The sequence below is a fragment of the Elephas maximus genome, chromosome 9 (assembly GCF_024166365.1).
Source record: "Elephas maximus indicus isolate mEleMax1 chromosome 9, mEleMax1 primary haplotype, whole genome shotgun sequence".
Taxonomy (NCBI): Eukaryota; Metazoa; Chordata; class Mammalia; order Proboscidea; family Elephantidae; genus Elephas; species Elephas maximus.
In genome coordinates, this window is record NC_064827.1 from 9,044,764 (window position 1) to 9,116,852 (window position 72,089).

Sequence of the window (72,089 nt, forward strand, 5' to 3'; positions counted from 1 at the left end):
ATCAGAGCAAGTCCACGAAAGCCCAAATATGACCTTGAGTATATCCCACCTGAATTTAGAGACCATCTCAAGAATAGATTTGAAGCATTGAACACTAGTGACCGAAGACCAGACAAGTAGTGGAATGATATCAAGGTCATCATACATGAAGAAAGCAAGAGATCACTGAAAACACAGGAAAGAAAGAGAAGGCCAAGATGGATGTCAGAGGAGACTCTGAAACTTGCTTACAATTGTTGAGCAGCTAAAGCAAAAGGAAGAAATGAAGAAGTAAAAGAACTGAACAGAAAATTTCAAAGGGCAGCTTGAGAAGACAAAGTAAAGTATTGTAATGACATGTGCAGAGAGCTGGAGACAGAAAACCAAAAGGGAAGAACACACTTGGTGTTTCTCAAGGTGAAAGAACTGAGGAAAAAATTCAAGCCTCAAGTTGCAATGGTGAAGGATTCTATGGGGAAAATATTAAATGACACAGGAAGCATCAAAAGAAGATGGAAGAAATACACAGAGTCATTATACCAAAAAGAATTAGTCGATATTCAACCATTTCAAGAGGTAGCATATAATGAGGAACCGATGGTACTGAAGGAAGAAGTCCAAGCTGCTCTGAAGGCATTGGCGAAAAACAAGGCTCCAGGAATTGACAGAATATCAGTGGAGATGTTTCAACAAACAGATGCAGCGCTGGAGGTGCTCACTCATCTATGCCAAGAAATGTGGAAGACAGCTTCCTGGCCAACTGACTGGAAGAGATCCATATTTATGCCTATTCCCAAGAAAGGTGATCCAACCGAATGTGGAAATTATAGAACAATATCATTAATATCACACGCAAGTAAAATTTTGCTGAAGATCATTCAAAAATGGCTGCAGCAGTATATCGACAGGGAACTGCCAGAAATTCAGGCCAGTTTCAGAAGAGGACGTGGAACCAGGGATATCATTGCTGATGTCAGATGGATCCTGGCTGAAAGCAGAGAATACCAGAAGGATGTTTACCTGTGTTTTTAGCGACTATGCAAAGGCATTCAACTGTGTGGATCATAACAAATTATAGATAACATTGCGAAGAATGGGAATTCCAGAACACTGAATTGCGCTCATGAGGAACCTTTACATAGATCAAGAAGCAGTTGTTCAGACAGAACAAGGGGATACTGATTGGTTTAAAGTCAGGAAAGGTGTGCGTCAGGGTTGTATCCTTTCACCATACCTATTCTATCTGTATGCTCAAAAGCTGGACTAAATGAAGAAGAACAGGGCATTAGGATTGGGGGAAGATTCTTTAACAACCTGCGTTATGCAGATGACACAACCTTGCTTGCTGAAAGGGAAGAGGGCTTGAAGCACTTACTAATGAAGGTCAGAGATCACAGCCTTCGGTATGGACTGCACCTCAAGGTACAGAAAACAAAAACCCTGACACCTGGACCAATAAGCAACATCATGATAAACAGAGAAAAGATTGAAGTTGTCAAGGATTTCATTTTACTTGGATCCGCAATCAATACCCATTGAAGCAACAGTCAAGAAATCAAACGATGCATTGCATTGGGTAAATCTGCTGCAAAGGACCTCTTTAAAGTGTTAAAAAGCGAAGATGTCACCTTGAAGACTAAGGTGCGCCTGACTCAAGGTATGGTATTTTGAATCGCATCATATGCATGTGAAAGCTGGACAATGAATAAGGAAGACGGAAGAATAACTGACGCCTTTGAATTGTGGTGTTGGCGAAAAATGCTGAATACACCATGGACTGCCAAAAGAACGAAAAAATCTGTCTTGAAAGAAGTGCAACCAGAATGCTCCTTAGACACAAGGATGGTGAGACTGCATCTTACATACTTTGGACATGTTGTCAGGAGGGATCAGTCCTTGGAGAAGGATGCCATGCTTGGCAAAGTACAGGGTCAGCAGAAAAGAGGAAGACCCTCGACAATGTGGATTGACGCAGTGGCTGCAACAATGAAGTCAAGCATAACAACAATTGTAAGGATGGTGCAGGACTGGGCAGTGTTTCATTCTGTTGTGCATGGGGTTGCTACGAGTCAGAACCAACTCCATGGCACCTAACAACAACAACAATAGTTTTTGCAAGTAGATTGCCAGGTCTTTCTTCCTAGTCGGTCTTAGTCTGGAAGCTCAGCTAAAACCTGTCCACCATGGATGACCGTGATTGTTAAGATTGTGTGACAACGTAGCTGGGCCATGAGTCTCAGTGTTTTGGCAGTTGTATAATGTTGTGATCACCTCCCTGTTGAAATCTGATATGTGATCACCCCCATGGTGGAATCTGCTGAGTGGTACCAATGAGGGGTGGGGCCTGTGGTGGCTCACTGCCCCCTCAGCCTTCATCTCTCTGCCTTCCACCACCTACTTCCTTCCTGTTCACCTTGCCAAGGGTTTTTGGCTTGCTCTGGATCCAGCAGCTGTCTTTTGTCTGATCTCCAATTCTTGGGACTTGAGCTAGCATCTTACCTGTCCATCTTGGGATTCATTGATCTTCACAGGTTGCAAGCAAGAGTCCTGCTCTCTGACCTGGGTTCGCGAGTTCCTGCAGCTACACGAATCAGGAGAAACCTTGCGGTCTTGCCTGTTGACGTTGGGATTCCTCAACCTTCACAGCCTGGGAGCGGAAGCCCTGCTCTCTGACCTGCCAGTCTTGGGTTTACCAGCTTCTGCAGCTCTGTGAAAGGCTTCTATCTTGATCCATGAACTTGGGACATTCCAACCTCTACAATTGTGTGAGCTGTTTACTTGATATGAATCTCTCTCTCTCTCTATATATATCTGTATTTTTATAGGCTTTACAAGTTTTGCTTCTCTGCAGAAGCCAGCCTAAAACAGTGACCCTGCTGGTATTTGAAATGCCAGTGACGTAGATTCCAGAATCATAGCAACACTCATGTCACCGTACAACAAACTGACAGGCAGGTGGTGGTAGATTAAAATAGTAACATCTATATTGATATTTGCAGCCCTGGTGGCATAGTGATTAAGAGCTATGGCTGCTAACTAAGAGGTCAGTAGTTTGAATCCACCAGTCGCTCCTTGGAAACCCTATGGGGCAGTTCTACTCTGTCCTGTGGGGTCACTATGAGTTGGAAGCAACTCAATGGCAACGGAGTTTGTGTCTTGGTATTTTTGGTAAGTTATTGACTCGACGGCACTGGGGTTTTTATTATTATTATTATTGATATTTTCAGTTATTATTTTTTTGGTTAATTATTTTCCATGTAATACAGTAGCTCCATAAAAAAATTGTCAAATTCTTTAGCATTTTTCAAACATCTTAGCCATCTCTTGGCAATAATGAAAAAATCCTTAAACAGCATCTTTCTTTGCCGATCCCAAATCGCCATTTTGCTCCACAGCCAACAGAATCCAGGTCAATTAATGTGAGTGACACAATGATACATTTATTACAGCGTCAAAATTGTGCCTGGAACAGCATTAGCCAGGAAAAAGATCTAATTAAGTGGTCATGCACACTTAATCCTCACGCGTGACTTTACATTTTTATGGAGCTACTGTATTACATGGAAAATAATTAACCAAAAAAATAATAACTGAAAATATCAATAATAATAATAATAAAAACCCCATCAGTCGGGGGTCCTCAGTGATTTTCTTGAGGTGCCTATGTCTTAATTTTCCAGATAAACCGCAACATAGACCACAGAAACCTCAATTTTCACACAACGAGCTTCTTCAGCCCTCCACGCCTCACCCCCTCCCTTCCTTGTTACAGACTGCCTTTTACACGTGTATTTTATTTCATGCTTTTGTTAATCCAAGTCTTCCCGGCTGCCATTTCAGCAGTAACGAAAGAAGCTGTATCAAATCAATGATGTCAGAGTTGAGAAGCTGGGGCCAGCCCTGCCTACCCTTTCAGCCCACCAGGCAAAGGGCTTTCGAAGGGTAACCGGAAGTCTGAAAACATTTTCTAGACCAGCCTGGAAGTACAAAGGAGAACTGGTTTGTCTCCCAAGTCAACGACTAAAATGAAAATGCTGATGCTGTTTACACTGGGGAAGAAAGGGCAGCAGACAGTAAGCCTTAATGGAGGATTATTGGAAGAAAGCAAGCAGAGTAGAAGTTCTCTTTTCACTTTTCAATGACAGAATGAAGTCAGGGAATAGAGGACGGAGGGCGGGGTGGTTGGTGGGTGTCTAGGAGGGAGCTGACTTGCATAGTTTCTTGTGTTTGTCCTCTGGGCTCAGTTACACACGCCACACCATGGCTAAACTGAAAGGCTTTTGTTCAGCTGACAGATCGGCAGCTGAGTTTGTGAGGAGCTGCAGCAACTCGGGGACCATGAAGGTCAGCCCTGCTCTGAAAGGTGGCTGTCAACATGCATGGCACATTAAGCTTTTCTTCCAGAGACATTCTGAGCTGCTTGCAGGTTAGACCATGCCAGCCTGGGGTTGAAGGGTGTTTCTGTTGTCTCTCATCAGATGGCAATTGCAATAATAAATCAAGAAGGGGAAAGGCAAGGAAGCACCCAGAACCCTCAAGTCAGCCTCAGAGAGAATGCATATTCTTCAATAATTGTATGTTCTGTTCCACAAACATCTATTAAATCAAGGTGATTGGTAGTGTTTGTTACATAGTCATATGTCCTATGTCTGAGCCCCGATGGCGCAGTGGTAAAGCGTTAGGCCACTAAACGAAAGATTGGTGGTTTGAATCTACCAGCTGCTCCTTGCAAACCCTATGGGGCAGCTCTACTCTGTCCTGTTGGGTCGCTATGAGTCAGAATCTACTTGATGGCAACGGGTTTGGTTTGGTCTATGCAGATCTTTTGTCTTGTTTCTCTATGATGGAATGTGTGTGTGCTGGTCGTGAGCGCTCACTCCCAAGATTTTTGGTCCCATTGAGACTGCAAGAGGTGTCCATGAGGCTATGAGCCTGGCTACTCAGCATCCCTCCCAGTGTGAGTTTTCCAATTCTGGAGGACAAAATTGTTAGGGCTTTCTAGCCTTTATTGTGGATGATCCTGGTCATTTGAGTTGAAAGCAATCAAGCTATGGAGCTGTCTTCCCAACACAGGGTAGAGACACAGCTGACATATCCTAGCCCAAAGGGATACTGTGGATGGTACAATGGATATTTCCATGGAGACCTTTGAAGACAGGTCAATGTCAGGTCAGTATTACAATCCCCGATTGTAATGGTCAGTTTTATATGTCAACTTGACTAGGCCAGTTATTCAGTCAAACACTAATCTAAGTATTGCTGTGAAGAAGTTTTGTACATGTGATTAACATCTATGATCAGTTGACTTTAAGTAAAGGAAATTAGCCTTGATAACCTGGTGAGCCTGGCCAATCAGCTGAAAGGCCTTAAGGACAAAACAGAGGTTTCCCCTGAAAAAGAAAGTATTCCTCCTGTGGCCTGCAGCTCAGGTTCTGCTCAGGAGTTTCCAACCTGCCCTTCCTGACCACCTGCTATACAGATTTGAGACTTGCCTAGCCAGCCGCCACAGCCACATAGGCCAATTCCCCGAATAACTCAATCTTGAGATGATGGATGGATGTATGGCTGGCTGGATGGATGGATAGACAGATGGATAGATAGACTAGATAAGTAGATGGGTAGATAGATAGACAGATTAGATAGGTAGATAGGTAGGTAGACAGACAGAAAGACAGACAGATAGATACCCTATTCCTATTCTGTCGAGTCCCTGGGAAGCACAAATGATTAAGTGCTGGACTTCTAACTGAAAGGTCCGCAGTTCAAACCCAGCCAGAGGCACCAAAGAAGACAGGGATGGCAACCTTCTTCCAAAAGGTTACAAATTTGAAAACTAGAGTACAGTTCTACTCTGGACAGTTGGGGTCGCCATGAGTCAGAATCAACTCAGCTACAACTACCAACAACAACATTCCTATTCTACCAGTTCTCTTTCTCTGGTAGAACACTGACTGATACACGAGATACCCAAACATGACTTAGGGTGGGAAAACTGTAGAAAAAAATAACCAATGTTTTGCATAGTACAGTAGTGAAGGGGCTCACAATAAAAATTAAACTGATTTCCAGCAAATATAGAGATGTACTATTGCTTGTACATGGGAGTTTGTGGACTGGGATTCACAAACACTCTCATGTATTGTCTCTCTCTCTCTCTCACACACACACACACACACACACACTGGTTAGTTTTTACCTGTGTCTAGTTTTTTATACGTTGTCTCTAGCATTTATCATTCTTTGATTATTACACAAGAGCTTCAATCTTACGGTGACTGTGTGCTTTTTCCATTCTATGATGTCTATAGGTATTTTAGGAGTGATCTTACCTATTTTCTGTTTCCCCATGAGTCATACATGTTTCAAATATAGGACACATAAGGGGTATGAGATTAAATAATAGAGCCTGTTGGTGGAAGCTCGATTTCTGGGTGGACCTGTGGTTTTCACACAACCATCCGAGTGTCTGGGTGATTCTTTTGATTGACTGGAAGTGGTAGCCCCTCTTCGTGCAAGCACAGCCAGGAACCCGTCTTCTTCAATCACCTGTGACTGTGTGTGGTTTTTTGAAACACTTATTGCTACTCTAATCTTCAAATACAATTTTTCCCTACCCAGTTTTAATCAGTCAACAAACATTTACCAGGTTCACAGTCCAAGAAGAGCCCTGAATTCAAATCCCAGCCCTGCTTGCTGCCTGTCCTGTCATTGTGAGGAAGACAACTTCTCCTCCTGAACATCAGCTTCTTTTTGTTTTATAGTGAGGATTATAATACTGCCTTCAGAGATAATTTCTAAGGGATAGAAATAAAACTTATAAGGCACTGACATGTTGTCGTGAGCCGCCGTAGAGTTGACCCCAAACTCATGACAACCCCACACACAACGGGATGGGGCCGGTGTGAGCCATAACATTGTCGTTGGCTGATTTTCAGAAAGCGGATCACCAGACCTTTCTTTCTACACCGTCTTAGTCTGGAAGCTTCACTGAAACCTGTTCAACATCATAGCAACACACAGGCCTCCACTGACAGACAGGCGCTGGGTGCACATGAGGCGCATTGGCCACACGTAGTGCCTGTGACTTAATAGCCCCGGAAGCCGCCTTTAACCGTTGGCCAACAGCAGTCGATGGATAAATACCTCAGCTCCGTCCTCCCCTAGGAAGAGCTCATTCTGCTGTGCATATTCCACGCAGGCTAACAACGTTCTCTAGCTGGATCCTGCTCCAGCTCCCACCACTTGCTTTTTCAGTCACCTTTCATTGGCCTCTGTCCCTGTATCCTTCTGCCATTGCCCTACAGATGTTGCCTGGGATCCCCTCTCCAGCATACAGCTTACGCTCAAATCCATTTTACTTGGATCCACAATCAGCGCAGATGGAAGCAGCAGCCAAGAAATCAAACGACATATTGTACTGGACAAATCTTCTGCAAAAGATTTCTTTAAAGTGTTAAAAAGCAAATGTCACCTGGAGGACTAAGGTGTGCCTGACTCAAGCCGTGGTGTTTCCAACCTACTCACATGCATGTGAAAGGTAGACAATGAATAAGGAAGACCAAAGAAGAATTGACGCGGTTGGTGAAGAATACTGAATATACCATGGCCTGCCAGAAAAATGAACGAATCTGTCTTGGAAGAAGCACAGCTAGAATGCTCATTAGGAGCAAAGATGGTGAGACTTCGTCTCACTTACTTTAGACATATAATCAGGAGGAATCAGTCCCTGGAGAAGGACATCATGGTTGGTAAGGTAGAGGGTCAGCAAAAAAGAGGAAGACCGTCAACAAGATGGATCGACACAGTGTCTGGAACAATGGACTCATTCACCGCCACGGTTGTGAGGACGGCACAGGACTGGGGAGTTCTGCATTCTGCTGTATAAACAGGATCGCTGTGAGTCAGAACCAACTCAACAGCACCTAACAGCAACAACAGATATTGCCTGGGGTCCCCTCTCCAATGAATTGTTTGCACTCAAATCCTTGCCTCAGAATCTGCTTCTGGGGAAAGCCAAACTAAAATACCCAATCTCTCTCGGTGCTTCAACTTCAAGACCCTCGGGAAGCAGGATGATTGACCCAACTTGGGTTATGTGACCATTCCTCATCCATTTCCTGTGATTAGGGGACAGGTCATGGAATAGCACGGCTGCCCAGGCCTCCCCACCATCAGAGGTTGTAGGTGGATGTTGTTCCCAGAGAAAGGGCCTGTGGGGCAGACAGACACTTCAAAGTATGGCTACCAAACTCACAGTCTGAGCAGGAATCATCTCAAGTCTGAGCCATTGACATGTCTGGTGATGGAAGCTGGCTGCCAGCTAAGACCTAACTGGGAGCTCTCAGCTGTGGTGCATCTTCGCATGGCTCATGCATTCAGTGCTTCCTTCGTATCCAGCTACTCCTTACCCAAATCCTTATAAAAATCAGACTCCAGGTTAACAACAAAACGCCCACACCTGAAATCCTGCCTTTACAGGTGTATTAACAAAAGTCCTTTGTGGCTTAGAGAAATGGTGGACTACCAAGAGGCAGTGGTTACGTGCTACAGCTGCTAACCAAACAGTCAGCAGTTCTTCCGTAGGAGTGATCTGTGGGTCCTTCTGGGTGCGTGTGTAGCCCTCTGGCCAGAGCTGTCATGGCCCTTCCTCCAGTCTCCTGAAGCCAATCAGATTTGTCACATCTACCAGTTAATATACTGCTTGATGTGGCAAAGGGACCCCTCAGAAAATCCCCAAGGTTCAGATGCATGTCTTTGAAAAGAAGGACATCCACAATTTGTTAGAAAAACTCCTTACTTCCAGCTTCTTTGAAAACAATTTTTTTTTAGCTAGTATTAATTGAGGACCTTGTGTGTGCCAGAGCTATGTTTAATATGTTAAATGCTTTACCTGGATGATCTCACTAAATCCGTGTTGTTGTTCTTGGTAGTTGCCCTTGAGTCGGCTCGGCTCATGGCGACCTCACGCACAACTGAATGAAACATCGCCCAGTTCTGTGCCATCTTCATGATTCCATTGTTGCGGTTACTCTGTCTACCCATCTCACGGAGGGTCCCCCTCATTTTCCTTCTCCCTCCACTTTATCAGTCATGATGTCTTTTTCTAGCAATTGATCTCTCCTAATCACGTGTCCAAACTAAGCAAATAGAAATACAGAGCTTTCAAGAAGCTAAATGATGTGTCCAAGTTCATTTGACTGTTTACTGCCATGCTGGTGCTAGGACTCAAGTCTAACTTCCAAGACCAGGTGGCCTGCCATGAACAAACAAGTCATCGCAGTTTCTTGATTTTGGTTTGAGTGAGGTCAAGAGCATCTCAGGGTGTGTCTTAGGCTGACTTCTCTAGAGAAGCAAAACCAATAAAGCTAATAAATATATATATAGAGAGAGAGATTTATGTCAAGGAAATGGCTTACATGGTTGTAGAAGCTGGAACGTCCCAAGTCCATGGATCAGAATAGAGGCTTCTCCTGATGCACTTAGCCACAGGGGCTGGCGAACCCAAGATTGGCACTTTGGGCAGCAGGGCTGTTGCTCACAGCCTGTGAAGATCGACGAATCCCAAGATCGGCAGGCAAATTGGGAGGTAAGCTGCTAGCTCAAGTCCCAAGAACTGGAGGTCAGGTGAGCAGGAGCCAGCTGCATGATCCAGAATGAACAAAAGCCCTTGAGCCTTGCCAGAACATCTGCTTATTTTCGGATGCAGGACACACACCCAAGGAATCTCCCTTTCAACTGATTGGTTACTCACAGCAGATTCCATCACGGGGATGATCACATGTCAGATCTCAACAGGGAAGTGACCACAGCATCACATGACAGCCAAAACACTGAGAGTCATGGCCCAGCCAAGTTGATACACAATCTTAACCATTACAGGGTGCATCAGGGTGTGTTATAAATGGGATATATGTAAAAAGTCCATCTGATTTAAGAAATGCACTGAACATGAGCAGGGAGAGAGACAACTGCAGAGATGGGAAAATTCATACTTCTGCATCACTCAATTCCAAAAGTTGTTTTCTTGGCTGAAAAAATGGACGGGGAGGAGATTTACTCCTAGAATTTTCTAGAATCTAAACACATGGAAACATAAACCATATGGGAAAAATCATCATTTGTGTAGCTCAAGCATGTGTAGTGTATGGGATTAGCAAACTTCATTTCTCTTCTCCATCATCACCAGCCTGAGCCCCCAAATTAAGTTTACGAACTTCTTACAGAAGCAATGCTGTTGCTTAGGCAAACAGTGGTTTCGCACCGATCTGGGTGTAAAGTTTGAATGAGATACTGTATGTTAAAAATTGATTTTGTATACTCCTTGGGCCAACTTCCTGGGATTAGAAGTTTCTTGAACACTCCACATTCTCTTTAGGCTTCTCAGGTATCAGTAAAAATGATAGAAATGGAGACCACGCTGAATGACACCATAATTCAGGAGGCGGGTAGTAGGTGAAAGATGGTAATCCCAGCTGAGCGGAGTTCAGAAAGACAAAGCCCAGCCCCCTTGGGGTAGCAGGAGTACTGACTGCATCCTGAATATTTATGGTGGAGCATGGGAAGGGTGGGGAAACGGACCCAGCAGGGGCCGATCTACCAAACAGCTGGGGATCATTTGGGTGTTAAAATGAAGTTTTAAGGGACATATTTAGATAAAAATCATATTTGAAAAGAATTATGCCCGCACTCCAAACAATGTCAACTTGTAGAGCAATTTTGAGTTTTATATGCTTTGCAAACATCTGCTTGCTTTTAAACTTTACTCATCTTGTACCATAAAGTTGGGTTTGGTTTCAAAAATCTCCCATATTTTTATGTTGGGGTGACCCAGTGGAAGAGGTTTATGGAAATGTTTAAAAGAAAAATATTGTGCATATGTATCATGAACAGACTTTTCAAAAAACATTAGTTTTAGAGAGGTGATGTATGCAGGGGTTAAGCACAAAGACTCTAGAGCCAAACTCCACCAGCCCAAATTTCACCTCCAGCACAGCACTCCCCACATGCTGTGTGGCCTTGTGCAAATTACTCAACCTCTCTGTGCTTCAGTTTCCTCATCTGTAAAAATCGGACCAGCAGAGTGCCTTCTCCTGCGGCTACCATGACTATTAAAGAAGTCTTTGGCACATAATGAGCATTATGTTCATATTAGCTTCCACCAACAGTATTAAAATTTTTCTCATCCAACTGGAATGTTCAGGTAAATACTATAAAATAGGAATTATATGCTTACCCCAGACAGGTTTTGAAAGAACAAAAAGAGATCACAAATACAGTGTTTAGCTCAAATGCTGTGTGCAGAGGTATTAAACAGGAATTCCTGGAGAGCCAAGCCCCCTTTTTGTCATTGCTCTCATCACTGAGTGTTTGCAGAGTAAATCTGACCATTCACCAACAAAAGTAAGTAGTTCCACCAATTAGATCAAAACTGTCTTTAATGGTTTAACCCCTTAGCGCCATTTTTTTCCTTCTTTTTTTCATATTAAGACTCAACGTCTTATGCATTACCAGGGAGATTTATTCACATGGTGTAGACTGAGCCCTGGTGGCGCAATGGGTAAGTGCTCGGCTGCTAACCAAAAGTATGGTGATTCGAACCCGCGCAGAAGCTTCCTGGGAGAAAGACCTGGGGATTGCGCCTACAAAGTCTGCCGCCTAGAACGCCCTACGGAGCAGTTCTACTCTGTGACATGTGGAGTCGCTGTGAGTCTGAATGGACTCAAGGGCACCTAACAACAACAAAAACATTGCCTTAGGTAATAAGTAATTTTAAACCCACCCAGTGGCTTCCAGGGAAAAAGACCTGGGGATCTGCTCCCAAAAAGACTATAGCCAAGAAAACTCTATGGGGCAGTTCTCCTCTGCCTTACGGGGTCACTCCGAGTCGAAACCAACTCGACGGCACCCAACAGCAACACAACTGAAACGAATCTTTCCTCTCACCTTACAAGCCATACACGAATTTTTGTTTTGGTCTCAAATCCTGATTTTGTTCATCTATTATTTGCTCTATTTATCAAAAGCAAAAATAAGAAATACAAAAACAAATCCATTAAAGGCTACATTTCACTGACTTCTGATGGCTTGTAGATTTATTACTATAGTTGGAGTTTAATTGCTAACATTGTTATTGTCGTTGTTAGCTGCCCTCGAGTCGGTTTCGACTCAGAATGACCTTATGGACGACAGAACGAAACACTGCCCAGTCCTGCGCCGTCCTCACAATCGCTGTTATGCTTGAGCCCATTGTTGCAGCCACTGTGTCAATCCATCTCGTTGAGGGTCTTCCTCTTTTTTGCTGACCCCCTACTTTACCAAGCATGATGTCTTTCCACAGGGACTGGTCTCTCCTGATAACATGTCCAAAGTGTGTGACGTTAACATTAGCTCTGTAAAATCTCCAAGCGTTGCCCGAACGATGAATCATCTCCACAGGCCCCTTTTCAGGAAAAGCCTGGAAGGAAGTTCACCGATGTTTGAAGTCCAGATGCTGCATCAACAAGAACTCCACCTTGCCCAGAGAGAAAATAACTTGCTCCCCACAGCTTATTTGCCTCACCGGAGCCACAGGAAAAATGGAAATACGATCGTGTCAATGTATAGGTGAAAGCCCTTCATAATTCAGAAATTCCCTCAGGGTGGAGGTCAAAATCCTTAACAGAGAGTTTATATGGCATGACTGTGGGCTGATACCAACCTGTCCTCCCTCCACTCTCCCCTGACCCTGCATAGGTTCCAGCTGTGCTGGTTCCTTCAACTTGCCAAACTCCTTGCTGGTCAGCACTGACCAGAGCCATGCCCACACCCTGGAAGACCAGTCATCTGGAGTCCCTTGTGCACCAGTGTTCACGGCAGCACTGTTCACCTTAGCCAAAAGGTAGAAACGGCCTAAATGCCCATCAACAGGCGAATGAATAAACACAATATGGTACATACATACTATGCAATATTACTCATTCATAAAGAAAAATGAAATCCTGGTACATGCTACAACATGAGTTAACCTTGAAAATGTTATGCTGAGTGAACTATGTCTGGCACAAAAGGACACTTATCGTATGGTCCCATCACATGAGATATCTAGAATACGGACGTATATAGAGACCAAAGTTTGATTATCAGGCAGGAAGGAGAGGAAAGGAGGACTTAATGCTCAGAGGACACTAAGCTTCTACTAAGGGGAATGGACAAACTTGGGAACCGATAGTGGCGATGGTTGACCAGCATGCTGAATGTAATTAATGTTACTCAACTATACACATGAAGATTGGTGAAATGGCAAACTTTTTATTACATGCATACATGTATACATATTTTATTGTTTTTTTTTATGTATATAACAACAGAGAGTCTTTAAATATTTGCTCCAGTGTGTGCTGCTTGATGGAATACAGTCTTTTTTTAAAAAGAAAAACTGAATGAAATTGAATATCCCTAGGTGGGGCATACGGTGTCCAGTTCTCTGTTTCTATCACGCTTATCCTTTTACATAGTCTGCATTAGCCACTTGGCCCTGAAGACCTTCCAGTTCAAGATGCCTTCTCTGCCCTTTCATATTAACCTACGATAACTCACATCCTAAATACAGTCTAAAGGATGGTTATGGATTTGTAGAAAACAGCCCTACACAGCCAAGCATGAGCCCATGAAACACGTGCGGTGGGAAAAATTTTGGAGTGTCAGGCTCGTCAGGTTGCCCAGTTTTTGCACCAACAACCCATCACTGCTAATTCTCTACTTGGCCTGCGGTATGTCTACAGGTGGCCGTGACCTGGCACTATCGCCAAAGCCCAGCACGCGAACGTCTCCTCCAGGCTGCCAGGGAAGTGGGCCGACTGCGTCACACCGCTTCTAGTCTGTTGGTGCTGAAAGGCAGAATTTAGACTTGGAGGAGCCCTGTGTATCATGTAATGCATTTACATCCCTGAAAGGCAAAGGAGAGTTTGCAACTGAAAAGATATTTTTACCGAATACCTTGTCTAGCCTTTTCCCCACAAAGTAAGAGAGCAGAAATATGCTTTTAACAAAGAAAAGTGATTTTGCTATTGATTTTATTCCTTTATTAATCCAACCCTTGTTATAGTATAATCCTAACATATTAGTATATCTTAAACTTGATTTGGAAAGAAACTCTGGTGGCGCAGTGGTTAAGTGCTTGGCTGCTAACAGAAAGTTTGGTGGTTCAAATCCACCAGCCGCTCCTCAGGAGGAAGGCCCGGCATTCTGCTCCCATAAAGATTATAGCCTTGAAAACCCTATGGATGGCAACAGGTTTAAACTTGATTTGCTAGTATATTAAATCACACAAAAAAATTTAGACATTTTTAAGAAAAAAATTATGTGCTGTCTTCTTGAGTGTTTTACATTTTTAAGACTATTCTGAGTAGAACACAATAGAAAGATCAGTTTCAAGGGGTTGAAATTAAGCAATATTTTAGTTCTAACCAATTTCTCCAGGTGACTCTGCATTCGATCGTTGCAAGCTCTAAAACCAGGGATGCGGTACTTTATAGTTCCTCTGTTTAAATGGTGGCTGGGTGCATTCTACTTGCATCGCAGTGACAGAGGTCCTCTGGCTTTCTGGAGGACAGCTCTACGAGTGTGAATATCCCGTAATGACACACTACGAAGTTGTAAATGCTTTTCTGTTCGAGATCATGATGGTACAGCAAAGAAGAAGTCGCAGTAGACAATTTCAGTGGACCAGCTTCCCCAGAGCAAAGTCAGCCCCCTGCATATATGGCCTTTGGCCGTGGTATTTGTTGATGATGGTTTAAAAACATAGTGTGCCTGACAAGAGAAAAATAAAAATGGTTATCAAAGCAATACTTTTCTGGGCAGGATCAGTGACCTGAGCCTGACAAATTCTCAAGAAAGGTATAGCCTTTAAAAATATATATATATAATTATAAATAAATGGAACCTGTTTTAAACAGGTCCCTAGAATCTCTAAATCTCCTGCAATACTGTCCTCCCACTTTTAAACCGGGACCAGCCGGTTAAAGACAAATGGTCCCATTTCGACTTAAAATAAAGAGAAAGTATAAGTTGATAAGTTGATAGATGATAAGTATTACCAATCTTTTTTTTTTTTTTCACTACTGTGAGAGATGTATTTCCCCTTCTATATATTCAAAAGTAAAACAGCCAGCGTGGGGCTGTTCCTGCCCTGGTGAGTTAGCCGCTCTGGTGCAGCTGTGCACATCTGTGTCTGAGTTCCCACGTAAACACAGCTCTACAGCATCATCCCGCAAGAGGGGGGCTCTGGGGGTATAAGGATCTATCTTTAATGTCCCCCATGGCATTGTTTCTTCATTTGGGCCCCACAATTAGCCGTTTCTGGCCAAGGCCAACAGAGTGCCCATCGGCTGATCATGCGCACACTCTCAAATATTCGTTTGCCCCAACTGTGGCAACAAGAAGCTATAGGACAGGAGGAATAATACATCAGACAGGTTTTCTAACACTGGAAACCACCCCCACTGGCACTGTGAGATTTGAGCCTCCGAACCTGGGGCAGCACCTCTAAGCCCACGCTGTGTGGAGGGGCTGGCAAGTACTCCTTTCCCTCAGCTTCCTGGGGATGGATCTTTGACCCATTTCACCGTAGTTTTCTGGGGTCTCTCAGCTGAGCCAACCAAAGCTGCTGATCCTAAAGACAACTTTTAGGGCAAAACCAGTGTGTTAATTTGAAAGCAATATCCAAGTCTGCAACAGGGAGGGAAATCAGCATTTATTAAATTCCTGCCAGGAGCTAGGTACTTTAGGTGCATTGTCTCAATGAATTCTTAGAACTAAGATGAGCTGTACTAGTCTTACTTCACAGATGATGGAACTGCAGTTCAGAGAGCTTAGCTAATTCGCTTGCCAAGTCACCCAGCTTGTTACCTACAGCGTGTTAACCTAGGTGTCTATTTAAGTGTGGGAGGGCTTTAATGATTCAATAGTAGTAGTCTCGCCTTCCACACAGGAGATACAGGTTTGAGTCCCAGGCAATACACCTCATGTACAGCCAGAACATGTCTGTCAGTGGAGACCCACGTGTTGTTACAATGCTGAACAGGTTTCAATGGCGCTTCCAGACTAAGACCAGAAAGGAAGTCCTGGCGTACACTTCAGAAAATTAGCCAGTGAAAACCCTATGGATCACAGCAACGTGGGGATGGCACAGAACCAGGTGGCATTTCTTTCCACTCCGCACAGGGTTGTCATGAGTCAGGGGTCACTATGAGTTCGGTGCCAACTCAACAACAACAACAATCGTGCCTTGAGGATTTTCAGAATATGCAGAATCATGGCATTACCTGAGATTTCTTTTCACTTCCACGTTCCAACTGATCAATGTAGAATTACAAAGAGATATGAAGAAATGATGTGGAATTACAAGGAGCATAGCTTTTCTGCTGAGCGGTCTGGAAGGCCGAACCCCCGTGGCTCATACCTGCTGAGTAGGAAGCAAGCCACCTGTCTTTCAAACAGAATCTCAGATTGACAGCTTTTAGGGGGATTGGCATATATGTTAGTCTCTTAGATATAGCAATTAAACCAGAAATTTTCAGATTTCTAGAACATTCTGTGTTTGGCTTGGGGTTGGGTATCAAAAACACAGTCTTCCTTATTCTGTTTCAGCAAGGCTTCCAACTGCCGAAGACTTCTCCAGTCTAGTTTCAGCCCCTTCTTCTCTTTATTCAAGGAAGACTGACACTTGGGAAACACCCAAATTCTAATTGAACCATTCATGGGCTGCCTTGTGCACACTGCAAAGTAAGTTAACCACAGTGACACCTGTCTTCTGGGGCCTAGAGATTTCTATCCACCAAGAATCGATTTTTAATAATTTAAACAACAACAACAAAAAAAAAAGGGTGAATTTGAAAACGCTGTGAAAAGTTCTCAGATGGATGACCAAATTTCATTTTAGAATGTGGAATTCTTATCTCTCAGAAAGCCATACAGTACGCTTATCAGCCACCAAATCACTCCATATTCCTACTTGGAATATTCACGGGTGTGTGGCCTGCATCTCTGCGTCTCTTTTTCCTCTACCAGCCTTGACTGGGGAAATTTGTGAAAGGGAAATCATTTATTTTCACCAACAACAGTTTTCTGGAGGCTGCTTAGATGTTTTGCAGATATATTTGTTGTTGCAAAGGCCGTCAGTGGAAACTAAGTTAGTTACTCTCTGAAAAGACACTGGGAAACTTAGGTCCGGATATTGACTTCCATTTGTTTATAGTGTAGACAAACTAATTTAATTCAATATTTTTCAAAAACTCGGCTGCACCGAGATTATGACCTTAGAGCTTCTATGACCACAAGCGTGTCACATTTCCTGGTCCACAAAAAAAAAAAAGCCCTGGGCTCTAAGAAGGAGACCTTAGTTAGTACCCCACTTTTAGAATTATATTCATCTTGGTTGCTATCCAGGAAGTCACAGAGCCCCTAGCCCTCAGTTTCTCCACTTAAAAAGAAGCCGAAAGACTGGCTCATGCTGAGGGCCTCCGCAAACTTTAACGTGTTTGTTCTAACCTACTGAGCACCTTTTAAGAAGAGCAAATCTTAACCCACTTTTTTTTTATTCAGAACTAATATCCATTGACACATAACCCACTGCTGTCGATTCTGACTCATAGTGACCCTATAGAATAGAACTGCCCCATAGAGTTTCCAAGGAGCGTCTGGCAGATTTGAACTGCTGACCTCTTGGTTAGCAGCTGTAGCACTTAACCACTACACCACCAGGGTTTCCCCTTGACAAATACATACCTAAATTATAAGTGAAGTCCCTAGGTGGTGCAAATGGTTAACGCGCTCAGCTGCTAACTGAAAGGTTGGAGGTGCAGAATCACCCAAGGGTGCCTCGGAAAAAAGGCCTGGAGATCTTCCAAAAAATCAGCACAATTGTACTCTGACACACATGGGTTCATCATGAGTCAGAATCAACTCCACAGCAAGTACAGAAGGAGAAAACCCTAACTGAATAAATCCCACCCATTGCCGTCGAGTCAATTCCGACTCATAGCGACCCTATAGGACAGAGTAGAACTGCCCCATAGAGTTTCCAAGGAGCACCTGGCAGATTTGAACTGCCAACCTCTTGGTTAGCAGCCATAGCACTTAACTACTACTAGGATGCAAATGAGGGAAATGGAGGCAGAATTATTTCTCACATTCTGAGAATGCCCCTAGATATCCACTGATATTCCCTTGCTGCCTTGAGCAAATGTCACAAGTGAGCCACAATGTGGCCGCCTCAGCCTTCTGTCCTCAGCAATGCTAAATTGAGAGAATAGCTGTCCAGAGGGCCCACTGGGGGCAAAGAGGGCCATGACCTCAGCTGTGCTTCCAGCATCCTTTTCCAGACCCGGTGGTGGGCACCCACCCAGCACAGCAGCCGGATAGCACGGCTTCGCACCCATCCCACGAGGATGACCATGAACATGGGATTTTAGGGGACACACCATTCCTCTCCCAAATCCAGGGTCTAGTTACCCGTTACCCTCTTTGGGCATAGACCAGTGGAAACTCTCGTGCTAACAAGTACATTTTTGTTTTGAATGTAACTCAACCAAGCCAACTGTCAACGATGGCAGGGGAACAAGGGAGGGGGAAGTGGAAATAGTTGTAGGAGTGGCCCTTTGACTCCAAAGTCTCCAACAACTTCAGAGAAAGGGAGAAAAAAAACCTCTTCTGATCATTACTAGATGTTTCCTGCTAACAAACTTGAATGTCTCAATATCTGATAAACGTTTAGGAAGTGTGACCTAATGAAGGCTGTTTGAACAAACGAGGTGAACTGGCTACCCTCTCAGGATAGCTGGACTTCAGGGAAGTCAAATCCAATTCCAGCCACATTTGACTGACAACCTGAATCCAATCCCTTTCTTGCGCTCACTTTACCAACCATGCCAGGTTGTGCCTAGATAGAGAGATGGAAGCTGCCTGTGACCTAGCAAAAGTAATCACCAGCCATTCATTCAATGGGAATCTTAACGTCCACAAGGGCAGGCCCTGTGCTATTCACTGAGGATGCGAAGATGAGGCCTCCTAGTGCCCATTCTTATGGAACGTGCAGGAGCCCTGGTGGCGCAGTGGTGAAGAGTTCAGCTGCTAACCAAAAGGTCGGCAGTTCAAATCCATCAGCTGCTCCTTGGAAGCCCTATGGGGCAGTTCTACTCTGTCCTACAGGGTCTCTACGAGTTGGAATTGACTCGATGGCAACGGGTTTTATGGAGTGTGCAGACAGACCGGCAAAGACGTACTGCAGGTGTCAATTGCAAAGGCAGAGGTGAGTAGCAGGTGTGTCTCCTGGCTGGTGGGTTGTCATAAGCATCCAGAGAGTAACAAGGTTAGGGAATGTGTGGGCAAGGAAGAGATGGTTCTTGTTTATTCAGGGTTTGAAAAGCACCTCAGGCTTATCCCAGGTGGATGTATGTGACATTCCGAGTGAACGAAGCCAATCTGTTCACGAACCATAAAGACGTTTTCAGGTAAACACACAGATACTGATCATGCTATCAAAGAAGTATTCATTTTATTTACTAAACACCCCCCTCTGCTGGGCTGAGTTGTAGCCAGTCAGAACTACAAGATATGTAAGCCCAACTGGTTTTCCTATTGCCTTTTTTTGATTCTAGTTCCTTCAATCTCCTAGCTCCATAAATATTTACTCAATATTTTACCCTACTTCAAATTGAAGAGTTCAGTTGTTCCTCTTAACTCCTTCATAAACACTAAACAGAAAAGCCAGTTCTTAAGATGGCCAGATAGCATCTGATTGACACCCTGAAGCCGGATTACGTATGAAGCAAGCAATGCCCTCCTTGAGCCAAGATCATTGTGAACTGCAATGTGAGTGACCTTCCCAGCCAACGATGCATCTATAAAATGTTTGGAAAGCTGCCCCGTTTGCACATGGAACCAGAACACAGAGTGAAATAAAAAGAATCCATCCCATATCCCTAATTTCATCATCTTGCTACAACATTCTCCTCAGGGCTTTCTTCGAACCCAGTTGCCAAGGAGGTGTGAGGGGTTATCCTCTCTGAAACATCATTAAGGGTTCTGCGGGAGCCTCTGGGGACACTCGGAAAGAGTTCTGTAGGGCAACTGGCCACTTCTCTGGGCTCATCATATGGAAAATATATTTCTCAACACAGCTGGCAAACAAATCTCTTTGAAGGAGATGGCCAAGAGGCCCGAGATTGGCCCTCAAATAATGAGCTCAGCATCTTTCCCTCTCCCCAGCCTACAGTATTCCTCCTCCCTTGCAGTTATTTATTATTATTCACTATTTATGCAAGCTATAAATGTGCCGAGCCTGCACAATATCACAGAAGGGGCCAACACAATAACAACACCTTCTCCCAAGGAATAAGAAGTGGCCCCCAAGTCAAGTCCACAGGCAGAGGCTTCCAAGCAGAGAGGAGAACCGGGAAACGAGTGGATGACTGACATTATCCAGAGCCAGGGAACCATTCTAGGCGTCAGCGTTGTCCGGTGGACCACGTCTTCTCTAGCCTGCTGTGGGTTACAGAAGGAAAAGCCTTGACCTCTCCATGCCTTTGGTCACTCCCTGCTTGTTTTGTAAACAGAGGTCGAAAAAAGCATCCAGAATTAGGACATGCACCATAAACCGCAAATCATATTCCTAGGCCAGAGCCAAAGGAGTGGAAGCCATTAACCCTTTCGTGCCTAGCGGTACATATAGCGACCACGAACTTCAGCCTCTGGGGTTTATTGGGAAGCTGCTGTACCAGTGACAGTGCATGGTGCTGCAAGGCAGGGGCCTTTGTGACTGCTTGAAACTAAAGAAATGAGTGTGTGCCGCAAAGCACTGTTTTTATAGGGTATTGTATGAAGTGTCCGAATTTTCATAGGAAAATAGAAATTTTGAAAATTTTAATTTGTTACACATATGTAGCAATAGACCCTGGAGAGGAATCTGGGGTATAATTAGTGGTACTTCATCTGTACCACTAAATACTCCTGCTTAAGCTTGTGGGAGGGGGCAGGGAAAAATCCATACCACCTGCCAAACCCTGGTGGTGTAGTGGTTAAGTGCTACAGCTGCTAACCAAAAGGTCGGCAGTTCAAATCCACCAGGCGCTCCTTGGAAACTATGGGGCAGTACTGCTCTGTCCTATAGGGTCACTATGAGTTGGACTCGACTAGACGGCAACGGTTTTTTTCTTTACCAAAAATTCAGACCCACTCAATGATTCAGCATGTTTCCGTTAATGAAAACACATGGTACTGACAAAAAGTTCAAAGCAGAAAATATTTGTATCAAGCAAGGCTTCTAAATGTGGATGCATAACACTTGGAACGCATGTGAAAGCTGGACAATGAATGGGGAAGACAGAAGAGGAATTGACGCCTTTGAATTGTGGTGCTGGCGAAGAATATTGAATATACCAGGGACTGCCAAAAGAATGAACGAATCTGTCTTGGAAGAAGTACAACCAGAATGCTCCTTAGAAGCAAGGATGGAGAGACTGCTTCTCACATGCTTTGGACATCTTGTCAGGAGGGATCAGTCCCTGGAGAAGGGCATCATGCTTGGCAAAGTACAGGGTCAGCGGAAAAGAGGAAGACCCTCAGTGAGGTGGATTGACACAGTGGCTGCAAGAGTAGGCTCAAGCATAGCAATGATTGTAAGGATGGCGCAGGATCCCGCAGTGTTTCGTTCTGTTGTGCATAGGGTCGCTGTGAGTGGGAGCTGACTCAACGGCACCTAACAACCTCCCTTGGAACACTCCACCACCATGACTTGTATCACTACTCAGAAATGGACTGCCCGTCATTCTGCCACAATGACCCCAGCATGGTTAACGCTTACCAGGAAGTGGGCAGCAAAATGCAGGCAGTGGAAGAACTATCCAAGGTCATATCATCAGAAAATGATGGTGCTGAGAGCTGAACCCGAATTCTCTAACTCCAAGTCCAGTATTCCTCCACTGTAGATCCACCGCCTCTTCCTGCTCCTTCCTTGGTTGCTGTGGGCCTCGGTTCCTTGGCTTTCTTCCGTCCTCTTCAACTGCTTAGTCTTATTTTCCCCAAATGGCTTTCCATCTTCTACCCGTGACTCTAGGTCCTCCCAACCCCTTTGCTTTTCCTTTCTCTCCTGAGCACCTTTGTTTATTGTTGATGTTACTCCTGGAAAATCACACCTTCTCACACTTTCACCATCAGCTCCATGGGGCAGACTCTCTATTCCCCTCCAGCTCCGCACTTAGTGTAGAGAAAAGCCCACGGAGCCAGGCAGGCTCGGATGGAAATGTCAGAACTGCCACACACCACCTGTGAGAACTCAGCTCTCTTTAAAATGAGGACGATATTTACCTCATGTCCTAGGCAGAGATTTCCGTGTACTGTCTGATGTCCACTCTCCCCTCTTTCTTAGACTCAGAGCCCTGATTTCTAACTGGGTACATTATGGCCCCTGGGGGCACTGGTAGTTCAGCAGTAGAATTCTTACCTTCCATGTGGGAGACCCAGGTTCAATTCTCAGTTAATGCACCTCCTGTGTAGCTACGGCTTGTGTGTTGCTACAATGCTAAACAGATTTCAGTGGAGCCTCCCAACTAAGAAAACAAGGAAGAAAGGCCTGGCGATCTTCTTCCAAAAATCAGCTAGCAAAAACCCTATGGATCACAAGGGTCTCATCCACAAGCGATCATGGTGACGGCACAGGACTAGGCAGCGTTTTGTTCTGTTGTACATGGGGTCACCACGAGTTCGGGGCTGATTCAACAGTGGCCAACAACAACAAGGGCACGTTGTGCCTAAGGTGAAACACCATTACCCAGTCCCCCTTTCAGCTCAATGGCCATGTGATTATGTTCTAGCCAGTGAGGTGTTAGCAGAGGCGTTGGAGGGGAATCTCTTCCGCACTCTGCTCTTTCCTATTGCCTAGAACGCAGGTATGATGAGGGAGCTTTAGCCATTTTGGACCATGGAGAGACCCTGAGAATAGAAGCCGTGTGCTGGAGATGGCCAAGCAGAGAGATATACGACTGTGTCCTTCAAGAGGCTGCAAAACTGCCATAACAGCCCTGGACTGCTATATTTTACACGACCAAGATAAAAACATCTATTTAGTTTAAACCACTCTTTTTCAAGTGTTTTCTTTTGTATGCAGCCAACCTTAAAACTAACATACATACTTCATTCAGAAAATTCCTAATGGTGAACGTTCCGGCTGCAAATCAAAAGGTTGGAAGTTCAAGTCCACCCAGAGGCTCCTTGGAAGAAAGGCCTGACAATCTGTGTCTGAAAAATCAGTCAGCGAAAACCCTACGGAGCACAGTTCTACTCCAACACACGTGCGATTGCTAGGAGTTGGAGCTGACTCCATACCATCTGGTATTCTGTCTTTAGTTCTTTTTTTAGGGGTTGGGGTGGGCGTTAGGGTACAACCAGGAAAACAAAACCCATACCAAAGACTTCAACAGAGGGAATTTAGTCAGGGGAATTACACCACAAAGGTGTTAGTTCTTTTTTTAGGGGTTGGGGTGGGCGTTAGGGTACAACCAGGAAAACAAAACCCATACCAAAGACTTCAACAGAGGGAATTTAGTCAGGGGAATTACACCACAAAGGTGATAGCACCGCCAAAATAGCAGCCAGGGGAAGAAGAAGCAAGTCCCAGAAGAGCAACGGTGGAAAGCTACTGGGACCCCTAGGGTTAGAGGGACAATGGAAGGAGGCAGTGTTCCCAGAGCACCACAGCCAGGGTCACAGGCCGAGGATGACGCTACAGGGCCGGCTAGACAGATCCACAGGGTCCTGGAAAGAGAGGTTGTGAAACGGAAGACAATGCTGCAGAGGAACTACAACGGCACGCTGCTGGAGATGCCACTGGAGGCAGAGAGAAGAGAGAAACGCCCTGCCTTCTCTCCTCCTCCTCTCCCCCAGTCTCACAACAGTGCCTCCTCTTGGTCAAACCTAGTTGGAACTGTTGTCAAGGAAAAAATGTTGCAGAGAGTAACCCCTTCAATGCAGATTAAAAAAAAAGGACAAGAGATAGATTTGAGATCAGACAGGCAAATGACATGGTCTGCCAGAAGGAACGAGGCCCCGTATGTCGCATTTAGCACAACGTCTGCCAGATGGGTGTACCACAGATGCTGGCTCCTTCCCCTTCACCGACTTCCCTTCTGAGTTAGAGATTCACAGTGCCATTCTTCACTGTGTCATTCCATATGGATATTACACAAGAACCTCCACCCAATTTGTCCAAAGGAGAACTTAGCCCCTTCTGTTTCTAGAACATTCCCTCTTTCCTGTGTTCTAACCAAAACCAAAGACCCAAATCACCTGCCATCAAGTCGACTCCAACTGATGGCGACCCCGGCTATGTCAGCGTAGAACTGAGCTCCGTAGGTTTTCAATAGCTGATTTTTCAGAAGTAAGTCACCAGGCCTTTCTTCCGAGGCGTCTCTGGGTGGACTTGAACTTTCAACTTTTCAGTTAGCAGCTGGGCACATTAGCCCTTTGCACCAGCCAGGGACTCCATGTTAGTGGAATAACTGTGTATCCCATAGCACGTCACTTCTTCCCCATACATCTATCGCAGCGCTGACCATAGTCTGACTTAGACTCCAGCTTTGTCAGTCCTTGTCTCTGTCCCCACTGCGTTCTGAATTAGAATACGTCTAATTAGTCTTAGCATGTCCCAGGCACCTAGAAGACCACTTCTGAACACTAGATTCATGATAAATGACTGTGAAATTGAACAGTTGACAATTCGTTTACTGCTTTGGAAGTCAAAATTAAGATTTGAACTCAATAAGCTGTACTTTTTTCCTCACAAAGGAAAGGAAATTTTTAATATGGGGGGGGTGGTTATCTCACCTATACATAAAAAAATACCAAACTGAAATCTCTGGAAATAATGGAATAAAACTTAGGTTGGCATTCCTTGATGATAACATTTCAAACTAAAATAACTATGTCCGTAGTAAACTATCTGCATTGCTTTCATAGTACAGACCATCTGTCTTAGTCATCTACTGCTGCTATAACAGGATTACCACAAGTGGATGGCTTTAACAAAGAGAAGCTTATTCTCTCACAGTCCAGTAGGCTAGAAGTCCGAATTCAGGGCGCCAGCTTCAGGCAAAGGCTGTCTCTCTCTGCCAGCTCTGGAAGAAGGTCCTTGTCATCAGTCTTTCCTGGTCTGGGAGCATCTCAGAGCAGAGACCTCAGGTCCAGAGGACACGCTCCACTCCCAGCACCGCTTTCTTGGTGGTACGAGGTCCCCAACTCTCTGCCTGCTTCCCTTTCCTTTTATCTCTTGTGAGATAATGTGGTGTGGGCCACACCTCAGGGAAACTCCCTTTACATTGAATCACGGAGGTGACCTGAGCAAGAGTGTTACATCCCACCCTAATCCTTTTAACCACAGGCAGAGATTATGATTTATAACACGTAGGAAAATCACAAAATGGAGGACAACCATACATGGCCTAACCAAGTTGACACATATTTTGGGGGGACACAATTCAATCCATTACACCAGCCAAGCCAAAACCATTGCCACTGAGTCAATTGCGACTCATAGCAGCCCTATAGGACAGAGTAGAACTGCTCCATAGGGTTTCCAAGGCTGTACATCTTTATGAAAGCAGACTGCTACCTCTTTCTCCCTGTAGAGCAGCTGGCAGGTTTGAACTACCGACACTTTGGTTAGCTGCTGAGCACTTTAACCACTGTGCCACCAGGGCTCCTCCTATTACCAACCATTACCTCAGAGTTAGGCTATTCCTGGACCTCAAGTTGAAGAAATAAGATACACTTTTTCTTACTTTTGGGAAATTACCATACACTCAACTGTATGTTATCTTTAGGTAAGTTTTTGTTTTTCAAAATTGATATGGGATGTCCTATTGTGTTCAGCATTGTGACTGACACAGTGGTTACAGTCATGGGCTCAAACGTAACAACAACCGCGAGGATGGCCCAGGGCCCGGCAGTGTTTTTTCTTCTGCTGTACATGGGGTCGCTATGAGTCAGAACTGACTCGATGGCACCTAACAACAACAATTGTGATCAACAAATAGAGGATATTTGCAAGATCACTGCTTTAAATAATCATTTATGACAGAAACAAAGAAAAAGAAAAAAACACTTTTACTCTTATGAACCCTTTGGCCAAAGGTAGCAGTGTGTGCAGCTAAACTACAAGTTTGAGACTTAACAGTAAAAACATATTCTTTGCAAGAGAAACTAAGTAAAAAGAATGGAATCAAAGTGGAAGACCTATTCCTTAAGGACAACGCTGAGAAACTGAAGAAGTCAGGAAGAAAGTACATATATTAATTTTTTAAAGGATGGAGTTCAAAATGCAAGGATGAATTGTCGCTGCCGTTGACCGCTCTGGCTCATGGCGACCCCGTGTACCACAGAACGAAATCCTGCCTGGTCTGGTGCTGTTTTCGCTATCATCACTGTACCTGAGCCCATTGTGTATTTTGAATGCTTTCCAACCCGAGAGGCTCCTCTTCCAGTGCTCTAACAGGCTATCTTCTGTTGTGATCCACAGGATTTTCAATGGCTGATTCTTAGAAGTAGATTGCCAGGCCTTTCTTCCTAGTCTGTTGGTCTGAAAGCTTTGCTGAAACCTGTCCACCATGCTGGTGTTTGAAATACTAGTGGCATAGCTTCCTGCATCACAGCAACATGCCAGCCACCACAGTACAACAAACTGACAGACAGATGGCAGTAAGAAAAAGAACTCTCCCATGTTCCATCCATGTAGCTTAGTAAAAGGGACACGTAAACACTGTGTGACTACAGGGAAAGCCTGGAACTCCCGCCCCTCACTCCACCCGACACCCCGACTCCCTGCACCCTGCCTTGCCTTCATGGGACCACATTTTTCTATTGGGTGGGGCTGCTGTGTATTAGGTGGCCTCACCTCTGTCCTAGGCCAGCAGAGTTCAAGCTCAGGAGCATGGCCTGGAGCTTGCAGGTGCCATGTGGGGAACACACCAGGCAGGGCCTGCGTCTGGGGGTGCAGCCAGGATCTGCGTGCTGCTTGCTCCTGCTCACCCCCTGAACAAGGACAAACCAAGTCAGCCTTTTCCCTTAGCGGGGAACCGGGGGTGCAGGTATATCTTTTATTACAGTTCATCCTTTGGTACCCGTCGCACCTCTCAACAGGGCTGACAGAGGTAGTCTCCACACATCAGCCTCCACTGTGTGAAACTGAGCCGAGCATTGCGGGATGTTTCCCTTCTCCGCCACCCCCTACAAAACTCCAGAAATCACAGCCTTCCCCCTCCCCCCCGCCCCAGCCATTGTAATCACTGAGAACATCCCTGCACGTCTCTAGCCTCTCTAGAAGAATGATAAAGCCCCTGCGTCTAGGCCTCCTTTTAATCCAAACTCAAAACAGAAAATGGCTGGAAAAAAATTTTTTTTAAAAACCCATTGCCATCCGTTCAGATCTGACGCACAGCGACCCCGTGTGTGTCAGGGCAGAGCTGTGCTCCAAAGGGTTCCCAATGGCTGACTTTTCAGAAGTAGATCACCAGCCCTTTCTTCTGAGGCAGCTCTGGGTGAATTTGAACCTCCAACCTTTCAGTTAGTAGCCAAGTACTTAACCATTTGCGTCGCCCAGGGACTTACCCTCCCAAACAAACAGAGAATTATATATTTAGAATTGTGGTTATTGGTGCCATGTTGTCAGTAGAGGAGGGTCAGGAAAATGTATCGTTTACTACCCCTAGGCACAGAAGACACAATTCAAGACATGCCCTTGCCTGACAGAATTCAAATGGAAATACTATGTCTGCTTAGGAGCAGACTGACCTCTTCATAAACGCAAGAACTGGCAAGTGGAGTGTGTTCTTAAACTCTTTCAGGCAAATGGATGGAAGGTGACTCCTAACTCACCTTTCCCCCATACTCCCGACCCCAAAAACCACGCACGCTCCGAGAGAATGGCCCCCACTGTCGCTGAACTGTGTGCATTCATAGGAACTGTTAGGGCAGCGGGCACAAAGGAAGGGCTGATGTGAGAGACGTAGGTACTGGAGGTTGGCTTTCCAGGCAAATGCCCGTTAGGGTCGCGCTGCTCCCGGGGGACGTGGGGGTAGATCCTGAAGTGTACAGTTTAATGAGGATCCTTGGAGAGCAGACCAGACTGTGGCCACAGAAGACAGATTGCAGACAATCCCACCTACATCTGATCTGTTTTCCAGCACGCTAAGCTTCACTCACAACCTGCCTTCAGATTCATGTTTTACTGCAAAGAACAAACCTACGTGACTTTTAAGAACACAGTTTGTTGGAAACAAAATGCCTCTGAGTTGACACCCAAAAGTCCAGCCACAAATGAGCCCAGATGACATTTGCAGGCAGCAGCGTATTGGGTTTCTGAGTCTTTCCTAAGTGTATTGGTTACAATCCTGTTGAACGTCAGCTGGCCTAGCAGAAAAGCCTCATTTGCAAAGGAAGGTGGAGGTGTGCCAGGGGCTGGGCTGCAGGTAGAACAGTGTCTGCAGTGGTGAGCAAACTCCAGTTCTAGGCCTGGCTGCCTCCAAGTTACCTGGAAATACTGTGGAAATGCAGCTTCCCTGCCCCCAGCCCCATTGTCCTCAGTTGCTGTCCAGTGGGCTCCGACTCATGGTGAGCTTGGAACGAAGCGTTGCCCAGTCCTGCATCATCTTCATGATTGTTGGTATGTTTGAGTGCGTTTTGGGGGCCATTATGTCAATCCTGCTCACTGTGGGCTTCTTTCCCTGGCTTTCGCTGACCCTCTATTTTGCCAACCGTGATGTCCTTTCCTAGCAATTGGGCTTTCCTGATGACATGTCCAAAGTAAGCAAAGTCAAAGTCTCACCATCCTTGCTTCTAAGGAGCATTCTGGGTGTATTTTTCTAAGACTGATTTAGCCCACTATTTGGCAGTCAATGGTATATTCAGTGTTCTTCACCAATACAACAATTTGAATGCATCAGTTCTTCTTCTGTCCTCCCTTTTCATTGTCCAGCTTTTGCATGGCTTTGAGGTGATTGAAAAGACCATGGCTTGGATCAGACACACCTGAGTCATCAAAATGATGTCTTTGTTTTTCAAAACTTTACAGAAGTCTGTTGAAGCAGATTTGCCCAATGCAATACATTACTTGATTATTTGACTGCTGCTTCAATGGACATTGACTTCTGATCCAAGTAGAATGAAATCATTGACAACTTCAATTTTTTTCTCCATTTATTATGATGTTGTTTATCGGTCCAGCTGTCAGGATTTTCATTTGAAGAAAATGAATGGGCCCCACCCAAGACAGAGGGAATCAGAATCTCCAGCAGTCAGAGCCAGGATGAGTTGAATACACCAGCGTTTGAGAGCCACCAAGGTGGACTCTCCCCAAGAGGATTTCCCAGACCACCCAGCCTTCACCTGTCTGGACTGTGGCCAAGTGCTGGGTCCACTCTTGCTCCAGAAATGCTCTTAGGTGCTTGCTATTGAGCCCTGGTTCTTCCCCTGTCCTGAGCTTCACTCCTTATAAAATAATTGCCACATCTTGGTTCTAGCAGTTTCAAAGGACCTACTTCTCTCCTTAGGACCTACTTCTGCCAAAGACATTTGAAAGATAGTTCAAAGAGGTATTTTAAGATGACGTGGAATTCTATTTCTTTAAGAAAAATGTAGGGAGAGAGGAAAATCGGTCAAGCTGACCAATTACCGAGGGATGGAGGGCTGAAGGGGCTTAGTGGCTCAAGGATTATATGTTTAAGCAAAAGAGAAGTTCATGGGGTGTCATGAGTTGCTGTTCTTGTGGATGCCATCAAGTTGATTCTGACTCATAGCAACTCCATTTGACAGAGTGGAACTGCTCCACAGGGTTTTCTAGGCTGTCATCTTTACAGGAGCAGATCACCAGGGCTTTTCTCCTGCAGAGCCTCTGAGTGAGTTCAAACCACCAATCTTTTAGTTAGCAGCCAAGCGCTCAACCATCACACTGAAAGTCTCCAGCTTGCCCTGAAGCTCAAATGCAGAGTATATGAGCATCCAGAGGGGGCAGGTAGGAAGTTATGGCCATTCCCCCAAGAAATTATCATGTGGGATGATGCTGTTCACCCCAGGACTTCATAAACACATAGATAGTGGTGCTGGGGAATTAGCAATATGAGATCTAGCTTGAATATTTGCTTCTGGTTGACCAGAGAGGAGCCCTGGTGGCACAGTGGTTAAGCACTCAGCTGCTAACCAGAAGGTTGCTGGTTAGAACCTACCAATGGCTTTGCAAGAGAAAGATCTGGTGATCTGTTTCCATAAATATTACAGCCAAGGAAACCCTATGGAGCAGTTCTACTCTGTCCTATAGGGTTGCTATGAGTCAGGATTGACTACATGGCCAAGAATTGATCAACCAGAAGCCATGCAGGGTTAGTCAAATGCAGAGCCCCTGAGGATACAGAACCCACCACAAGAGGGACTCTAGCATACCATTCTGTTTTAGTAATGGCCAAATACCCAAGCCAGAAAGAAATTTAGAAAGCCTCTATCCCTGACGCCACAATTTAAATTATCCAGTTGGTTCCCTAACAGTGTATTTTAGGATTATTGCTCCCTGCCTCTAGATTTGCAACTTTGTATTTTATTTGCCTAGAAGCAAATTTGGCCAGAGATTCCTCCTTTCTGGGCATAGGTAGAATGTTTCCATGGCTCACTCCACCTGAGTCACCACTATCAAATAACCTCATACCCACTGACCTCCTAGTTATTTATTCATTTATTAATTCAATAAATATCTATTGAGTGCCTATTTGTTTACTGGAGCCCTGGCAGCACAGTAGTTAAGAGTTCAGCTTCAAACCAAAAGGTCGGCAGTTCAAATCCGCCAGCTGCTCTTTGGAAACCCTATGGGGCAGCTCTGCTCTGTCCAATAGGGTTGCTATGAGTCCGAATTGACTCAAAGGCAGTGGGTTTTATTCATTTATTGAATAAATATTCAAGCTAGGCATATTCAAAGCCCTTGGGATACAGTAGCAAACACAGCAAACTAGATTCCTGTTCTCATTGAACTTAATTTCTTGTGGTCGAAACATAATAAACAAGGACAATTTCAAATAAATGCCAAAAAATGAAGGAAGGGAGGGAGGGAAGAAGAAAGGAAGGACGGATGGAAGGAAGGAAGGACGGATGGGAGGATGGAAGGATGGAAGGAAGGGAAGGGAAGGGGAGAAAGGACAATGACATAATAGAGCAGTGATCCTCAGGGGTTAGCCCTGGAATCAGCAGCGTCAGCATCATTTGGGAACTTGTTACAAATGCAAATTCTCAGACCCCACTTGAGACCTTCTGAATCAGAAACTCTGGGGGTGGGGACCACAAATCTGTCTTTTAACAAGTCTTTCTGGGGGCTCTGGGAGTCCCTGGGTGGTGCAAACAGCTAATGCACTCAGCTGCTAACCTAAAGTTGGAAGTTCGAGTCCACTCAGAGGCACTTCAAAAGAAAGGCCTGGTGATCTACTTCCAAAAAATCATTGAAAACTCTGTGTAATGAAGTGCTACTGTGACACGCATGGGATCACCATGAGTTGGGGTTGACTTGATGGTAATTTTTTTTTCCCCCTGGGTATTCTGCATTCTGATGCACGCTAAAGTTTGAGAACCATTGCTGCAATAGAGATTGGGTGGTCCCGAAAACGCTCTTTGAGTCAATAACATCTGGGCTGAATCCTGAATGTCATTTGAGCTAGAACATGTCCAATTTCCCATAATGGTCACTTAAGGCCTCCTGAATTCCTTGGTCCTTATTTCGTGCTTACCAGACACTCTCTGATTACAAGTTCCCTTCAGGGTTGGCTTCATGGGAGTGTGCCTTGTGTAGTCACACAAGTTCCTGCACTCAGAAGGATCCCACACTTGGTTTAATGCTCTGCTGTCACCACCTTGATGCACCCTGGTTGCACAGTGATTAACAGCTACAGCTGCTAACCAAAAAGTTGGCAGTTCAAACCCACCAGGCGCTGCTTGGAAACACTATGGGGCAGTTCTACTCTGTCCTATAGAGTCGCTATGAGTTGGAATCATCTCGATGGCAATGGGTTTGGTTTTGGTTTGGTCACCACCTTGAGGCACCCTGGTTGCACAGTGATTAAGCACTCAGCTGCTAACCAAAAGGTCAGCAGTTCAAATCCACCAGCCACTCCACAGAAGAAAGATGTGGCAGCCTGCTTCTGTAAAGATTTCCAGCCTTGGAAACCATATGGGGCAGTTTTAGTCTGTCCTACGGGGCCATTATGAGTTAGAATCGACTCAACAGCAACAGGTTTGGTCACCATCTTGAAATTCTTAATGATTTTGTCTTTGGACTTGTGTTTTACAAGTGAAGCCCAGTGGATCATGGAACAAGCATATGGGCAGAGGAGCTAAGGGGGCTAAAGGCGATCTGGGTGTCTGTTTTTCCTTGCTGCCACAGTCACGTAGAGCATTGGCAATGCCCCATGAGCACTGGGTTCTGATGGACCCAGCAGGTGTGGGCACCAGTGATGCTCAGAGCAAGTTCAAGGTAAGTGTGCTATGTCTACAGCTGAGTAAACAGGGCACTGACAGGCTGGAGAGGCAATGCCTCCATTCTAAACAGAACTTGCTCCAAACACAGAAAGAATGCAGTGGAGTTCTAAAAAACAAGAGCTACAAAGGAATCTTTCCTAAGCCATGCTAAAAAAAAAACCAAAACCAAACCAAGTACCTTCGAGCTGACCCCAACTTATGGTGACCTCATGAATGTCAGAATAGAACTGAGCTCCATAGGGTTCTCAATGGCTGAGTTTTTGGAAGCAGATCACTGGACCTTCCTTCCAAGGTTCCTCTGGGTGGACTTGAACCTCCAAACTTTTGGCTTGCACCTGAATGCTTAACTGACTGTATTACCCAACGATTTATGCCAAAAATGATAGCGTTAAAAGGAAACAATAGGGCAGTGTGTAATGCCTTTTCCTTTCAGGTCTTTCTTACTCTTCAGTGAGCCAAAGGTGGAGAGTGCTGGTAGAATGACGGAATATCAAGAAGTAAAATAAAAGCAACGGAATGGGGTCTGTGCAGTCATCCCAGTGTACTGGTAGGAACAAAATAAATACGCACGTACAACCTATGAAATACATTCTGCCATCTCAATGATTCTGCGTATGAGCTCAAGGGCCTTGTATTTTCATTTAAAAATGGCATTGCACAACATAACAATAAACAGTAAAATTCATGCTCAGTGGCATCACTAGGGTTGGTGTCACCCAGTGCTGTAACTCATGGTGTCACCCCCTCCCCCACAGACCTCCCATACCAGATCATACAGAATCCTTAGTAATGTTTTTTGTGTTAATGTTACTCATACTTCATAATTCCTGTATATCACTCCTTCTTTTCCTTTAATTACTATTTCATTATCAAAAAAGTTATCAATATAGGCTCACAAATACTACTTACCATGATATTGTAGCTACAGCACCAGAAAATTTGACAAAATCCGCAACTACAAAAACACCAGCACCAACAAAACAACAGCACCTGCTTGTAGGGTGTGCAGATGAAACCACGTGACTTGAAGCATCATTGGTAATAATGACAGCTCTGGTCAGAGCACATTGTTGTTGTTGTTGTTAGGTGCCCTCGAGCTGGTTCTGACTGACAGCGACCCTATGCACGACAGAACAAAACACTGCCCAGTCCTGAGCCATCCTTACCATCGTTGTTATGCTTGAGCTCATTGTTACAGCTACTGTGTCAGTCTACCTCATTGAGGGTCTTCCTCTTTTCCACTGACCCTGTACTCTGCCAAGCATGATGTCCTTCTCCAGGGACTGATCTCTCCTGACAACATGTCCAAAGTATGTAAGATGCAGTCTCGCCATCCTTCCTTCTAAGGAGCATCCTGGTTGTACTTCTTCCAAGACAGATTTGTTCGTTCTTTTGGCAGTCCATGGTATATTCAATATTCTTCGCCAACACCACAATTCAAAGGTGTCAATTCTTCTTCAGTCTTCTTTATTCATTGTCGAGCTTTCACACACATATGATGCGAATGAAAATACCATGGCTTGGGTCAGGTGCACCTTAGTCTTCAAGGTGACATCTTTGCTCTTCAACACTTTAAAGAGGTCTTTTGCAGCAGATTTGCCCAGTGCAATGCATCTTTTGATTTCTTGACTGCTGCTTCCATGGCTGTTGATTGTGGATCCAGGTAAAATGAAATCCTTGACAAATTCAATTTTTTCTCCATTTATCATGATGTTGCTCATTGGTCCAGCTGTGAGGATTTTTGTTTTCCTTATGTTGAGGTGTAATCCATACTGAAGGCTGTGGTCTTTGACCTTCATTAGCAAGTGCTTCAAGTTCTCTTCCCTTTCAGCATGCAAGGTTGTGTCATCTGCATAACACAGGTTGTTAAAGAATCTTCCTCCAATCCTGATGCCCTGTTCTTCTTCATATAGTCCAGATTCTTGGATTATTTGCTCAGCATACAGATTGAATAGGGATGGTGAAAGAATACAACCCAGACGCACACCTTTCCGGACTTTAAACCAATCAGTATCCCCTGGTTCTGTCCGAACAACTGCCTCTTGATCTATGTAAAGGTTCCTCATGAGCACAATTAAGTGTTCTGGAATTTCCATTCTTCACAGTGTCATCCATAATTTGTTATGACCCACACAGTCAAATGCCTTTGCATAGTCAATGAAACACAGGTAAATATTCTCCTGGTATTCTCTGCTTTCAACCAGGATTGATCTGACATCAGCAATGATATCCCTGGTTCCACGTCCTCTTCTGGCAGTTCCCTGTCAATATACTGCTGCAGCCGTTTTTGAATGATCTTCAGCAGAATTTTGCTTGCGTGTGATATTAACGATATTGTTCTATAATTTCCTCACTTGGTTCGATCACCTTTTTTGGGAATAGGCATAAATATGGATCTCTTCCAGTCAGTTGGCCAGGAAGCTGTCTTCCATATTTCTTGGCATAGACGAGTGAGCACCTCCAGTGCTGCATCTGTTTGTTGAAACATCTCAATTGATATTCCATCAATTCCTGGAGCCTTGTTTTTCACCAATGCCTTCAGGGTAGCTTGGACTTCTTCCTTCAGCACCATCGGTTCCTGATCATATGCCACCTCTTGAAATGGTTGAACATTGACTAATTCTTTTTGGTGTAATAACTCTGTGTATTCCTTCCATCTTCTTTTGATGTTTCCTGCATCGTTTAACATTTTCCCCATTGAATCCTCCACTATTGCAACTCAAGGCTTGAATTTTTTCTTCAATTCTTTCAGCTTGAAGAGCACATTAGAAGGTTCAAAAAGTAAATTAGCATAGAGTTTTAGCCTTGTAGTTATATTGATACATATAAACTGGGCTTACAAAAAAATAATTTTGTTGTTATAACTAGCTACAGGGATATTTTTATGGACAGTCATTTTGGTGTCACTCCCTCTGATAGTAACACCCTATGTCGTCTACACCCCCATATCCTCCAGTGACACTCGTATTGCAGCTAATAATTTTAAATTAAAGTTTATTTTTTCACTTAGAACAACCAAAAAACCAAACCCACTGCCATCGAGTCGATTCCAACTCATAGCAATCCTATAGGGTTGCCAAGGCTGTAAATCTCTACAGAAACAGGCTGCCACATCTTTCTCCCACAGATTCTCTGGTGGTTTCAAACCCCTGACCTTTCAGTTAGCAGTCAATTGCTTCAACCACTCCTTAGAACAACACTAAACAGCAAATAAAAAAATACCGTGACAAGTCAAGAGAACGGAACATGGAAGAAAAGAAAAATCTTTATATTTTAGTATGTCTAATGACATTTTTTTCCTGCTTCTTGAGCATTGTCATTTGCACTGGAACCCATCCGTGGTGTAGCTGGCCCTGCTTCCCATTAGAATTCTGCCTAGAGAGAGAAGGCAGTCTCTTCAAGCAGATTTGTGCACTTCAAGACATGCAGGGGCTACTTTTCTCTTTGTCACAAATGGGTCATCAAGTTAAACATCCCTCTTTAGAAGGGTGCCAGGCAGCACTGTGATCAGAAGGGAGCTGATGAGTAACAGACAGAATGTCCATAAGCTAAAGAGACACTTTTCTCTCCAGCTCACACCTACACCCTACCTCTATATACCTCCACTAGGAACTCACCGGTGGGTAGAGTTTCCAAGGCCTGGTCCAATGCCGAATCTTAAAAGAACTGGCCCACATTTCACAAGACATCAGGCCACTTCCCAACAGGCAAACTATAAAAAAAAAGGGGCCAGAAGTGCAAACACAGCATGAAAAAAAAAGAGTTAATTAACTACTGTTCAAATGATCTACATACAACGTGCTGTTGTTGTTAGTTGCCGTTGAGTAAGTGCCAACTCATGGTGACCCCATGCACAATAGAATGAAACTTTGCCCAATCCTGCGCCATCTTCATGGTCCTTGGTATGCTTGAGTCATCATTGAGGCCACTGTGTAATTTGAGAGCCTTCCCACACCTTCCAGCCCTGTATTAGACAATGTTCTGTTATGATCCACAGGGTTTTCAATGGCTAAATTTCAAAGTAGATCTCCAGGCATTGTTTTTAGTCTATCTTAGTCTGGAAGCTGCTCTGAAACCTGTGCACCAAGGATAACGCTGCTGGTTTGGGAAATGCTGGAAGCACGGCCTCCAGCATCACGGCAACACACAAACCACCACAGTGCGACAAACTGACAGGTGGGCGGTGGACACACAGCTCGGTGGAACTTTAATGGAGATTCAGATTGTTTAAAATTATGACATTTGAGGGCCCTGTCTTATGTATATCTTCCACTACAAACTCAAGTTACATCCGTATTTGAAAGCGGTGTGTTCCCCCTTTTCTAGTCCGCTTCTATTGTGCCTTGTACCTCTTTAACAACCAACCAGTGGGGAAAAAGAAGGAAAAGTTCCCTAATGTCACCTGCCTAGGGTTAAATCCGGAACACCGAGCTGGGCCTCCATTCAGAGGCACTTCACAGACCTGGTGTGTGTCACCTCACACGCTGGGACCTATTGCTCCAGCCACTCCCATTCACGGCAAATCTGGGATCGCTCTTACACAGGGCGTCAGAGGAGACACCAAGGCTGTTTTCACGACCGCAGGCAGGTTTATGAGGCAGAAAGCGCCAATATTTGGGGGTTACAGCACTCTCCCACTCATTCCTGATTAAGACATTCCTTCATCATCGGGCATTCCTTTAGGTCCCAAATGGTTTCAGCCCTGTTATTGAGCCATTAGTTAGAAAAAAAGGCGTAGAACCAAAATCTTCACCTCTCTATCAAAACCATTAGCTTTGGAGATCGATTTTTACAAGTCGTTTCTAAATGCCGACCCTGGGGAGTGCGGTGTTCTATGAGGTGAAAACGTGAGTCACGGATTTATTTTTCGCCCTCAAAATAAGGAAATAAATGCATTTTACTGAAAAGTCATGTGTGGGAAATGCTCTGAAAGGGTTCAAAGGTGAACTTTCTCCCTGCTCGGCTTCAAAATAAAGAGGCTGAGCCTGATGGGCAGACAGAATGACCCTGGCTGGGGCCTGACGAACTGGGTGAACCCTGGCTCCATTACGGACCAGCCTCACCTGCCTTACTGGCATCATCTGGCCTGTCCAGCTCTCACCTTCTTCCTCTTCAAGGGGTTGGGACCACAGCAGGGTTTTCAAACTGTGCCCTGTGGCACTCTTAGCAAAGTGGTTGTTAGGCCTTCATGAGCACAAGGAATTACCTGGGATTTTGTTCACAATCCAGGCTCTTCTCTCCCACCCCTGGGATTCTGATGCAGTATGTGGAGCTGGGGAAGGGGTAGGAGCCCAGGAATCTCAATTATTAATAAGCTGGTTCTGATGCTAGGACTGTGGATGTGTCTCAGGGGTTTTGGATTTGGGGGTACAGATGGGAAAAGGGCCCTACCACCTCTACCACAGCATCGAGAAAATCAGCTCTGTCATCCTCTGCCTAAGGAACAAGCTCCCCTTAAAATCTACTTTAGGTGTCCCTAGGTGGTGCGAATGGTTAAGCACTCCTGTACTAACCCAAAGGTTGGAGGTTCAAGTCTACCCAGAGGTGCCTTGGAAGACAGGTCTGGTGATCTACTTCTGAAAAATCAGCCACTGAAAATTCTAAGGAGCACAGTTCTACTCTGCACATATGGGTCACCATGAATCAGAGTCAACTTGATGGCAACTGGTTAAAGTCTAGTTTGATAAGAGGTTTATTGCTAGGTATAAGGTTTGAAAACCACAGGGCTAGACAGCCTGTAATGATCTGTGCGATGCTAACATCTAGCACGTGTATGTCAGTTTGTCGTATTGCGGGGGCTTGTGTGTTGCTGTGATGCTGGAAGCTATATCACCAGTATTCAGATACCAGCAGGGTCACCCATGGAGGACAGATTTCAGCTGAGCTTCCAGACTAACACAGACTAGGAAGAAGGACCCAGCAGTCTACTTCTGAAAAGCATCAGTCAGTGAAAACCTTATGAATAGCAGCAGAACATTCTCTGATATAGTGCTGGAAGATGAGCCCCCCAGGTTGGAAGGCACTCAGAAGATGACTGGGGAAGAGCTGCCTCCTCAAACTGGAGTCAACCTTAATGATGTGGATGGAGTAAAGCTTTCCAGACCTTCATTTGCTGATGTGGCATGACTCAAAATGAGAAGAAACAGCTCCAAACATCCATTAATAATCGGAACCTGGAATGTATGAAGTATGAATCTAGAAAAATTGGAAATTGTCAAAAATGAAATGGAATGCATAAGCATCGATATCCTAGGCATTAGTGAGCTGAAATGGACTAGTATTGGCCATTTTGAATTGGGTAATCATATAGTCTACTATGCCGGGAATGACAACTTGAAGAGGAATGGTGTCGCATTCATTGTCAAAAAGAACGTTTCAAGATCTATCCAGAAGTACAACGCTGTTAGTGATGGGATACTACCCATATGCCTAAAAGGAAGACCAGTTAATATGACTATTATTCAAATTTACGCACCAACCACTAGGGCCAAAGATGAAGAAATAGAAGATTTTTATCAGCTGCTACAGTCTGAAATTGACTGAACATGCAATCAAGATGCATTGATAATTACTGGCAATTGGAATGTGAAAGTTGGAAACAAAGAAGAAGGATCAGTAGTTGGAAAATATGGCCTTGGTGATAGAAACAATGCTGGAGATCGAATGATAGAATTTTGCAAGACCAACGACTTCTTCATTGCAAATACCTTCTTTCACCAACATAAACAGCGACTATACACATGGACCTCTCCGGATGGAACACACAGAAATCAAATTGACTACATCTGTGGAAAGAGATGATGGAAAAGCTCAATATCATCAGTCAGAACAAGGCCAGGGGCCGACTGTGGAACAGACCATCGAATGCTCATATGCAAGTTCAAGCTGAAACAGAAGAAAATCAGAGCAAGTCCACAAGAACCAAAATATGACCTTGAGTGTACGCCACGTGAATTTAGAGATCTGAAGAACAGATTTGACGCATTGAACACCAGTGACCGAAGACCAGACGAGTTGTGGAATGACATCAAGGACATCATCCATGAAGAAAGCAAGAAGTCACTGAAAAGACAGGAAAGAAAGAAAAGACGAAGGTGGGTGTCAGGGGAGACTCTGAAACTTGCACTTGAGTGTCAAGCAGCTAAAGCAAAAGGAAGAATTGATGAAGTAAAAGAACTGAAGAGAAGATTTCAAAGGGCCTCTCGAGAAGACAAAATAAAGTATTATAATGACATGTGCAAAGAGCTGGAGATGGAAAACCAAAAGGGAAGAACACACTTGACGTTTCTCAAGCTGAAAGAACTGAAGAAAAAATTCAAGCCTCGAGTTGCAATAGTGAAGGATTCCATGGGGAAAATACTAAATGATGCAGGAAGCATCAAAAGATGGAAGGAATACACAGAGTCATTACACCAAAAAGAATTAGTCGATGTTCAACCATTTCAAGAGGTGGCATATGATCAGGAACCAATGGTACTGAAGGAAGAAGTCCAAGCTACCCTGAAGGTATTGGCAAAAAACAAGGCTCCAGGAATTAATGGAATATCAATTGAGATGTTTCAACAAACAGATGCAGCACTGGAGGTGCTCACTCGTCTATGCCAAGAAATATGGAAGACAGCTTCCTGGCCAACTGACTGGAAGAGATCCATATTTATGCCTATTCCCAAGAAAGGTGATCCAACCGAATGTGCAAATTATAGAACAGTATCATTAATATCGCACGCAAGCAAAATTTTGCCGACGATCATTCAAAAACGGCTGCAGGAGTATATCAACAGGGAACTGCCAGAAATTCAGGCCAGTTTCAGAAGAGGACATGGAACCAGGGATATCATTGCTGATGTCAGATGGATCCTGGCTGAAAGCAGACAATACCAGAAGGATGTTTACCTGGGTTTTATTGATTACGCAAAGGCATTCGACTGTGTGGGTCATAACAAATTATGGATGACACTGTGAAGAATGGAAATTCCAGAACACTTAATTGTGCTCATGAGGAACCTTTACATAGATCAAGAGGCAGTTGTTCGGACAGAACCAGGGGACACTGATTGGTTTAAAGTCCAGAAAGGTGTGCGTCTGGGTTGTATTCTTTCACCATACTTATTCATCTGTATGCTGAGCAAATAATCCAAGAATCTGGACTATATGAAGAAGAACGGGGCATCAGGATTGGAGGAAGACTCATTAACAACCTGCGTTATGCAGATGACACAACCTTGCGTGCTGAAAGTGAAGAGGACTTGAAGCACTTACTAATGAAGATCAAAGACCACAGCCTTCAGTATGGATTGCACCTCAACATAAGGAAAACAAAAATCCTCACAGCTGGACCAATGAGCAACATCATGATAGATAGAGAAAAGATTGACGTTGTCAAGGATTTCACTTTACTTGGATCCATAATCAACAGCCATGGAAGCAGCAGTCCAGAAATCAAAAGATGCACTGCATTGGGCAAATCTGCTGCAAAGGACCTCTCCGAAGTGTTGAAGAGCAAAGACGTCACCCTGAAGACTAAGGTGTGCCTGACCCAAGCCATGGTATTTTCAATCACATCATATGCATGTGAAAGCTGGGCAATGAATAAGGAAGACCAAAGAAGAGTTGACACCTTTGAATTGTGGTGTTGGCGAAGAATATCGAATATACCATGGACTGCCAAAAGAATGAACAAATCTGTCTTAGAAGAAGTACAACCAGAATGCTCCTTAGAAGGAAGGATGGCGAGACTACGTCTTACATACTTTGGACATGTTTTCAGGAGGGATGAGTCCCTGGAGAAGGACATCATGTTTGGCAGAGTACAGGGTCAGTGGAAAAGAGGAAGACCCTCAACGAGGTGAATAGACACAGTGGTTGCAACAATGAGCTCAAGCATAAGAACAATTGTAAGGATGACACAGGACCGGGCAGTGTTTGGTTCTGTTGTGCATACGGTCGCTATGAGTTGGAACTGACTCAGCGGCACCTAACAACAAGCAGGGACCAGTCCGTGCAGAAGAACCTCATGCTTGGTAAAGTAGAAGGTGAGCAAAAAAGATCAACAAAATGGGTTGACGTAATGGTTGCAAAAATGGGCTCAAACATACCTACCATTGTGAGTATGGCACAGGACCAGGCAATGTTTCCTTTTGTTACACATGAGGTCGTTATGAGTCAGAACCAACTCAATGGTACCCGACAACAATAACAACATCTAGGACACCAGGAAACCCAAAGTTAGTGGGATTCCACCTGGAAGAGGTACATACGGATAGGAGCAGCCTCCACTCTCTCAATCCAAAACCCACTCGTGAACACGGGCCTCATACTTCTCCCCAGGGTCCAGCATACCCATCAAACAATTCCTCCCCTTCCATAGAAAGAACAGTTAAAGGTGCTCCACTTCTTTAGAAAAGTTCAAACAGTTATAAAATTGACAAATAATAAAAATGATGCTCATGCAGGTCACTCTTGTAACTAAATTTAATTTCCCGTGCAGAAGCTGGAAAGATTATCCAAACTCTGCTCAGTCTTGAGGGAATCTTTGACCCGCCCCTTTCAAAAGCAACCAGGTCAGTCTCTGAGTGGAGCCTCCATGTGTCATTCAAATAACCTCCGTTTGCGGCAGCCCATGTGGGCCCATCATTCAGCCTGTCTTCTTCTGCCACACAAAGAGGTCATTAATTGGTTTTGGGCATGGAGTCAAAAAGCTTTAAAAAAAAAAAAGTTTAAAAGAAATAAATGATCTCCATGTAAAAGGATTCCAGAAGCACATATTCCTACTGGGAGCATGAAAACATTGCACATGCTGGAATTTCTGTCGAAATAGGTTACGTTGCCATTTAGAGGACCAGAAGAACTTCCCAGGTTTTTTTTTTTTTTTCTCACTGAATACTGTCATAATTAAAATGCCCTTTCAGAATATCAGCTTAGCAGAACTCATGAGCCATGGAGTTAAATGAGCCCTTATTTTAAAAGTCTAAGATGAATTCAAACATGTTTTTAAAAATAGATTACAGTTGACTAGTACACTCATTTTTATGACAGATTCAAAAGGGAATCTGTACTTCACAATTACGACGTTCATTTCTATTCTGAAATAAATAAATATCCAATTAAAAAAAAAGATGCAGTTGCATCTAATAAATATAATTGTTGCCATTAGATTTTACATGTCAAAAATAACCCAAGACGTGACATAACGTTCTTTTCAACTTGGTTTAATTTTCAAGACTTTTTTTTAAATGAAACCTATCTTACATACCTACAAATACATGAGATAAGATGAAAAATAAAAGAAACTCTGGCATACCTACCATCTGGACTGAAAGGTGGACTATTAATTGGTCACTTTTTTTTTTTTAACTCCCAGTGAAGTTCCTGTGATAAAAGTGAGAAGCGTTTACCCCAGAACCTCGACATAAGCAAATCTGCTGTATGACAACCCAAACCTTCAGAAAGGATAAATTGGAGATGCTTATTTCCATTGCAAAGGAGTCCTAATGAGATTCTCTTAAATAGCAAATGACATTAATGTATTTAAATTTTGATTCAACTAACAAGCCTTCTGTTTTCATAAAACTTTTGAGACTTTAAGTAACATATAATTTGATGCGAGATGCTTTGTATTACTATACATATTCACATTCAATATAATATGAATATATATGTATATATACATGAATATACATGAATAGGAGTACATAAGGCCCCTAGGATCCCTGGTGGCCTAGTGGTTAAGAGCTTGGCTGCTAACAAAAAAGGTCAGCAGTTGGAATCCACCACCTGCTCCTTGGAAACTCTGTGGGGTAGTCCTACTCTGTTCAACAGGATCACTAGGAGTTGGAATCGACTCCATGGCAACAGACTTTTTTGGTTTTAGGTTGCGCAAATTGTTTGCACTTGACCGCTTACCTAAAGGTTGGCTGTTCGAACCCACCTAGTGATACCCTGTAAAGATTAGTCAAGAAAACCCCATGGAGCAGTTCTACTCTGTAAACACATGAAGGCTTCATTAATCGGAATCAACTCAATGGCAACTAACAACATTATTTTTTCATTTGTTTAACAAACGCTCATATACGTGTTTTTTGGTTTTTGGGTTTTGTTTTTTTTTTCATTTTTCACCTTTTATTTTTTCACTTATTTAACAAACAACTTTTTCACTTGTTTAACAAACACTCAGAAACCCTGATGGTATAGTGGTTAAGTGCTGTGGCTGCTAATCAAGAGGTCAGCAGTTCGAATCCATCAGGCGCTCCTTGGAAACTCTATGGGGCAGTTCTACTCTGTCCTATAGGGTCACTATGAGTTGGAATTGACTCAACGGCACCGGGTTTGGTTGTTTTTTGTTTTTTTCTTTTTAACAAACACTCGTGTATCTACAACCACCTGGCAGTAGCAACCCAGAGTTGAATAAAAGACACAGATCTCACCAGAGGAATGCTTCAAAAAATCACATCTCAAAAAAAAAGTACAATGGAAGTGGAAAAAATGAAGAACTGCTTGTGCAAAGTAAATTCCTTAACAACAACAACAAAAAAAACCTGCTAGTTTCCACTGTTGGCTGTATGAGGGCTGCTTCCTTTTATCCTCTCTGCCACAGTCCTGCTTTCCTGCAGAGAAGGACTCTGGTCCTCCTGCACAAAGCACAACAGAACCATCCTAACAGGAGGGTTTGGGATGCTGACTAAGAATGACACTGAGATGTCAAGGAGCTACACAGCTGAAGTCTCTCTAGACCACATGAAGTTCATCGTCTATCTCAACAAATCATATCTCCAAAATAGTTTGATTGGTACATTTCTACAGCCAAACTAGATCCAGTTCTATGTGTTAAAACTTTAACCATACAGGTATTGTCAGTTCATTGATATTTTCCACACCAATTACTCCATCCTTCCTATTTCCAACATTTTTTTTTCTTTTTACTTGCCACTGAATCAATTCCGACTCACGGAGACCCCCACGTATGTCAGAGTAGAACTGTTCTTCATAAGGTTCTCCACAGCTGGTTTTTTGGAAGTAGATCTCCAGGCCTTTCTTCCGAGGTGCCTCTGGGTGGACTCGAACCAGCTAAATGCATCAAAGGTTTGTACTACCAAGGAACTCCTCCCAACATAAACACATTAAAATAAATATTAAAATGGTTATCTTTATGTATCACCAACTGCAAAAAGACGTGCATATGTTATCGTTCTTTTGGTTGCAAGGAACAGAAATCAATTCCGATTAAGTGAGAGAGTGGGAACGTATTGGAACCAAAGGAATTGTTGAACAGCCAAGCCTTGAGACAGACATCAAGACGTCCCTAGAGTCTCGGCGATCACCCAGAAGTTCTCTCAAAAGAGCTCATTTACTTCTAACTTGACTCCAAGGAGCCCTGGGCTTCTGACCATTCCAATCGACATGTTGGATTTCCAGGAGTAAGACCTAGTTGGTCCACTTTGGATCAAGTGCCTACCCCTCTGTCAATCACGATGGGGCAGATCAACCAGATCAGAGAGGGGTGAATGGTTGTGAGCCAAGATGCTGTCTTCGGCATACAATAGCCATTTTTCACATATTCACTTCTTTAAGGAGTTACGTTTCTTAGTTTACCACGTGGTTTATTTACCACAATAATTATTTTCTAATTATTCTGGGTAAGTGGACAACCACTAAGGGGGCAGCTTGGGAGGAAGGTGGGGGTCTGGAAGGGTGTAAAAGAAGAAGAAGAGCACACCATAGAACCTGACACTCTATGTCATCACGACACATGACAGCTACTTTGCCATCAAGCCTTCCTCCTATGGACGTAGAGAGCTCAGAAAACTTAAGAGTCACTTAGAGCCACAAATGGATCAGAATTCCAGCGTCTGGGGGGCAGAATGAGTTTATTCTGAAAGTCCTAATGACAGCAATGTTGTGGTTGTTGTTGGGTACGTTGTGTCGATTCCAACTTATAGCGATCCGTGAGACAGAGTAGAACTGCCCTATTGGGTTTCCTAGGCTGTAATCTTGAAGGCAGCAGATGGTCAGGTCTTTCTTCCATAGGGTAACTGGGTGGATTCAAACCGCCAACCTTTCAGTTAGCATCTGAGCACTTAACTGTTGCATCACCAAGGCTCCTTATAAACAGCCCCAAAAGTGATTCCTCAGAGTTGACGTCAGATGGTATTTCCACTATTGCTCTGACAAAGAGAAATCACCTTTCTTTGCTACTGATTAACAACAAAAACAAAAGCAAACAAATGTAAAAACTTTACCCCAAAGACACAAAGTGAGGAGGAAGCAGGGATTCTGGGTTGACCTATGAAAGCTGTCTCCATATAGGAATTTGCTTCTTCAAAAAAGCAAATGAGCCTACTGCTTCTTGCTGTTGGAAAGGTTGCTTGCTGAGCTCGGTTTTGAATTACACGAAAAGATTTAGACCCAGCGAAAGCTCTGAGTCTAATGAGAAATGTCAAATGGAAAATGTAACGCAAAGTGTCTTGCTCCAAAAATCCCTGCTGATGAAATCTGAAATCAATATTGATGAACTTGATTTGCCCAGTTTTTGCTGAGTTGAACGAACTGGGTTGGTAGGAGAAGTTATTTTAGCTGTGTTTCCTCCGCATGCCAACAGAGCTTTTTTTTTCCAACACTCCTGTAGCCACACATGTGGCATACATTTATTATTTACAATACATATGCAGGAAGCGCTTGATTGATGAGATAACCCCTTTTTAGAAAGATCTTTTCCAAATGGGACTTCATACTGTATGTGTTAAGTGCAGTACCATAAAGTCGGTAAGATATACTTTTTCACCCCTAGATTTTATTTCTGATGAAAAAATTGTGAGTGTCTTTTTTACAATATGTGATATAAAATATGGTTGCAGATAACTATAGATTGTACTTATATATTTTTCTCCTTGTGCGCTCTCTCATGCTTTGTATGCAGTGTGGATACAAGCTCACGCAAAACTAGAGATGGGGAGAGAGGTAGAAAGAAAACGAGAGAGAAGAGAGATGGACATTGGGATTGAGATTTCTGGATAAACGCATTTGTGGAGTAGATCACTGGGTTCATGTAGATTTTAATTCTGGTTCTGATTGCAGGATTACTTTGAATGAGAACCTATGGACATTCAACGTGTTATCTTTGGAGTTTTATAAATGTTATACATTTAATTTTGAACATTAGTATTATTATAATATGAATGTTTCCATTTAGGGTTGCAAAGGAAATTTTGCTTGTAAAGGAGGAAACAAGACTTAGGACAATGTCAAAGCAGTATCATTTGGTTTGGCACGAGCTATTGGTTTGAAACCTGACCACACCCAAATATAACTCTGTCTTGCTTCAAGACGGTTTAAGAGTCTTAAGTTGGTGGTGGTGTTGTTAGGTGCCATTAAGTGGCTTCCAACTCTTAGCAACCCTATGCACAACAGAAGAAAACACTGCCCAGCCCTGTGCCGTCCTCACAATTGTTGTTGCGCTTGACCCCATTGCTGCAGCCACTGTGTCAATCCATCTCATCGAGGGCCTTCCTCTTTTTCTCCGATACTCTACCAAGCATGATGTCCTTCTCTAAGGACTGGTCCCTCCTGATAACATGACCAAAGTATGTGAGATGAAGTCTTGACATTTTCACTTCTAAGGCGCATTCTGGCTGTACTTCTTCCGATACAGATTTGTTTGTCCTTCTGGCAGTCCGTAGTATATTCAATATTCTTCGCCAACACCATAATTCAAAGACATCAATTCTTCTTCAGTCTTCCTTATTCATTGCCCAGCTTTCGTATGCATATGAGGTGATTGAAAACACTGGGGCTTGGGTCGGGCACAGCTTAGTGCTTAAAGTGACATCCTTGCTTTTTAACACGTTAAAGAGGTCTTTTGCAGCAAGATGGCACAATTCAACGCGTCTTTTGATTTCTTGACCACTGCTTCCCTGGACGTTACATGTGGGTTAAGTAAAATGAAATCCTTGACAACTTTAGTCCTTTCTCCATTTATCATGATGTTGTTTACTGGGCCAGTTGTAAGAATTTTTGTTTTCTTTATGTTAAAATGTAATCCATATTGAAGGCTGTAGCCTTTGATTTTCATCAGTAAGTGCTTCTAGTCCTCTTCACTTTCAGCAAGCAAAGTTGTGTCATCTGCATAACACAGGCTGTTAATGAGTCTTCTTCCAATCCTGACATAGAGTTCTTCTTCATATAGTACAGCTTCTCAGTTTATTTGCTCAGCATATAAAAAAAAAAAAAAATTGGATCAAATAAATACGGTGAAAGGATACAACCCTGATGCACACCTTTCCCAACTTTAAACCATGCAGTGTACCATTGTTCTGTTCAAATGACTACCTCTTGGTCCACGTACAGGTTCTGCAAGGGCACAATTAAGTGCTCTGGAATTCCCATTCTTCCCAGTGTTATCCATAAATTGTTATGATCCACAGAGTTGAATGCCTTTGCATAGTCGACAAAACACAGGTAAACATCTTCAGGCATTCTTTGCTTTCAGCCAGGATCCATTTGATACCAGCACTGATATCCCTGGTTCCACCTCCTCTTCTGAATCCATCTTGAATTTCTGGAAGTTCCCTGTCAATATACTACTGCAACCGCTTTTGAATGATCTTTAGCAAAATTTTACTTGAGTGTGATATTAATGATATTGTTTGATAATTTCCACATTCTGTTAGATCACCTTTCTTTGGAATGGGCTCCAAAGAAGAGTCTTACAGTAATATACAGAAAAGCTGGGAACTTCCTCTTTAAAAAAGAACTTTCCTTTCCCAAACATCGAATTACAGGCTTCTTTTCAATGGTATTCTCCAAGAATATAGTTCATGGAAAACTGTACTCACAAAAAGACAAATAATCGTGTATATATATATATATATATCTATACCTGTATAGATATTATTGTTTTTGTTAGGTGCCATTGAGTCAGTTCTGACTCACAGTGACCCCATGTACAACAGAACGAAACACTGCCAGGGTCTGCACCATCCTCACAGTTGTTGCTATGTTTGAGCCCATTGTTTCAGCCACTGTGTCAATCCATCTCGTGGAGGGTCTTCCTGTTTTTCAATGACCTTCTACTTCACCAAGCATAATACCCTTCTCCAGAGACTGGTCACTCCTGATAACACATCCAAAGTACAGAGATGAAGTCTCGTCATCTTTTCTTCTAAGAAATATTCTGGCTGTACTTCTTCCAAGACTGATTTTTTTGTTCTTCTACCAGTCCATGATATATTCAATATTCTTTGCTAACACCATAATTTGAATGCATCAGTTTTTCTTTTGTCTTCCTTATTCATCTTCAGATAGGGTGTATATATGTGTATATATACATGAAAGGAGCCCTGGTGGTACACTGGTTGAGCACTCAGCTGCTAACCGAAAGGTTGGCGGTTTGAAACCCCCAGTGGCTCCTTAGGAGAAAGATGTGGCAATCTGCTTTCATAAATATTATAGCCTTCAAAAGCCTGTGAGGCAGTTCTACTCTGTCCTATAAAGTCCCTATGAGTTGGAATCAACTCAATGGCAGTGGGTTTGGTTTTGATATATATATACATATACGAAATACATCTGGGATCATATACTATTTGACATAAGTTAAAATTTATTGAATACTTACCATATGTCAAGCACTATTCTAAATGCTTTACATGTATTTACTCTTATAAAATAGGTATTATTATTATTACTACTCCCATTTTACAAATGACGAAACGGAGGCATAGATAGGGTGTGTAACTCTCCTTATGTCTTCCTCTGAGAAGTAGCTGAGCCAGGATTAGAACCCAGAAAACTAGGTCCCAAGTCTGAACACCCACCCACCATGCTGTAGAGCAGGGGTCAGCAAAATTTTTCTGTAAAGGGCCCCAAAACAAAAACAAAAACAAAAAAAAAACCATTGCTATCAAGCAATGTCGACTCATAGTGACCCTACAGAACAGAGTAGAACTGCCATGTAGGGTTTCCAAGGAGCGGTTGGTGGATTCAAACTGTCGATTTTTGGTTAGCAGCCAAGCTCTTAACCACTGTACCACCAGGAATCCTGTAAAGGACAAGATAACTCATATTTTAAGCTTTGTGGGCCACATTTTAAAATGTGGCTTGCAGGCCATACAGAATGAGTCCATGGGTCATGTTTGGCTCAGGGGTCATAGTTTGCCAACTCCAGTTTATTGTCGAAATTTCTCATGTAACAGTTTTTTTCAAAATGTATGTGCTACAGTTGTCAATGTAGTGGCATTATTTTTGGTGGAGGATAACTTTGTTGATGGTACACCTTCTCCCAAAGACCCTCTCATCACTCTTTCTTGAGAACTGCCTTAAACCAAAAAAAATCAAACCCGTTTGGCATCAGGTCAATTCCAGCTCGTGGCAACACCATGTGTTACAGAGTAGAGCTGCTCCATAGGGTTTTCTTGGCTGTAATCTTAATAGAAGCAAATCACCGGGCCTTCCATCCATGGTGCCACTGGGTGCATTTGAACCTCCAACATCTTGGTTAGTAGCCAAGTGCAAAGCATTTGTACCACCCAGGGACCAGAGAGCTGCCTTGCCTACCTTTTAACCACCCACATAGTTGCGCCTTCAGAAGTCCAGTTCGTAAAATGTGACCACGCTCATCCAGCCTCATATTAATTGGCCCACCACCCCAGTCTGGGCTAGAGAATTGGGAAGTCTTAAATTGAGTGAGGGACTCCCTCTATCCTGGTGAAGGGTCTTGTATCAAGTGAAGTTGGAGGGTTTCCAATGACCATGTTCACCTCCATATGAACCGGAAAAGCAGGGAAATCCAGACTGCAGAGAATAATGACATCGACACCCAAAGAAGAGCGGAGATGACAAGTGGAGGAAGAATCCCGACAGTGAGCTTTCAGTTCTGTCTATTCCCAAGGACTAGCTGTATTCTAGTCCTTGGGTTTCCTAAGAAAATTATATTCCCTTATAATAAATCCCTCCACTTCTTTTGGCCCCAGCTAGCTGGCATTTGTTTCTGTAGCTTACAACCAAGACTCGTATTTTTATACATACTTATCATTTTTAATTAGCCAATAATTTTAGACAAGGAAATTATTTTTAGGGAATGGGTTCAAAAAGGGTTTAAGGAACTAGTCTACAGTGCTAATAGCCCACACGAGCCACAGTCTCACCTACCCTGAGACCAAAAGAACTAGATGGTGCCTAGCTACCACTATCCATCTTTCTGATCAGGGTCACGATAGATGTACCGTGATAGAACAGGAGAAAACAATGCATAATGGAACTCAAATTCATAAAAAAATGTCAAGACCTACTAGACCAGTTGAGACTAGAAGACTCCCTGAGACTATCAATCTGAGATGATACTCTTTACACCTTGAAAAAAAACTATCCCCTGAGATCACTTTTCAGCGAAATAACAGATTGGCACACAAAGTAAAGGTTATTACCCTTGAGTACAGGGCCCCATTAAAAAAACCATTTGCTTGAGACCAAAAGGTCAACAATTACTCTAAAGCAAAGATGAGAAGTTAAGGGGGCAGGGACACTAGACTACTAGAATCAGAACAACCAGAATGAAATTAAAGAGAATGTGGAGACATTGTAAAAAATGTAACTAATATCACTGAACAATTTATGTGGAAATTATTAAATGGGAACCTAATTTGCTGTGTAAACTTTCACCAAAAATACAAAAAAAAAATTATTAAAAAAACAAACAAGGGAATCATGGTTCTGTGACTCAGAATCTGAGTAGGATCACAGAGAATCAATAAACATTGCACTTCAAAAAAAAATGAGAGAGAGTTTAAGGAGGTACATTCTTTCAGATGGCTTAGGATGCTTTTTGTTCCGGGATCTCCATTTAAACGCTGAGAAGATATCTTTAAAGTAAGGTCTCACAACACAATCCACCTCCTAACAACACAACGTCGGGGTTCATTGACCCTCGTCCTTTTTCCCATCATCACAAGCAGCAGTGCCACCCAAAGGCCAGAATTGAATGTTTGGGGCAGTTCAACAACTTTTCAAATTCCTGCTATGTGTCAGGGACTTTTCTAACATCAGCCTGGTACCCAGCACCGAACAGTGCTTGGCCAGAGTAGGCACTCAATGGATATTTGTTGAAAGAATCAACGAATGTACATTTCAATGATGGTTTTTAAATGTTTAATAAGACTTAAGGAATCCCTGTGTGACACGAACTGTTAACAGGTTGAAGGGTCAAGTCCATCCCTAGCCACCTCAGAAGAAAGACCTGGTAATCTGCTTCCCAAAAATCAGCCATTGAAAACCCTACCGAGAGACCAAGGTTTATTAGTGATTTTTACCAGGGGTGGGAGGGAAAAGGGAAGGGAGAATCATTGTTTAGGAAGTATCTTCGTCATCCAGTGCTGCTAGAACAGCAATACCACAAGTGGATGGCTTTAACAAAGAGAAGTTTATTTCTTCACAGTAAAGTAAGCTAAAAGTCCAAATTCAGGGTAGGAGCTCCAGGGGACGGCTTTCTGTCTCTGTTGGCCTTCTCATCAATCTTCCCCCAGACTAGGAGCTTCTCCACACAGGGACCGGGGTCCAAAGGACAGGCTGTGCTGCCAGCACTGCTTTTTTGGTGGTATGAGGTCCCCAACTCTCTGTTTGCTTCCCTTTCCTTTTATGTCTTGAGAGATAAAAGGTGGTGCAGGCATGAACCAGAGACCTACATTATCCTGAGACGAGAAGAACTAGTTGGTGCCCGGCCACAACCGATGACTGCCCTCACAGGGAGCACAGTAGAGAACCCCTGAGGGAGCAGGAGATCAGTGAGATGCAGACCCCAAATTCTCATAAAAAGACAATACTTAATGGTCTGGCTGTGGCTAGAGGAATCCCAGCGGTCATGGTCCCCAAACCTTCTGTTGGCACAGGACGGGAACCATCCCCGAAGACAATTCATCAGACATGAAAGGGACTGGACAGTGGGTGGGAGAGAGATGCTGATGAAGAGTGAGCTAATTATATCAGGTGGACACTTGAGACTGTGTTGGCATCTCCTGTCTGGAGGGGGGATGGGAGGATAGAGAGAGTTGGAGGCTGGCAAAGTTTTCACAAAAGGAGAGACTGGAAGGGCTGACTCATTAGGGGGAGAGCAAGTGGGACTAAGGAGTAAGATGTATATTAACTTATACGTGACAGACTGACTTGATTTGTAAACATTCACTTGAAGCTCAATAAAAGTTAATAAAAAAAAAAAAAAAAGTGGTGCAGGCCGCACCCCAGGGAAACTCTCTTTACGTTGGATCAGGGATGTGGCCTGAGCAAAGGTGTTACATCCCACCCTAATCCTCTTTAACCACAGGCAGAGATTATGATTTATAACATGTAGGAAAATCACAAAGTGGAGCACAACCACACATGGCCTAACCAAGTTGACACATATTTTTGGGGGGACACAGTTCAATCCATTATAGGAAGCACTGAGTTTCTGTTTATGGGGATGGAAAATTAGGCAGTTGGTGATGGTTACGCAGCATGATTAATGTGATGTTACTAATTGTACACACCAGAGACGTTAAATTGACAGAGGCTCTGTTATAGATATTTTTACAACAATTAAAAATATAATCTGTATATTTAAAAAAAAACAAAACCCATGCAGCCAAGTTCTACTCTGACACTCACAGTCACAATAAGTTAGAAATGACTCAATGGGAACTGACTGGTTGGTAACAAGACTCAAAAAGGTGCCTCTTTATTTGAAAGAGATTATTTGTTTGCGTAACTAATTATAAGAAACGGTTTATTTCAACCTGAAGCTTTTCAGAAACTCAAAGAAATCCTGGATAGAAATAAGAAAGAAAGGGGGATCAAGCTGAGAGGAATCTTTTTTAAGATGCCTAGGTTTAAGTGAAAAATGAGCAGGTAAGGCTTCGGGTTTTACGTTTTTGGTGCCACGTAAATGAATCGTGTTGCAACAGTACATATAGAATTTGCAAATCCTTTAGGGACATGAAGCCTATGTCCATATGTGCAATTAATGGGAGCTATTTCACCGTCATCTCTTCTCCTGGAAGACATGTAAAACAGCCACACTTTCAGGGCAAATGGCAAAGATCACTCTTTTTTTTTTTTTTTTTTTTTCCTCTCTGTTTTGAAGGACAGCCAAGGAATCTGCCATCCTGGTGGGATCAGCCCCACCAGCTGCTTCTTCATTTCCACCAGCCAAACGGATTGACTTACAGAGATGGGATGATGGATGGCAAAGTGATTTTATTCTCTAAAAAAAATTCATAGGTGTGAAGATTTTCTTAAGCAAAATATCACATGGAATTTTCAACATCTATGGTATTTTTTTTATGGTTGGTCTACATTTTTTGCTCTCTAATACCTTGCACAGGTGCCAATTTCATTCTGAGTCCCGTTGAGTCTTGTAGACTGAACCAGTGAGATGGCCAACAATTTGCCACCCAACGTGAGTAGCATTTGCTATTGAATACTCTTAAATGTATGGCTGAGGGCTTTTTGTTTCAAATGCAACATAGCAGAAGGCACGTTCTGCAGTATCAACAGTTCTAGTCTTGTTTCTTTTTCCCCCATTGCACAACTGCCTCCACTAGCTCTTTAACTCTGCCCTTTCAAGTCAGGAGGTCATTTGGAAACAGTCCCATTTGAAAGGCAAGAATCTATATTTAAAACACGGAAACCCACTGTTAAGAGTTTGAGGGTATTTTTATTTGAGCACTCAGCCTGTAATGACCGTTGTCCATCAGTTGCCAAAATACTTTCTCTCCTGGGAATCTTATTGTTTCTTTCTTATTACAGGGAATTACAGCTCCTTGGTACTCATTTCCTGAAGAAGATTACTTTTCAGTATCAGACTTCACCAACAAGCCTTTTCCCAGCCAAAGACTACAAATCTACATTGTGGATAAACAGCTAGACGGGGGGACTTTCCAGACAAAGTTGACTGTAGAGATAGACCAGATAGGTGATAGATAGACAGACAGACAGAGATAGACAGAGAGAGAGAAAAAAGAGTGAAAGAGTTTGCTGAGCTTCTTCACAGCATATTTACGGCTTCTTGTAAATGAGCATTTCACTTGGCTGCCTGTCCTCATCCAAGAGGTAAAGATTTAGCCAGAACAATGATGCAACTCCTCAGCCAGGATTTAGAGGCTAGCCAAAAACAACAATAATGATGAAAACAACACCCATGGCTCAGAGTGAATCCGTGTCAGTTAATAAAGGCAGGTGCTGTGTTCCAAAGGTTCTCTGAGAACCCACTTAATCACAGGTGATCTCCTGATGTGGTTATTCAGGCATGATTCAAGCACTAGGTATAAATATCTGCACATTGAATGGCCACCATATTGAAGCAAGAAGGGAGAAGATAATCCTAGACCTGGAGCCTGGGCACCCAGCTTTAGATCTGGACTACTAGAACTTGCTAGCTAGTTGTATGGATAAGATATTCAACCCCAATCAACATCACTTTTCCTTATCTGTAATTAGGCATCATATCTAGTTCAGAATGTGGCTAAAACAGCCTGTGTGGAAATGTTGAGCCAGTACAGCGGACACACAATAATGAATGAAAATTTTTTCTAATGGTATCCTGAGGGCAATGACAACATGCGCCAACTCAAAGCAGCTGAAAATGACAGCTGGCATGGCCACCAAGTAAACCAACAGAAAAATGCCAATCCATGTCAGATGCCATCCTCAGATGATGCTGACCTTTCAGCTGGGAATTCAGAAAAAACCTGTCTCTGCCTAATACAATAAGGGCATACAAGGCCACTGAGATGCGTACCAAACCAAACCCGCTGCTGTCGAATCGATTCCAACTCATAGCGACCTTATAGGACAGAGTTGAACTGCCCTATAGGGTTTCCAACGAGCAGCTGGTAGATTCAAACTGCTGAACTTTGGGTGGGCAGCAGAGCTCTTGACCAGTGCACCAACTAGATGCATATAGGGTACACTTAAAATCCCATGACAGTGACTCATACAGACACATGCACACCAATGTTTGTTGCAACATGTTCACAAGAGCCAAAAGGTAGAAAATCCAACAGAAGAAGGGATAAATACAATGTGGTACAGCCGTAAAATGGAATATTGCTGTTGTTATTGTTGGGTGATTTTGAGTCAATTCCAACTCAAAGTGACCCCATATGACAGAGTAGAACTGCTCCATAGGGTTTTCTAGGCTGTAATCTTAATGGAAGCAGACCACCAAGTCTTTCTCCCACGGAGCCTCTGGGTGGGTTCAAACCAACAACCTTTCAGTTAGCAGCTGAGTGGTTAGCCATTATACCACCAGGGCTTCGTATTGGAATATCACTCACCCACAAAGAGAAAGGAAGACCGAGCACATGCTACAGCATATACGAGCTTTGAGAAGATTATGCTGAGTGAAGTCAGTCAGTCACAAAGGGACAAATATTGCAATACCCCTCTCACATGAAATATCTAGTATGGGTAAATGTTTAGAGACCAAAGTTTATTAGCAGCTACTAGAGGTGGGTGTGGGGAGGAGGAGTCATTGTTTAGGAGCATTGATTATCAGTTAATGGTGATGAAAAATTTGGCAACAGGTATCGGTGATGGTTGCACAATGTAATGAATGTAAACAGTATCACTGAATTGTACGTATAAAAAACATTCAAATGGCAAATATATTAAATATATTTTTATCACAATTAAAAAATTTTTCATGACAATATCAGGAAAATGTCTCTCTATAAAATGGAAATTAATGAGAGTCAACCCACATTGACCAGGGGCAGTAGCATCCCTAGTGTTTTAGGATTTAGACAGTATTTATCTGCCACAGTTTGAGTTTCCCAGGAAACAGACTTTAGGATGAAGGTTTGCCTGCAGGGCGTTCACTAGGGAATAACTTCTTTGAGGGAACAAGGAAAGAGAGAGCAGGCAAAGAAAGAAGTTAAACTGCCAGGCAGCAGCCACAGCCAGCCTCAGCCAACTCCCCCAAGAGTTCTAAAGCTAGAATGGTCCATCAGAGGTGCCCCAAGCTGAGACAAGGGAGCCGGACATTTGCCCCCCTGCCTTGATCAATCATTAATCTCAGGCTACGCCCAGAGAGAGGGTATAAACTTGGGTGAGGTAGCTCTATTTAGCTGAGAACATTTTCCTCAAAAAGGACTGGGCTAGGGTGGTCAGCAGCCATCACTTGCGGCAACTGGGAAATAAGTATCTTAGTGTGAAAGCGGTGTCGCTGTACACTGCAAAGCTCCTGGAGACCAGCTCTAGCCACCCAAAACACTGGCTTTACACAGTGAGCCCGCTCCATCTGGAAGCAACTCCTGTAGGCTCTTGGCTGATATCTTTTCTTGGGAAAACGTACAAGAGAATGGATATTGAGAGAGAGGAATTAGAATTTCTGCAGGTGCAGCTGGTCTCAGGAGTACGCCTGGTACACTTTGTCCCCTTTCCTCACTATCCATTCTAGAGTCCTCTTACCCTCTGCTAGCACCTCTGCTGGTCTCTGTGGTTCACCAGGTGGGGACCCAGAACTTCATATCTAAGGAATCAGAGCCCCCAGTCAGCATGCCTTTCTCAGGCCATGGAGCTGCACTTGTCCGTTGACTATCAAAACTGTGTAGGGGAGAACAAAGAAATAGCCCCGTTAGATCACCTTGGTGCCAAATGCGCTCTTCCTTGCCCCCATTGTGAACGGTCAGCTCTACCTTCTCCCAGTAATCAAGGTCAATTATTTTGCTGGGATGATGTCTTACTTGCTTGCCTGCTAATTTCTTGGCACAAGGCGGCCAAAATGACTAGGTGGCAATCATAGCTTAAAATGTAATAGGACTCTTGCTGTGTCCCCTGATGGAAATGTTCCGCCTCTTGGATCCACTAGAACAAAAGAGCTTAGAATTTAATAAACATGAAGCACAAATTTCCCCAAGTGAGTCACTGGGAGTGAAGTTAAGCAGGGCCACTTCTACTTCCAATCCTTAGTTGCTGGACACAAGTGTTCTACCTATTAGGGACACAGCCTTTATACATTAATTTAGGGTGTGTCGGCACTGGGTTGGGGTTGGGTTACTACCACCTGTGTCCATGGAAGCATCAGTCGAAAAATCAAATGATGTATTACATTGGGCAAATCCAAACTGGATGTCAGAAGAGACTCTAAAATTTGCTGTTGAACACAGAGTAGCTAAAGCGAAAGGAAGAAATGATGAAGTAGAAGAGCCAAACAGAACATTCGGGGTGGCTCAAGAAGACAAAGTAAAGGGTTATAATGACATGTAAAAGACCTAGAGTTAGAAAATCAAAAGAGAAGAATTCACTCAGGATTTCTCAAGCTGAAAGAACTGAAGAAAAAATTCAAGCCTTGAGTTGCAATAGTGCAGGATTCTGCGAGGAAAATATTGAACGACGCAGGAAACATCAAAAGAAGATGGAAGGAATACATAGAGTCAACGTATGGAAACAAACCGGTCTACATTCAACCATTATTGAAGGCAGCATATGATCAAGAACTGATGGTACTAAAGGAAGAAGCCCAAGCTTCACTGAAGGGAATGGTGAAAAACAAGGCTCCAGGAATTGAAGGAATACCAATTGAGATGTTCCAACAAACAGGTGCAGTGCTGGAAGTGCTCACTCATCTATGTCAAGAAATTTGGAAGACAGCTACCTGGACAACCAACTGGAAGCAATCTATATTGGTGCCCACTTCAACAGAATGCATAAATTATGGAACAACATCATTGATATCACACACAAGTAAAATTTTGCTGAAGATAGCTCAAAAGTGGTTGAAGCAGTACATTGACAGGGAACCACCAGAAGTTCAAGCCAGGTTCAGAAGAGGACATGGAACTAGGGATACCATTGCTGATGTCAGATGGAGCTTGGCTGAAAGCAGAGAATACCAGAAGATGTTTACCTGTGCTTCATTTACTAGGCAAAGGCAGTCGACTGTGTGGATCATGACAAATTATGGGTAACATTGAGAAGAATGGGAATATCAGAACACTTGATTGTGCTTATGAGAAACCTGTGCATAGAACAAAAGGCAGTCGTTCCAACCCAACAAGGGACTAAGGTGTGGTTTAAAATCAGGAAAGGTACGTGTCAGGGTTGTATCCTTTCACCATACTTATTCAATCTGTATGTTGAGCAAATGATCTGAGAAAATGGAGTATATGAAGAAGAAGGAGGCACCAGGATTGGAGGAAGACTAACAGCGTATAATATGCAGATGACACGACCTTGCTTGCAGAAAGTGAGGACTCGAAGCACTTCTGATGAAGATCAAAGACTAGAGCCTCCAGTATGGTTTGCACCTCAACATAAAGAAAACAAAAATTCTCACAACTGGACCAATAAGCCACATTATGATAAACAGAGGAAAGGTTGAAGTTGTCAAGGATTTCATTTTACTTGGATCTGCAATCAATGCCCACGGGAACAGCAGTCAGGAAATCAAATGGCATGTTGCATTGGGCAAATCTGCTGCAAAAGACTTCTTTAAACGGTTGTAAAGCAAGGATGTCACTTTGAGGACTAAGGTGCACCTGACCCAAGCCATGGCATTTTCAATTGCCTCATATGCATGAGAAAGCTGAACAATGGATAAGGAAGATCAGCGAAGAATTGATGCCTTTGAATTGTGGTGTTGGTGAAGAATATTGAATATACCACAAAATGCCAGAAGAATGAACGAATCTGTCTTGGAAGAAGTATAGCCAGAATGCTTCTTAGAAGCAAGGATGGCAAAACATCATCTCAGGTAATTTGGATCAGTCCCTGGAGAAGATATCATGCTTGGTAAAGTAGAAGGCCAGTGAAAAAGAGGAAGACCCTCAACAAGATGGATTGACACAGTGGCTGCAACAATGGGCTCAAGAATAACAAGCATAACAATGATTACGAGAATTGCACATGACTGGGCAATGTTTCACGCTGTTGTACATAGGGTCACTACGAATCAGAACAGGCTCAATAGCACCTAACAACAACATTTCCTTTGCTATAAGGGGTCCCTTATTTAAGGCAGCATTATGTGTTATCCTGTGTTGGTGAATAAACCACTCCATAAGATATTGGACAGTGATGGTAGCCAAAGCCCTGCTGGCAGAAAAGGCAAGCTTTCACGCTCAGTCCTGGATGCACCACTTCCGTCTTACAGAGGATTACTGTTGGGCCTGCCTGAATTATGACATGGTGGGTCTGACATAACTGAGCTCATGATTGGCACCTCCAGCCACATGGTCATGCGATGTCCCATGTTCAGGGCTCCATCTCTACCAGGGCCCAACAGTACACCAGGAGCAGTTTTTCAAATAGTATGTAATAGTCTGCTACAGATGGTATGGCCTTACTACCGAGCCCTGGTGGCTTTCCATAAATTCCAAACAGCATCTCTTCCCATGGCTTCCCTCTAATACCATAGGGTCTGCCAACTGTATTATTCCAGGCTTGAAGTGTGGCACCAATGTCTGCAATTCTACTGCAATATGCTTTTTTTTTTTTTTTTTTTTTTAAACTATCTTAGACAGCCCTGGTAGCACAATGATTAAGGCAACCAACTTCTAACCAAAAAGTTGGTGGTTCAAAACCACCAGTGGCTTTGCAGGAGAAAGATGTGGCAGTTTGCTTTTGTAGATATTTACAGCCATGGAAACCCTATGCGGTTGCTATGGGTCAGAATCAGCCCAACGGCAGTGGGTTTTAGCTTATACAGTAGGCATGAAGCAGACTAAGAGGCCTACAATTGCAGGTCTCAGTGGTGCTTCCAGACTAAGATGGACTAGGAAGAAAGGCCTGGTGATCTACTTCTGAAAATCAGCCAGTGAAAACCATACGGATCACAATGGTCCAATCTGCAATCAATCATGGGGAAGTGCAGGACTGGGCAGCGTTTCATTCCATTGAGTGTGGGATCACTACGAGTCAGGGACCAAACCAGTGGCAGCTAACAGCAACAAAATGGCCCCAATCAAAGGCTGGATTGGCTCCAGACTATAACATATAGCTGACTTCAGATAAGGTTAAATGGTTAGAAAGGTAAAATTCAATTAAAATGGGCACTAAAAGAGCCCTTAGGCCATAGAGCCCAAAGAGTGTGAGCACCAGCAGAAGAGAAGCAAAAGACTCCAAGGAGCTCTGAGAGGAAGGTAAGAGCTTACACAAAGATGGCTTGTTGTGTTGCTGTTAGTTGCTGACAAGTTGATTCCGCCTCATGGTGCCCAATTACTAGGCAGAAGATTGGCAGCTCGAACCCCCCCAGAGGCACCTCCAAAGACAAACCTAGTGATCTGCTTCTGAAAGGTCACAGACTTGAACATCAACCCTATGGATTAGTTCTAGCCTGCACCCGTGAGGCCGCCATGACAAAGATGGCGATGGCATTTAAACCGTTGTCTCCTCTCCCTCTTACACCTTCCAGAAAGCCTCCAAAAAACACAGGACTGAGGGCATTACCTTCTCATTTGAAACACTAAAAGAGTGGCTCACAAGCTGACACCAGGTGTTTCCAAAAAATAAATAACAGACATTAGGTTCTGAAGGGATTGCACAAAGATGGCTCCCAAAGAGAGAACTACATACTCTAGTCGGCTAGCAAAAACAAACACAGAAAAAAAAACCCCAAATCCCAAGTCTGAGACATCAGAGGGGAACCTGAGACCTGCAAAGCCCTGCCTGCCTCACGCTCCCTCCTGGCCACATTCTTCCCTCATTCTAATAAATCTTTTCATCTCTGTTCAAACTGTCCAGTGGGAGTCATAAAAAGCAGCCCCAACAGATGCTCACGTCAGCTCACCACGGCCAGAAGAGCAAGCATACATCCGGCCCTCTGCTCCCTGCCACTCACCTGAAGCTGCACTTGGGTGTCCCTCCAGGACAAGCAAAAAGGGCCCTTTCCAACCCACTGGAGCCACATAACGGCAGTGCTCACAAGAGCTCCCCCATTCAGAGAAGCATCCTACGTCATTAAGTTTACTCTAGATGCTCAAGAGTACACAATGGGAGTTTCAAGGTGAACAAAACAGCAGGACCCGGGAAAGCCTTGGAGACTCCAACATTATATGCTTTGAGGGGAAAGAATCTATTTTTATATTTATAAGGCACTGGTCAACCTTTTTCCTTTTTTTAAGGGACTCATAGAGATTCAAATGATAACACGAGGATAGATATTAAAAAGTAGCTAGTTCACTTGTTTCCTTTTTTTCTTGTTGGCATTTTCTTTTCTGAAATCTACTCAGAATGTCAGAGATGGGGAAAAGAAGAGAGAAGGAAATATGACAAATTATTATCTCCTTAGTGGAACGGTTGGGGGACTTGCTGACAGGGGTGACAGCAGCAACAGTGGGTGGTGGCCAGTCACCCTCTCCTCTGAGACTTGGACTCTGAAGATGAGAATGAAACAAGGGTCGAGGAGGTGTCTTCATTCACATAGCCTGTTCCACTTGATGCCTCTCCTCGCTCCTCCACAACCAAGTCCCAGCTGATTTCCAGGCCCAGACCAAGAGCCTCAGCTAAGAACCCAAGCTCCTTTCTGCACCTTTTGGCTGAACACTTTCAACCCTGCCTAAAGATCACCTCTTCAGCACTCATCATGATGCCTGGCAGTAGAGCTGTGCTCCATAGGGTTTTCAATGGCTGATTTCTCAGAAGGAGATCACCAGGTCTTTCTTCCAAAGTACTTCTAGGTGGACTCAAACCACCAACCTTTCAGTTAGCAGCCAAGCACGTTAACTGTTGGCACCACCAGGGACTCCTTGCCTAAGATGGGTCCTGAATAAAGCCTTCTTCAGTAAACAAATAAATAAATGAATGGAGTTAAATGCAGAGTACAGGGATTGAGGGGTAGCCTCATGGGGGCTCTGGTGAAGAGTGATTGTATCGTGGGGGGATTTGGCACTGCTTAAAAGAAGGCGGGACAGTGGTTTTCCAGAGGAAAACCGGTAAATTCTCATTTTGGAAAACCATGGGGAGGGGTTTCCAGCAGCCATATGATCATGGTATCTCTTCACCTAAACGTAAGAAACATGCTCCCAAATACGAATTTCAACAAAGGCTAGTGGACAAATGTTAAGAATAGTTAACCATCAGGACAGGGTAGATACCCAGGAACCTGGGACCAAGGAGTCTCAACACATCCACAGAGCAGGTGCTCTGAAAGAGCAGCATGTGTTTAAGGAAAAAGCCCTGGATTGAGGAGAGGAATGTGGGTCTCTGGTCTCCCTCTGACACAAACCCCATAACTCTGGGCTGATCCAACAATCCACTTGACACAGGCGGACTTCAGGGACTCATCTGTCAGTGAAGAACCAGACTAGATGACTCCAGAGTCCCTTCCAGCTCTGGAATCCAATGATTTCTCATCTGTTCCACACCAGAAAAGCATTTTAGCTGTATCCAAAATGCAATCAGCCCTCAAACAGGTTTTTTTTTTTTTTTAATCCATGCCTTCAAAATTCTTTGGACTTTCTGAAGATTTCACTTTGCCAAGCAGCATGAGACGCATTAGGTGTCCCAACCTCTACCCAGGAGGACACATCCTCCTCCTAGATCCTTGAGTTTCCTCCTTTTGGTCCCTAGCAGCCCTCCTAAGACCTGTGTGCCTCAGCGACACTGTCGTGTCCCTCCCAGCCCCTCATTAATATATGGTCTGGGGGCAGAGGCATAGGGTTGTCCATTTTTTGTAAAGCTACTAGTAAAAAACTCTGGAATAGAAACCAGATGTGCTCAAGCACCTAGCCTTGGGATGCATGTATTGTGAAGATGAAACCGTCACACCACTTCCTAGTCAGCTTTGCCTCTTTGTCTCTCCACCTGGCCACGTGGTGTGCACCTGCGGCACATTGGCAAGGCTTTAGATTACTGCAGGAGCGGTTGTATCAGGTTCCAGGATGGCCGTGGACTTTCATCCCAGGTGAGTTGTGTATGCATCAGGGGTTTTTATTCCCATCTCATCTTTATAGTTCTCCTGGCTTCCTCTTGCACTCAAGCTTGTATTTTATTTGGACAAACAAGCCCCCTATTCCCCTTCTATCTTCCAAACTTTTTTCTTGGCCAATTGGTCCCTCCACCCTTTTAACTGCCTGTAGAAATACTGTAGTGTGAGGCAAACATGTACTGTGGCTGGGATCTTACTCCCATGGTAATGTTACTCACCTCCTTGGACAGAATGCCTTGGGCTGGAAGAATGCTTTTGAGCCTGTAGGTTAGAGGAAACCTCAGCCCTCAAGTTCATTTCTCTTGCCACCGCCCTCTCCCAAAATACACCATTAAGTGTGTGGGCAAGAATGCATGGAGGTCTACATGATCCTAGAAACCCAAGTGGCACAAAGCTAGCCAAGACCACAGAGAAATGAGCTATCAGCACAGCAGCCAGATTTTCTGGACCAAAACATAGGATTTGATTGGATGAAATTAAGACAAGGGCGGAATATCTAAAAGCGAAAACAATTTGAAGACTCAAAAGTGGAAGGTCACATACATTCAAAGTGATAGGTCAAAAAACCTGGTTCTCAGAGTTTAAGTCCACAAACAATTATTAAGCCCCTACTTCTTTTTTTTTTTTTTTTTTTTTTTGTGCTAGGCCACCGCCTGTCTGTCAGTGTGTTGTACTGTGGTAACTTGTGTATTGCTATGATGCTGAAAGCTATACCACCAGTATTTCAGATACCAGTGGGGTTACCCATGGTGAACAGCTTTCAGCAGAGCTTCCAGACTTAGACAGACCAGGAAGAAAAGCCTGGCAATCTACTTATGAAAATCAGCCAATGAGAACTCTACGGATGACAACAGAACATTGATCAATGGACTCAAACATGCCAATGATCGTGAAGGTGGTGCAGGACTGAGCAACATTTTGTTCTGGTGAACTTGGAGTTGCCATGAGTTGGAACCCACTCAATGGCAACTAATGACAACATACAAAGCAAGGCTAATGAACAACAATGGAATGTGAACCCTTTGCAAAGCACTATAGCATGAAGGTGGAGGGTGGAAAATTAGAATAGAAACAGTCCTGATCTGAGATCATGTGATGATCACGTGATGCAAGAACAAATACCTCTTGATTCCTGGTAGAACTGTATCAAGGCTCTAACAGAAACACAAGTGTGATTGCAGTGAGAGCTCTGAGAACTTCCTGTTCAGGGGGATTCACAGGAGGTGTCATAGTAGTGGAGGCTAGGATTTCTACAGGCAGGGTGGGGCATGGTAGAGATCTAGGCTGAGAGAATAGCATCGGCAGTGACACACACGCATATGAAAGATGCAGGGCCTGTTTGTGGAATGGTTCGGTGTAGCTGCAGCAGGTCTGTAACAGAGCAACGTGGGAGAAACTGGAAAGCTGGGATGGACCTGTGGGGCTGTTGTGGTTGTTGTGTGCCATCAAGTCAATTCTGACTCGTAGTGACACTACAGGACAGAGTAAATCTGCCCCATAGGGTTTCCAAGGCTGGAAATCTTTTACAAAAGTAGACTGCCACATCTTTCTCCTGCAGAGCAGCTGGTGTGTTCGAACCATCAACCTTTAGGTTAGCAGCTAAGCGCTTAACCATTGTGCCACTAGGGCTCTTTACTGGCCTGACAGAGAGCATTAAACTCAACACTGAGAAATTAGAGAGGAATTAATGGTTTTTGCAGTGGGCACAGGCATGGTCCAATCTGTGTTGAAGGCAATGTCCAGGTCAGCAGTGTGATGGATGGATGAGATCTGTAATGAGTAACATGGTCCCCTGGGCCACCAAGAGCTTCCCTAGCTTGGTGATATAGTCTGTGGCTAATTTAAGATCAAAAGACTAAAAAGCCACTTCCATGTTACCATTCTTTGAACACATCCAGACGTTAACTTGTGAATGGTTTAAAAAAGCTCACAGTTTTCCCACTGGTATTCTTCAGTTGTGTAAAGCAGTTCATCTACATTGTAAGAATTCATCCATTTCCCCATAACATTCTCTAAGGCTGTTTTTTTAACAAGAAAACAAAAATATTTATTCATATATCTTTTTAAGTTTCCCTCAATTAGCCTTCATGAAAAAAGTATACACACAACTGTCCAAGATTATCCTAACGAATGAGGCAGAGCAGCCAGTCAAAAAATTACTGCAGCAGATTGGGTTTGAAAAAACTAGTGTCTGAGCTAATAAAATCATGCTCAGGTTTTATATCCCATACGTGAGGCACAAGAAACTTCACCCCGCCTCGACCTGTGGGCTCCTATGACTACAGGCATCATCCCACCTCTACCTCATGGGATCCCGTAACTACAGGCATCATCCCACCTCAACCTTACGGGGTTCTAGAACCACGTTGACTTCACAGATAAGAAAATATGGACTTAGAAGAGTATAGTAACTCACCCAAACTCATAGAGCTAGTAAATGGGGAAACCAAGACTTGACCCCCAAATCTGTCTCCGTCAAAGTCCTTGCTCTTTACCACTGCAGAGAGGCATCTTCTGGCTAGGACAGTGGCAAATGGTAGGAGACACATGACAAAGGCAGACCCAAATCATCTCAATGCTGACGGGTGGGGAAGATGTGGGAAGGGTCCTCTGTCTGCCATGCTAAAGAATCTGGACCGTGCTCTGTAAGGGACGTAAAGCCAACAAAGGCTTTTAAGCAAAAGTGTGGTGTGATCAGATTATTGAAACTGGAAATTATTGAAATAGTCCATTTAAGATATGACATAAGCCTGATCTAAGACAGTGGCTTTTGGTTTTGTTTTGGTTTGTTTTTCTCCTTCCTTTGAAACAAAAATTGCCAACAGCGTAACTAAATTTGGGTGTCTCAGCCGTGGCACTATTGACGTTTGGGGCAAGATAACTTTTGTTGAGGGGGGACTGTCGTGTGCATTTTAGGATATTTAGCAGCATCCCTGACTTCTCCCTACCAGATGCCAATAGTACACCCTACAGTTGTGACAACTAGAAATCTCTCCAGACATTCACACCGGGTTGAGAACCACCGCACGGAAAATGACTGTAATCATTGCAAAACGCTTGATCGAAGCCTGAACACAGGAATGCTTACGAATGAAGAATAACTAATAGACAACTTACAGCAACATTCAAAGTCAGCATCTCAGTCTGTTGTTATGATTTGACCGACGCTGGATCTGAGGTCAGCTTCTAGCATGGCATTTGGGGTCAGGGCAGCATGAGCACCCAAGACGAGTGACTTTGATATGACACAGAGCGCTGTCTATTTCTGTGTTCGAGGGTGCCAGAAGTTCTCATCTGCTTAGATCTGATTGGATGGCCCTTTGATTGCTCTATTCATCTGTTCATTTCAAATCTCTCTTATGCCAGGGCTTTCTGACTGCACTCGTGAGCCAGCAACCATCCCAGCTCCATCAAGCAGGATAACGTGGTTTTGCTTTAAGCTGAGATACTCCACAGCGCATAAGCAGGAGACTTAGATCCGGCTGAGCTTCCTGAATGCTAAGAATGCGGCAGCAGGAGTTACCGTTTAGGCAACCAACACCATAAGGCCCTGATTTAGCTTTTTCTCCAGTTGCAAACATAATACTTTCCTGTTTCCTTAGATCTTTTTCATTAAGTTAGACCTTCCAGGCCGAGCTTCCTCCCTGGCTCCTGTACGGGGTGGCATTTGGGGGCTGACAGATGAACTGCCTTAATGTGTATCGTCTGTAGCCACCACACTCCCAGAAACTGGCCCCATTCGGTCTCCCGGTGAGGCAGTGGTAGAGTCCTCGCCTGGCCCCATTCGGTCTCCCGGTGAGGCAGTGGTAGAGTCCTCGCTTTCCGTGTGGGAGACCCAGGTCTGATTCCAGACCGATGTACCTCACGCGCAACTACCACCCGTCCGTCCGTGAAGGCTTGCGTGTTGCTGTGATGCTAAATAGGTTTCAACAGAGCTTCCAGACTAAGACAGACTAGGAAGAAGGGCCTGGAGAGCTACTTCTGAAAACGCGCTGGATCACAACAGCGTGATCCGCAGCCGATGGCGGGGATGACACAGCGTTTTGTTCCATTGTGCATGGGGTCACCAAGAGTTGGAGGCCAACTCACCAGCAGTAACAACAATAGGTCTCCAGTAACTCCATTCTATGCACTGCTGAGGGTCAGCTTCTTTCCAGAAGGAAGGCATACACTCGTGTCATAATCAATGGAAGAGCTACCATCAACCACCCAGGATTTTTCTGCTCCCAGACAAAGGCCACCCAATTTCCTTAGGGAACATGCCGTTTAACCCGGGCCAAGTGAAGAATTCCAACTAACCTTTTTCCCCTCTTCATTGTCCCAGTCACTCTACAGCTTTACGGAGGCCCTGGACACCTTGGCTGGCTCCCACCCCCACCCAGGCATGGCGTGATGGCAGAAGCACATGAGGAAACCAGTTGACTTCTTGACCCGACCCAATCATTTGGTGGCTGTCACAGGGCTCCCAAATGTGAAGCAGAAGTTTGTCAGAGACGAGCTGGGCTCCTTGAAAAGTTCTGAGGGGAACAGAGAGCCAAAGGGGCCTCCAGGGACCTATCCATCTTCCCAAGTCCTGTGAACTGTGCTTTAGAATCAGGTGTGTCATCTTGAGAAGCCATCCCACATTCCGGGCAAAATTAGTTTAATGTTCCCACATAAAAAAGCCCCGAGCCAGGTGGAGGATCGTTATATGAGCGCACGCCGTGGAACTAAAAGGGTTTGCATGCTGCTGGAAGGAGTTGAGGGGGAGATTTATCGCAGATGCATGTCTTATGTAAATCGTGCCCCCGCTGATGAGCTTGACGGAAGCGGCAAGGGCAGAAAAGGTTATTTGGGCCAAATATCATTAGAATTTTGCCTTTGAGAAATAAGATAGTCTTTATCCAGCAATTCTTATGAGTCCCAAGAAGGCGGAGGAGGACAGAAGACAAAAAATCTTTTGCAAAGATAACTCCTTCGCCTCTGTGGGGCAGTTTACATATTTCTAACTTCTTGCCAACCAGGCTAAACAGGTGTTATGGATTGAATTGTGTCCACCTCCAAATATGTGCTGGAATCCTGACCTCTATACCTGTGGATGTAATCCCATTTGGGAATAAGGTTTTCTTTGTTATATTAATGAAGCCATTCATGAGGGTGTGTCTTAAACCGAATGACTTTTGAGATATAAAAAAAGAGCGATGGACACAGAGAGAAGCAAGCACAACGGGGGAATGCACATGCCACATGGAGAGTGCCAAGAGTGCAAGAAGAGCACTAGGGAAGCTGAGATGCAGATTTTCCCTCGGAGCAGACAGAGAACCTTCCTGTAGAGCGGGTGTCCTGAATTCAGACTTCTAGCCTCCTAAGCTGTAAGAGAATACATTCTGTGTGTTAAAGCCACCCACTTGGGATCCTCCTGTTATAGGGGCACCAGCTAAGACAATAGGAGGACAGGAGAGATAAAGGGATGATGAAGAGGTCATACAGGTTGGTACATGTTGCAAAACTGAAAGACGGGAGACTCTAGTATGTTGGATTCTTCCTTGTTTTCCATTGTAGTTCCTGGATATTTAAAAAAAAAAAAAAACATTACCATCAAGTTGATTCCAACTCATAGCAACCCTATGGAACAGAGTAGAACTGCCCCATAGGGTTTCCAAGGAGCAGTTGGTGGATTTGAACTGCCAGCTGTCTGGTTATCAGCCGTAGCTCTTAACCACTGAGCCCCCAGGGGTCCAGAGCTTCTAAGGAGCAGCTGGTAGATCCCAGCTGCTGACCTCTTGGTTAGCAGCTGAGCTTTTAACCACTACGCCATCAGGGTGACTCTTCTGGAGATTGGGCCCCCTTTTATATGACAAGGACCCTGGGATCATGGACACCACAGGTAACAGGACAGCAAAGTGGAATGTGAAAGCATGAACTTGGAAGCTAAACAGACCCAGAGTCTAATTCTGGCCCCATTATTGCTACCAGGTGGTTATAATAATGGAAAACAACCAAAAATAACAACAACCGGATTATGTCATCTGCTGATGTTTGCTGAGGGTTTTGCACTCACTGTTCCCTCTGCCAGGAATCCTCTTTTAAAGACATGATAATAGACAGCTCTAAGCAGCTTATTACTGCTCTGTTTCCCTGCGACCTGCCTCTGGCAAACTTAGCTTTCGGGAAGTTCTGCCAATGCCATAAGCAACCCCAGGTAAGCCCCAAGCCTTATCACTCGAAGTACCACTACAAAGAGAGATTTTTTTTTTTCAGGCTTTTTAAGGGAAGAAAGGCTTTACTGCTCCACCCAAAGGTTCTACCTCCTATGGTGGGCAGGGGAGGGGAGGGGCAGGCCATTACTCTCACGTGCTTGTCAGGTACCAATCCTGACTGAGGGGTGTCTTGATTAATGTTTCGTGTCAGCCTGGCTAGGCTGTGATTCTCAGTGGTTTGGCAGACACTGGGCTGGCTGCTCTTCCATAATGTAGTATAATGTAATCACTTTCCATGATGTGAACTGATGTGAGCAGCCAGTCAGTTAAAAGGGGACTTTCCTTGGGGGTGTGGCCTTCCTCCAAAATATAAATGGATGTTCTGCAAAGATCTCTCTCTCTCTCTCTCTCTCTCGACCCTACACTCTTCTTGCCACCTAACCTCCTGTTCCTGGAACGGAAGCCTACTGACTGACCTACAGATTTGAGACTTGCCAGCCCCGACAATTGCATGAGCCGTTTCCTTGAAGAAAATCTCTCTATATTAATGTATTCATACACATATATAGAAACCCTGGTGGCATAGTGGTTAAGAGCTATGGCTGCTAACCAAAAGGTCAGCAGTTCTAATCCACCAGGTGCTCCTTGGAAACTCTGTGGGGCAGCTCGACTCTGTCCTATAGGGCCACTATGAGTCGGAATCAACTCGACAGCAACTTTTTTTTTTTATATACACATGTATATGTATGTATATATATGTATGCATATGTATGTATATATACATACATACATTAACAACACGTGCTATGCAGATGACACAACCTTGTTTGCTGAAAGTGAAGAGGACTTGAAGCACTTACTGATGAAGATCATAGACTACAGCCTTCAGTATAGATTACACCTCAACATAAAAAAATAAAAATCCTCACAAATGGACCAGTAAGCAACGTAATGATAAACAGAGAAAAGATTGAAGTTGTCAAGGATTTCATTTTACTTGGCTCCTCGATCAACACCCATGAAAGCAGCAGTCAAGAAATCAAAAGAGGTGTTGCTTTGGGCAAATCTGCTGCAAAAGACCTCCTTAAAGTGTTGAAAAGCAAAGACATTACCTTGAAGACTAAGGCAAGCCTGACCCAAGCCAGGATGTTTTCAATTGCCTCATATGCATGTGAAAGCTGGACAATGAAGAAGGAAGACTGAAGAAGAATTGACACCTTGAATTGTTATTTTGGCAAAAAATATTGAATATTCCATGTACCCCCAGAACAAACAAACCTGTCTCAGAAGAAGTACAACCAGAATGCTCCTTAGAAGCAAGGATGATGAGGATATGTCTCACATATTTTAAACATGTTATCAGGAGGGATCAGTTCCTGGAGAAGGACATCATGCTTGGTAAAGTAGAGGGTCAGCAAAAAAGAGGAAAGCCCTCAGTGAGATAGATTGACACGGTGGCTGCAACAATGGGCTTAAGCATAACAATGATCATGAGGATGGAGCAGGACTGGGCAGTATCTCATTCTGTTGTACACAGGGCCGCAATGAATCAGAACCAACTCGACAGCACCTGACAACAACAGACGTCCACATATATACATGTATATATATATATATATATACATGTATATATATATATACACACACATATACGTATACACGTGTATGTATACGTATGTGTATAGACAGAGGGGGAGAGAGAGCCCTGGTGGCACAGTAGTTAAGAACTATGGCTGCTAACCAAAAGGTCGGCAGTTCGAATCCACCAGCCCCTCCTTGTAAACCCTGTGGGCAGTTCTACTCTGTCCTATAGGGTCACTATGAGTCAGAATCAAAGTGATGGCAATGGGAGATGGTTAGATAGATAGACAGACAGACAGCTACTGCTGGTTTTGCTCCTCCAGAGAACACAGACTAAGTAGGTGTAGTCACAGTGGATGGATCACAGCTATGGAATCTATATCACAGGTGACTTGCACTGTATCAGATTTCTATTGCCACAATAATGCCGCATAACAAGCAGCCCCAAATCCTCAGTGCCATGTAACTGTAAGTTTATGGCTGTGTGTCTGAGGTCACTTGGGGGTCAGTTGGCTATTGTTTGGGGAAAATGGACTCCATAAGTCTCTCATCTTCCTGGAGTTTTTTTCCAGGCAATGTTTATTGCAGTAACTGAGGAGCAAGCCTGAGCAAGCCCCACCTCACGAGCCCTTTTCAAACCTCTGCTTGCCTTACATTTGCTAACAGCCCGTTGGCCCAAAGCAGTGAGGTGCTGGAGCAGGCTCTGTCTGCTTGCGAGAACCAATGGTTAAATGTTTCAGAACTTTTAAGTCAGTTGTTGAATCGCTAGTAGATTGAAATTTAAAAAATCAACAAACACTACATATCAGGACTTTTTTTCCCCCCATAAGCTGGTTTACCACCTTCCCAAAGCAAGCCACATGGCTGAAGTCAGCGTCAAGGGCTCAGCCAGAACAACCTGCCCAGAGTTACAACTGTAAAGTTACACA